This window comes from Amia ocellicauda (assembly GCF_036373705.1).
Source record: "Amia ocellicauda isolate fAmiCal2 chromosome 11 unlocalized genomic scaffold, fAmiCal2.hap1 SUPER_11_unloc_3, whole genome shotgun sequence".
In the NCBI taxonomy this organism is placed as follows: Eukaryota; Metazoa; Chordata; class Actinopteri; order Amiiformes; family Amiidae; genus Amia; species Amia ocellicauda.
In genome coordinates this window covers 331,476-403,564 of record NW_027102661.1, presented here as the reverse complement: position 1 = coordinate 403,564, position 72,089 = coordinate 331,476, and the positions used below count along the sequence as shown (strand labels likewise).

The 72,089-nt window shown below is 43.4% G+C and overlaps 5 non-coding genes across 5 annotated transcripts; all 5 read left to right on the top strand.

Annotated features, from left to right (window-relative positions):
• The first annotated feature begins 11,804 nt into the window (after positions 1–11,804).
• trnav-cac (transfer RNA valine (anticodon CAC)) lies at positions 11,805–11,877 on the top strand. Its single transcript has one exon. It is a non-coding gene; the product is annotated as a tRNA-Val (tRNA).
• A 15,753-nt stretch (positions 11,878–27,630) lies between these two features.
• trnav-aac (transfer RNA valine (anticodon AAC)) lies at positions 27,631–27,703 on the top strand. Its single transcript has one exon. It is a non-coding gene; the product is annotated as a tRNA-Val (tRNA).
• Positions 27,704–29,864: 2,161 nt separating this feature from the next.
• On the top strand, positions 29,865–29,937 carry trnav-cac (transfer RNA valine (anticodon CAC)). Its single transcript has one exon. It is a non-coding gene; the product is annotated as a tRNA-Val (tRNA).
• A 16,600-nt stretch (positions 29,938–46,537) lies between these two features.
• On the top strand, positions 46,538–46,610 carry trnav-cac (transfer RNA valine (anticodon CAC)). Its single transcript has one exon. It is a non-coding gene; the product is annotated as a tRNA-Val (tRNA).
• A 541-nt stretch (positions 46,611–47,151) lies between these two features.
• trnav-aac (transfer RNA valine (anticodon AAC)) lies at positions 47,152–47,225 on the top strand. Its single transcript has one exon. It is a non-coding gene; the product is annotated as a tRNA-Val (tRNA).
• Positions 47,226–72,089: the final 24,864 nt, after the last annotated feature.

Below are 72,089 nucleotides of genomic sequence, written 5' to 3'. Positions count from 1 at the left end.
ACACAGAAACTATCGAAAGGCCTGTGATTAATGTCTCCGAGGATCGACCAAGAGAAGTGGTTGTCCCTAGACAGGCTGTCTGCCGACCGGGTAAGAACTAAACCCCTGTTTGTTTGTATAACGTTTCTGTAAGATGTTTGAGTCCAGTTTTGTTAATTTTAAAAAATTATCCTGTCTAACAGTATTAAGAAACGTGGTTCGAGACAACGAAAGGCCTTCCACATCGAGGGCTTGTTTCGTTTTACCTTCGAGAACCGTAACCTTTCAAGAATCTGAAAGGCCGTCAGCCCCGGTATCTGATAGCTGTGAGTATATATCTGCAGCCTGTAAGAGGTTAAAGCTTTTTATAAAGCGGTGTGGTTAAAGGTTAAACATGTCTCTTACCTTCACAGCGGTGCAAAAAGCTAAACCAGCCGAAAAACATAAGAAACGATTATCCTGTGGAGGTAAGTAAGATCTTTCAAACTTTAATGTTTTTAAAAGGGCTTTGTTTGCCCATTGAGGGCTAATATTTAAGCGATGGGTGACCGTTTCCTGTAGGGCGGGGGGTTCTGGGAAAGATCTTTAGAAGTCCGGACAGGTCTATGCTTGTTTCTGGGGAACGTGTTTAGAAATGACCGATTGCCGTACCGTCTGGTTAGGAAGTAAAGCCGTCCGAAAGGGTTTAGTAAGTTGTTTGGCTTATCTCCCGCTATTATACTTCTGTTTTAAAGTGGTTGTAGGAAAAGGCTTGAAGGTGTGCATTGTATTTAATATTTAAACAGATCGTGAAAACGTTTGTGAAACAGGAAGTCCCGGGATCAGGAAGCGTTTACACTTGGAAGGTTCGTTTAAAAATGAAATGTTGTTGTGTGTGTGTGTGTTTTATTAACAATATTACAGTTTTTAAAGAAACATTTAAGAAACAGTTTATTTACAGCGGCTTCTCTGTTTTAAATTTATTATCAAGTCCTAATAAATATATTGTCTGTAAATAATAAGGCGTTGTAGTGAATGTCTAAGGCTATTATCAAAGGTCTAAAAAAGCTAAAGCCCCCGGAGCTACTTCCTGAAGGTCGGCATGAGTTGCTACATACTTTGTTACAAAATCAAAGACTTGTGTTAGTGGGGCAAAACCTGGTGATAGAGAGCCAAAACACCCTTATTAATACCCTTACTAACGAATTGTACCGTATTTAATGTTTTAATAGACACAAAACGCCTTACTCTTGTGGGTTGTTGGAAAAATAAAAAATAAATTAAAAAATGTCCTGACTTGGTAAAAGAACTCACAAACTAAAGGATTATGAACAAGCTAGGGCCCCAAAAAGACCTTCCCGAGAGAACATCCCCGGCCCTGTTGTGAACTCCTCTGATGTCCCAATGAACCTGGAACTATTACAAATGATAAATGATTTAAATAACCCCCAATTACCACCGATAGAATGTGAATTAACAGACTTACCGGTGAACCCCGACCTGTTACAGATGGTCAATGATCTAAATAACCACCTCCCATCGGTAGCGCTTATAGAGGTTCACCCCCTAGTTCACCCCGATTTGTTTGAAATGGTGGAGTCTTTGGAGGAGCTACCCCGACCAAATTCTGCCCCTATTATAAATGATTTGAAACAATTAGAACACAGGATGGCGGCAGAAGCAGCCATCACTATAGAGGAGGGTCTTGACATTAACCGGTTGGATATCTTTGAAGGACTTTTACAGGCTTTCAATGAGCCTCCTCAAAAAGGGGGTTTTGTAGATGTCAGCAGTGGGGGTGTTCGGAATGTGGAGGGTTCTGAGACTGATAAGGCTGTGGAGGACATGCTCTGTGAGAATGTAGGGGGTGAAGGCTTTGTTCAAAATGATGATGTGTCCAAGAGTACCAGTGATCCCGTGATTATAGATAGACCGGCCTATAACAATTTTGAAATGATTCAGCGTTTTAATTTTGCAGAACTTTTAAATTGTGACAATTATGCAGAAATATTTGTCAACATACACGAGGCCTTGCAGAAAATGCTTGAACAGGTTGCTGAAAGGGTCAGACCTCGAGATGTTGTACAGTTAGAACTCAGAGGGGATGATTTGTTTAGCAACCTATCTGTAATGCTGAGTGGAGATAATTTAGATGTCTGGCTAAAATCGAAGCGTTATTGCAAAGAAACGCAGCCATCTTAGCTGATGAAAGTCTGTCTCTGGTAATGAATGTGGTTCGTAACCCTGAGGGTGGGGCGCTTAGAAGACTGTCGAAATGCTTGAAGAACGACATAATTAGGACCAAGCTCAGGCAATTAGTGGTGAGTTCCAGTGGGGACAATAAGCTCTGTTTTGCTTACAGTTTAATAAAACTACTCACCCCCGACATGCCTGAACCCCAAGCTCTGCAAGAGGCTTTAATGCTTCATCAGAGGGCCGGCTTAAACTCTCAACAGATGGTTGCCTTTTCAGACATCACCAAGTTGCAGGAACATAACTGTAAACCCCGCCAAGAGACAAATGTCCAAACTGATTTTAAACAGTCTGTGGGGTAAGTTTGGGGAAAGAAATTACCGTCTAAACACAACCTTGATTAAAACCCCTGAACAGTTTATAGAATTTATGTTTTCCAAACAACATGCAGTATCACACTTTCAATTCTTAAATGACCACGTGGCACAGGTCCAGTGGAGGGCCCCTAAAGATTTCCCCACCAAACAGGGGAACGTTAATGTTTTCATAGCGGTTTTTACCACGGCTTACGCCCGGCTTGAACTGTACAACTTAATGGATCAGTTGCAGGAACGCACGCTCTATCATGATACTGACTCTGTAATCTTTGTCACCAGGCCAGGGGATTGGGTCCCTCCCCTCGGGGACTACCTTGGGGAGTTAACGAGCGAACTAGATCCTCAGGACCACATAGTGGAGTTTGTTTCAGGGGGTCCTAAGACGCATACAGAACGGCTGCGGGTAAGACCTGTATGAAAGTTAAGGGTTTCACTCTGAACCATTGTAACAACAAGCTCATTAACATCAAGTCTCTGAAGACCCTGGTAGAAAGTTTTGTAACCGAGAAAGACGCGCCTCCTCGTGAGATTATTACAGCCGGAAATCAGATCTATCGCAATAAAAAGGGGTACACGTTGGAAAATAGATCACTAAACAAACGGTTCAGGGTGGTGTACAATAAAAGAGTGTTGAAGACTGATTATACCACTCTGCCTTATGGATATTAGCGGTGGTTTTGATAACAGACTTCAACACCCTTTCTCCTGTATTATAGCTGGTCCCTCCAATTCGGGGAAGAGCTATCTTATAAAGAACATCATAGAAGATGTGGACGCAACCAAGTCCCAAGCTCTTGACAACATAGTGTGGTGTTACTCTTGCTGGCAACCTCTCTACGATGATTTGGCTTCGAAAAAAAATAATCTGAAATTTGTGCAAGGTCTCCCCGCCTCGTTGTGTGACGATGACTTGTTCCCGCCCGGTCAAACTAATCTAGTGATCCTTGATGACCTGATGGAGCAGGCCGGTGACAACAGTGAAGTGGAAAAAGCTTTCACAAAGTACACTCATCATAGGAATTTAAGTATTCTTTATTTAGTTCAAAATCTATTTTTTCAAGGTAAAAAAAGCCGCACTATTAATTTAAATGCCAATTATATAATTCTTTTTAAAAACCCCAGAGATAAACTACAAGTCACCGTCTTGGCTCGTCAAATGTACCCTAACCAGACCAAGTTCTTTTTGGAGGCATTTGAGGATGCCACCAAAAAACCCTACGGGTACTTGATTGCAGACTTAAAAGCACAAACCCCAGAAGACTTTCGCCTCAGAACAGGTTTGTGCCCGCCCGATTGGCCGGCAGTGTATGTGCTAAAGAAAAGGAAATAAATAAGAATGTCTGTTCGGATTAAAAGAAATCTGCCACTTTTGCAAATGTTATTTGATGGGAGCCCGCGCCATAGGAAAGCTGTGCTGGCAGGGGCCCCCTCGGATTTGATCGAGACCCTGTTTGAAATAGCTTTTAACATCTTACGCGGTAATATACCCCTAACCCCTTCTCAACATTCTAAACTCAAAAAACAAAAAGCGGTTATCAAGATCATCGCTAATAAGAAGTATTCTATTAAAAGAAAAAGAAAGAAGATTAATCAAACCGGGGGTTTTATAGGACCGCTGTTGAGCATAGCCGTGCCTTTCCTAACCAGTCTTCTAGCTTCCAGAGTGGGTTAATAATGGAATATGCTCAGAAAATGTTTTTGATCCCTCAGGAGCAGCTTGAGAAACTGAGAAAAAATGTTGTCGGGCCAGAGCCCATTAGACAAACGGCCGAAAACAACCTGGACTCTGAAATGAATGCTATACAGGCCAGGGCCGATTTAAATCAGTATTCCAAAGCCCAGTTGTATACCAACACGTTACAGCGCTACCTCCGTCTGGTTAGACAGGGTGAAAAAGATCAAAACATTTTAACTTTAACCATGGCCTCTCAAGAAAATGGTTCTGGGGCTGATGCGGGGGGTACGGTTGATAAAGATGTTGCGGTGACCGAACCTGTTGAGAGTTCAGAGGGAGATGTTGTAACGGATGTTTTGAGAAACATGCCGGCCAGAAGCAAAAGACATGCACAATATATCCTGCACAAAATGGTTCAGAAACCGCGGGTAACGGCTTGGAATGAACAGGGTGAATTTGTTTTTAAAGGACAACTGATCAAAGGTTCACACGTTTGATTTGTTGAAGAGTGTCACTAGCACTAATAAGGTACCCGATAGTCGCCGACCTGTAGGCTGGAATGCTTTCCTACAGGCGATGGCCTGTCTGAACATGCCCCAATCCACAGTTCCTAACCAGGAAACGCGACAAAAAATCCATCTGTGTAAAGAGGTGGAGCCTGATCTGACTCCGATATCTCATTACTCTGACCGTGCTGAGCGACGATCCTCAGGATCTATCCATCGTTGGGAAGCTTATTAATCTCATGTTTTTATTTGTCTCCCCTGTAAATAATGACCCGACAAAGAATTTTTTATTTTATTTTTTTTATTTTCAAATGTTGTACATTTATTTATAACATAACCCCTGCTTTGTATTAGAATTGTTTTGAATAAAAACAAAACTAATGATTCAAAGGCTGTTTTCATTATTTTTTCACCTTAACACGCATGACATCTTTTAAAATCCTCACAAGAACACCCCATCTGTATACCTGGCTGGCTAGGGTCGTAAGTCATTGTGTTATAAGGGGGGGTCCACAGTGTACTGACAAACTCTGCCACTTTTTTATCATTTTGGCCTAAATCCTCACTGTACAAGGCCATAATATCGGGGTATGACCTTCCTTTAGATCTATGATATAAGAAAAACACACAGTGTTGACCACAAGTGAAGGTCTGAAGACTTTGTACTTGACGACCGCTGTAAATGGTTTCTTGACAGTTGTTGAGCAGAAAGTTATTGATCTTCCGAGGGAAAGGTCTGAAATCCGGGGGGTTTGCATAGGAATCAAAAAATTCACCACGGTGGTCCTCCCTTAGATAAATAGCCAGCCAATGTTCTCCGGGCATGTTTTTAGGGTGTGTGTTGATTATGTACATTGCAGGTAAATTCTTGATCTTAAATTTAGGCAGCTGATCGCAGGCGTTGACTCCTTGAAACAGTTTCCGTGAGCCGGCCAGGGCATTCATGATGTGGTTGAGCTCTCTGGTGTTCATTTTAATAATAATCATACAGAACGTTTCTCCTCTGATTCACCTCAATAATGTTGTCAAACACAGCATACACGACCATATTTACAGTGCGTGGTAGAGGCTGCTTGAAACGCATCTCCAAACGCATATTGCCCGTCTTCATCAGTGAAAAATGTTGTCCACACTCTTCATCAGGGGTCAGGTTGAAACCGTACAGGGTGTAACCGCTGCAGTATTCCCGGCGATCGATCAGCAGAGTTTGATCCTTGAGATGGCGACCCGTAGCCAGTACTAGACTGTAATATTCACGAACCGCATTGCCGTTTTCAAAGTCAGGTTGAAAAGGTCTGGATGGAACCTGCACACCATCGACGTACAACGCTATAAATTCCGCGTTATAATGTTTAAAGTTAAAGGGGTTCTTGTTGTAAACCCCGGTAAATGCATCATTATCCACGAGACCTATAATAACCTGTTTTGGGAGCTGTCCTAGAAACAGATTTTCCTGGTTCATCACCCGTGTCCCTGCAGTCATATAGACTCTTTCGATCGGGTACTTAACGCCTGCGCGTGTCCTAGTTTAACCGCCGGGGAGACGGACACTTTTTTCACAAACAGCGAGGCCGATAATATGGTCAGTTTATATTTTTCAGTATCAGGGGTCATCAGATAAAAAGCACTTTTACTACGGATCATTTTAATTTTAATGTCTACCCCGTTGAGCATGAGTTTTTCTTGGAAAAATATGTCTGCATTGATATGCCCCATTAGCTCAAAGGTCCTCCCTTCTGTTGAAGAGGCCGTTCTTTTTTGCAAACCCTTATTGAGTCCCTCTGGATCCTTGTCGTCCATAGCTTCCGGGTTGTCTTTGAAGAAAAGGCCGGGGCTGAACTGTTTGCTTAGGGTCTCCTCACTATAATTAAGTTTACACTCCATCATGGCTCTATAGGGGTAAGTATTGCTGCTTTGACTAATGAGCCGATCTCCCAGGGTCACATCCACCTGTGAAAACATGGTGGCCACCGGGTAATTGATGACCCCAGCGTTGGCCGTCTTCTCGATTGCATCGCCATCCTCATTAGTCACTTTACAGTTCATTAAAATAAATGTGTTATTCAAATCATTATAATCCTCGCCATTGCCAGCTATAAAAAACTCCAGAGGGGCCATGTCTGAAATTGCAGAAAGAGGGGGAATCTCTACATATATGCTCTTATCTATACTCGTTTGAGTGTATGGAACTGTAAACAGATCCAGTTCTGATTTGACGCATTCTTCCAATAGACTGTGGACAAAAGACATGTTTAAAAGATATATCCTGAGGCTCTATTTTTCTTTCTTTGAGACTTTCTTTTTGCAGGTTTTTTCTTGTGCTGCTTCCTTCTCCGAGTGTTTCCACGATATGTTGGAGAATGAGAGATTCTTCGTTTTTTGTTAGCCACGGATCTTCGTCGCCCTGGTGGACACATGCTGTTTCTTCTTTTACCCCCCCTCCTCGCCATTACCATGAGACCCGAACCCTCCTGATGCTCATGGCTAGCTGCCCGGTTCATAACATTGGTGAACACGTCACTAACAATATTTTTAGCCGCTGATTTCAAGTGGGGTCTGGCTATAGCAAAGCCTCTCTTAAGCAGGGGTACGGCCATTCTAAAGAGACCACGAAAGAGTCCTCCTAGACCGGCGCCATACATTGTGGGGGCTCCTACAAAACCGGGCAAGCCGTTCCATCTTGCATCTTGTAATAATCCACATTGGCGCTAGGATCTACATAACCCCTCGAGGTAGCCATTTTAATAATGTACACACTGTTTCAGGGGTCGAAAATGTAGTTTGACAACTTAACTTTACCGAAGCGGAAGGGTACGTTGATATTCTGATCCGATTTGACTTCGATCGTGATGTTGTCAAAGTGGGTCTTTGAGACTGGTACGTAGTGTGGCTTGTCATAAGTAATTGTGACCATGTCATTGCTTTTACCTTTAATAAGTACATTTCTCAAAAGGGGGACATAACTATCCCCGACCCTCTGGTGGGTTATGATATCCGTATACACATAAAGAGTGTAAAAGCCGCCCCACCACTTCTGAGAACCTGCTCTCTGTGTCAGAATAGAACCCTAATATACGCCCCAGTTGGCCGCTGGTTTGAATGCTAATACCTGGTTTTGACACCTTGTACACTCTGTTTTTAATAGGGTTGTAATATAGCTTGATGTTGGGGGTGCCTTCTGAGAACTGTTTATGCATCTCATCTAATATTTTATCTACATTGTCATAATAACCTCCTTGTATTGTGAATGTCCATTGACTCTTTTTAACATCATCAAAAATGGCGAAGGTGGCATCCTTATCTTGTAAAACAGCCCAAGTGTAAGGATACTGTATTTCCGCCAACCCCACTTCCCACGACCCTCTTAGATCTATAGATTTTCCAAATTGTACCGTGTAACTGGATATTTCATTTTTAGGGTATATATCGAGAGAGGCGTTACTGGGTAGAGTCACATAGAAGCCTCCTGATTCCATCTTGAGTATCGAGAGTAATGCCCCCAACACACCCGCGGGCATGTTGTTATAAGGATTGAATATCGCAAACATGTTGTTCCGGGACCCAACTATTGAACTTTTCAGGCCATCCAAGCCATTTCACCAACACATATTTTTTCCGGTTCTGGGTTTTTTCAGCTAATATCTTTTCAACTCTGTATACACTGTCTTTACCCACAATAATTTTTTGTAACTCGGCTTCGTAAAACGTTCCTTCTATATCCTCCCCGTCATAGTCTTTTAACCGGTACACGGGGGGGCTCTAGCCAACTGTTCGGTAACTGTAAAATATTCGTCAGAAAATGTTTGTTCATAACCTTTGGCAAAAGTACTCCTTAGCTTTGAAACGCGAACCACATCACCGATGTTGAACTTATAAGTAGTTTTTCCCTTCTTAATAAATGGTCCGTATAATTTTGTATAGACCTGAAAAGAATTACTTTGATCAACATCTATAGACTTCATTTTAATACTGGTGTGATACCCTTGGTTGTAAGCATCAATAAAATCCTGAACTTTATCAAAATACTTGAACGTGTTGACCGCTGTAAAATATCTCCACATTTTGGTCTTTATGGTGCGGTTAAACCTCTCCACTACCGATGCTTTAAGCTCATTTCCGGTGGTGAAATTATGTACTTTGTGTCTCTTCAGTAGATTCTGAAATTCTCTGTTGAGAAACTCTTTTCCTTAATCAGTCTGCAGTTTTTTAGGACATCGACCCTGGGACAATATATCCTCAAAGACCCTCGTCACCGCTCAACCTGTTTTATTATGTAGAATTCGAGCCCAGGCATATTTTGATTAAACATCGATACACATCAACATCAATTTGTGACCATTGTTATGTTTTGATAAATTTGACATATCGACTAGATCCATTTGCCATTGTGAGTCTATGTCAGTTGCATATACGCGGTTTCTTTTAAAGTTAATCCTGAGAGGTTTATGTAAGGTATAGGCGTCTTGTTCCCGTAACCATTCTGAAACAACCACATCATTAACCTTCACTCCGGCCTCAGCGAGTCCTCTTTGAAAACCCTTCTTACCCGCCAAACCCCCAATCTTGGCTGGGTTGTAGTATAGTTCCTGCATTTGGGGAGCTTGCCGAGTCATTCTGTCAAATAACCACACAGACCCAAACTATGCGCAAAGTTTTTATACAAGGTTTTTTATTCAACTTCAGGAGAGCAGATACCCCTTTTTAGACATTTGAGAAAAGTATAACATACACAACAATTTTTTCTACGGTCCAGACAAAAAGAAATCAGATGATTGGTTACTTGATCTATATCAACAAATATACCTGTTTCTTTATCTTGTAGGCACACACCTCAGTTACATATGTAAATAAAACAACAATATGACCTATTTTAAAATTAAACAGAGGTGTATTAAACATGCTCAGTAAAAGGTCATACAGATGTTGATGAAATGGCCTAATATCATTCTTGGCCCCCTTGAGCGCTTCATCCCAGTGTTCGTACCCCCCGATCTTTGTTACAGCAGCCATTAACTTTTCCAGGTTTGAAAGTTGATCCTCATCGATGGTTAAATCTGTAGAGAAAAGGCTCGCGTTGGCTACTTTTCTGTCAAGCACATGGTGTAATAGCGCTCTCAGGTTAGCTGCAGAGTGTTGATGACAGAACCAGTTGCAGAAGCAGTCCAGAACATTCCCCATGTTCAAAGTCCCTTAGTTCAGGTCAGAGTCTGAATCAGTGGGGTAGATGTCGAATTCTTCGTCGCTGTCCCCAGCTTTAACTTCTTTACGGAAGAAATAAGCTTTTAGCTTGCCAGCGGTTTTTCTACTCGGCTCATCCAGGTCATTGAGCAGCTGCCCAAGTTTCTCTATTATAAACGGCTCCTTTTTCAGCTCCAGCAAAATCTCATCTATGATTTTCTGGACTTGTCCCGCAGTGACATGTATGTGGGAGTAAGAGAGCGCCTTGATTAGTGCCGGTTTCAGCCACGGTTTGTTCAGTCTTCTGTAAAACACGTTGAAATAGAACAGGAAATAGTAACGGTCTGGTTCAAACAAACAACTGTGTCTCAACTGACTGGGGTGATTCACTTCACACCCCCGACAGACTTCTTTCAGAGCTCGGTCGATGAGAGCACTCAGAATATACACCAGGGTGCTTTTAACCACTCTGCTTACTTGGTCACATACCCCGGGCATAAATCCTTCGTCTTCATCACGCCCCCGGGACTGTCCGATGCTCATTGGTTCGCCTGGTGGTTTGTGGGGTGTTTCTACATCCATTGGACTGACCCCCTCCTGAGACGCACAGACGGTAGACAGTTCGGCAAAATCGAGGCCCTCCATGAGCTCCAGAGGCTGGGGATCCCCGAGACTCATTTGGACATCCATCGCACCGCATGTTGTTTCGTCCTGAGGGACCGGGGTCTGAGGTCTTGGAGAGTAACCGCAGTCAAAGGGTTCCAGAGTGTATACAAAATCTGGGGAATAGAACCAGGGGTGATCCCGGGTTTGAAGAGGCCTGTAGATCCTGTCGACGTCCGCAGCTTTCGGGTAAGACATTCTCTTTAATTTTAAACCATGAATGAATTGTTGCGCCTTTTATCCTATCTCTTCACTACGTCATGACACACCGCCCTCTTAGAAGAGAGTAGCCCCTGAGCCGTCAGACCCCCCTCCAAAACCCCACACGTCGTCTGTTTTATCATCGTCGTCGTCATTCAAGGGGGATATATAATCCATAATCCAGCATATTCTCCTTCTAACCAAATCCAGTTGCGAACATTTGGTCAAGATGTCAAAACCATCATTTATACAGTTTATGACCTCTTTCAAGAACGGCCAGTCCACGGCGTCAAACATCATTTCAGTAACCTGTTTTTCTGGATCCTCTTGCCCTTGAGCAATGCAAAATAGGTCAGTGAAAATAGAAACCTTTATCTCACAGGCTGGCCCACGGGAAACGCCTGTGCGCGTTTTACCAGCCTGCTTCGATGGGAGCCATTCGAAACGCCAGGACAGGTCGGTTTCCGTAGTGTAGTGGCTATCACGTTCGCCTCACACGCGACAGGTCCCCGGTTCGAAACTGGGTGGAAACAACCCGCGGTGCACGTATGCCAGTGCCGTGTTACCCGTCCTCATCTCTCTGCCCCAAGGCCGGCCGTCGTTTTCTCTTCCTCGGAGTGGCAAGAAATCCTGACCTTGAGAACTAATGATCGAAGAAGGGTAGCTTTGCGAGGCGCTGGAACTGACACTTTTAAAATCGATACATGTTGTTGCTGTTACAATACGACCGTAGCAGGATCGGCGACATTGCTGTTACTCTTATGTAGTTGAAGGCGCAGTATAGCTCTGATAGTCTGGTGGTGAAGGAAGACCACCAGCCGTTTGAACAAGCCATTCAGCATCACCTTGTTGGGCTAAGTGCAGGCACTGTCAGAGCGCAGGGCGTCCTGCCTTTGAAAGAGTTTCCAAAGTGTCCTGATGTGCCCTTGAGCATTGCAAAATAGGTCAGTGAAATTAGAAACCTTTATCTCACAGGCTGGCCCAAGGGAAACGCCTGTGCGCGTTTTACCAGCCTGCTTCGATGGGAGCCATTCGAAACACCAGGACAGGTTGGTTTCCGTAGTGTAGTGGCTATCACGTTCGCCTCACACGCGAAAGGTCCCTGGTTCGAAACCGGGCGGAAACAACCCGCGGTGCACGTGTGCTAGTGCTGTGTTACCTGTCCCTGTAACGCGGCCGGCCATCGTTTTCTCTTCCTCGGAGTGTCAAGAAAGCCTGACCTAGAGAACAAACGATCACAGAAGGGTAGCTTTGCGAGGCGCTGGAACTGACACTTTTAAAATCGATACATGTTGTTGCTGTTACAATACGACCGTAGCAGGATCGGCGACATTGCTGTTACTCTTATGAGTAGATAGTTGGGTTTTTTGGGCGCGGCCTATTTTGTTATGACGTATGCCCTAAGCTTATTAATATTCCTACGTCATAATTGGGGGGCGTGATTTTAGGTAGAGTTATTTCCTTAATTATTCCTACGTCATATCCGTCAGAAAGTGTACACCCATAAAACCCTGAACAACAAGGCCGCCCATAACCTGTTGTTCTTGTTGTTCTTGTTGGTCAACTGTAGAGTGTGAATGGGTCGGCTCTTCCTGTAGTGGTTGGGGGTCTTTTTTAAATATACATGTAATGGTTTAGTAAATCTAAACCGTTATAAGATCAACAAGTTCTGTTGTCTGTAATGGTCCCAGGTCTTAACAATGCCAATTTTGAATTGTGCGTTTATCATATTCACACTGTCTCTGTCTGTCTTTCTCTCTCTCTCGCCCAATCATTTTATAAAATTCAACAAGTTCTGTTGTCTGTAATGATCCCAGGTCCTAACAATGCCTGTTTTGCATAGGGTACTTATGTTATCCACACTGTATCTGGCTCTGTCTCTCTCCTCAAATTTAATTAAAAATTAAATTAAAAAAGAGGGTGTGTGTGTGGGTGTTTGTGTGTATAGGTTAATTGTTTTTGTAAAAAAAAAAAAAAAAAAGCTGTGGTTATATTTTATCTCTCACATAATGTGTTCAGTCGTTTTACTTAAATACATTCTAGGGTCTTAAAGCTCATAAGAGTTAGACTTAAGATAAGGATATGCTTTTAAGGTATTTTAGCAGTCTCAATCCCTGATGATAAGGAATCCTTTAAAAAATGAAAACAACTGATCACTCAATGCTAAATAGATCACAACACTCAAGGCTAAATCACTCACACCATGGGGGGCGGGGGTGTGCTCAGACAACAATAGGTATGGCGTGTGGTATCAAAACATTCAGAATACTTTTAACCTATATAATTTATAAGCTTTGTAAAATAAACCCAAATATCTCTTTTGCGGGGATAAACGCTGTTCTGAGTAGTTTGTGACTTGTTTAATACCAAACAAAGCATCGCTATAAAAAAAAAAAAAAAATCACTGTAAAAGCGCTAGTTATTTTTGATCTTTATAGTTATTTTCTAGGCTCAGTTTGTTTTTTAGCGCTTATAAAGGCCTGAAATATTCTTAGTGGTTGTTGACTATAGGTCTTGATGCTTAAAAATGTTTTTTTGAGAGACCAAAAGGTTCTAATAAAAGTTTAGAGTAGAGAGGAGAGAGATCGTCTCCATCTTGGTTTCTATTTGAAATTTGATGCAGTGTCATTTTATTGGTTGGTTTTGATATGTTAATTGGTAACAGGGTGGCACAAAGGCCAGACCAGAACAATGCCTTACAAGCAGATCCGGCATGTGGCCATCATTATAAGTATGAAGGTCTGGTCTTCAGCTCGACAGACTCATACTGACCTTTCGATTTAAGACTAAAGATCAACAATGTCTGGAAACAACATCAGCGATTCGATTTAAACGAGTTTTTAGGCAAGTCTTCAGATTATTTTCATTGACTCAGAGCGTGTTGTGTGCATGTATTGTAAATAAGGCTATAACATCTGTTTTAAGTTCTGTAAAATTATTTTTCAGCCAGTCAACAGGAGTTCATTCCCAACGCTGAGGAGATCATCTGGAACAACGACGGTAAGATTTTTGTGTTTGCGCTCATGGGTTCTTATGCATGGGTGTGTGTGGTTTTGAAGCGGCTCATTAGAGTTATGAAAACGTTTTAATATATATTAATGCCGGTCTCTTTAATTACACAGAAACTATCGAAAGGCCTGTGATTAATGTCTCCGAGGATCGACCAAGAGAAGTGGTTGTCCCTAGACAGGCTGTCTGCCGACCGGGTAAGAACTAAACCCCTGTTTGTTTGTATAACGTTTCTGTAAGATGTTTGAGTCCAGTTTTGTTAATTTTAAAAAATTATCCTGTCTAACAGTATTAAGAAACGTGGTTCGAGACAACGAAAGGCCTTCCTTATCTCCCGCTATTATACTTCTGTTTTAAAGTGGTTGTAGGAAAAGGCTTGAAGGTGTTCATTGTATTTAATATTTAAACAGATCGTGAAAACGTTTGTGAAACAGGAAGTCCCGGGATCAGGAAGCGTTTACACTTGGAAGGTTCGTTTAAAAATGAAATGTTGTTGTGTGTGTGTGTGTTTTATTAACAATATTACAGTTTTTAAAGAAACATTTAAGAAACAGTTTATTTACAGCGGCTTCTCTGTTTTACATTTATTATCAAGTCCTAATAAATATATTGTCTGTAAATAATAAGGCGTTGTAGTGAATGTCTAAGGCTATTTTCAAAGGTCTAAAAAAGCTAAAGGTTTTGAATGTCCTGGACATGTTGTTTTAAGTTTGATTTCTGTCGCCGTTTAAAGATGTAAATGTAATGTATATTTTTATTCTTCCCAAGACTCTTGGGATAGTCATTCTGTGGATGAGCTATTGAGGACAATTACCCCGTCTAAGTGGGATCAAACATCTTTCCCGGTGAGATCACCGAGAGGATCCCCCACGGTGGTCTTGGAGACCCCCCAACATCTACTCAGGCCACAGCCTTCTGGGGGTAATTCAACACCCCAGATTCAGCCCGCCGCATTGTCGGGCGGAACAAATACAGGCATCCAACAACCTCAGGGGTCGCCGTCAGTCAGGGCTGACACACCACCCAACGACGGCCTGGTTTCAACATCGTCCCCCCAGACCCGTTTCTTGGCTACAGAAACGCGGAACAGTACCCCGCGCTTGGCCAGGGTGTCACCGCAAAGGCCTTCTTGGTCTCCGTCCATGAGTATACACTCGCTCCTTGCCTCCTTCGACCGAGATTTACCGGAGCGACCATCCTTTGAAGCTGAGCCAGGCCACCAGCCCCCGGAGCTTCTTCCTGAAGGTCGGTATGAGTTGCTACATACTTTGTTACAAAATCAAAGACTTGTGTTAGTGGGGCAAAACCTGCTGATAGAGAGCCAAAACACCCTTATTAATACCCTTACTAACGAATTGTACCGTATTTAATGTTTTAATAGACACAAAACGCCTTACTATTGTGGGTTGTTGGAAAAATAAAAAATAAATTAAAAAATGTCCTGACTTGGTAAAAGAACTCACAAACTAAAGGATTATGAACAAGCTAGGGCCCCAAAAAGACCTTCCCGAGAGAACATCCCCGGCCCTGTTGTGAACTCCTCTGATGTCCCAATGAACCTGGAACTATTACAAATGATAAATGATTTAAATAACCCCCAATTACCACCGATAGAATGTGAATTAACAGACTTACCGGTGAACCCCGACCTGTTACAGATGGTCAATGATCTAAATAACCACCTCCCACCGGTAGCGCTTATAGAGGTTCACCCCCTAGTTCACCCCGATTTGTTTGAAATGGTGGAGGCTTTGGAGGAGCTACCCCGACCAAATTCTGCCCCTATTATAAATGATTTGAGACAATTAGAACACAGGATGGCGGCAGAAGCAGCCATCACTATAGAGGAGGGTCTTGACATTAACCGGTTGGATATCTTTGAAGGACTTTTACAGGCTTTAAATGAGCCTCCTCAAAAATGGGGTTTTGTAGATGTCAGCAGTGGGGGTGTTCGGAATTTGGAGGGTTCTGGGACTGATAAGGCTGTGGAGGACATGCTCTGTGAGAATGTAGGGGGTGAAGGCTTTGTTCAAAATGATGATGTGTCCAAGAGTACCAGTGATCCCGTGATTATAGATAGACCGGCCTATAACAATTTTGAAATGATTCAGCGTTTTAATTTTGCAGAACTTTTAAATTGTGACAATTATGCAGAAATATTTGTCAACATATACGAGGCCTTGCAGAAAATGCTTGAACAGGTTGCTGAAAGGGTCAGACCTCGAGATGTTGTACAGTTAGAACTCAGAGGGGATGATTTGTTTAGCAACCTATCTGTAATGCTGAGTGGAGATAATTTAGACGTCTGGCTAAAATCGAAGCATTATTGCAAAGTAACGCAGCCATCATAGCTGATGAAAGTCTGTCTCTGGTAATGAATGTGGTTCGTAACCCTGAGGGTGGGGTGCTTAGAAGTCTGTCGAAATGCTTGAAGAACGACATAATTAGGACCAAGCTCAGGCAATTAGTGGTGAGTTCCAGTGGGGACAATAAGCTCTGTTTTGCTTACAGTTTAATAAAATTACACACCCCCGACATGCCTGAACCCCAAGCTCTGCAAGAGGCTTTAATGCTTCATCAGAGGGCCGGCTTAAACTCTCAACAGATGGTTGCCTTTTCAGACATCACCAAGTTTGAGGAGTTGTTGTCTTTAAAAATTGTTGTGTGGTACCATTGTGAGGTAAAGGAAGTATTTGTGAAATTTCAGACACATCCTGAAACCCATACACAGACACTGTTTCTCTTCCTAAGTGATAGTCATTACTTTGGAATAAAGAGTTTGACGGCTTTTTTGGGTTGTTCGTATGTTTGTCATTGTTGTTATAAGGCCTTCAATGATAAGCTTAAGCACCGCTGTGACGGTTACTGTAACGTCTGATTCAATCCCCAATGTTGTAAGGGTTTGGCCCCTACCATCCGATGAAAAGATTGCTTAAGGATTTGTCTCTCTGCGTTCTGTTTTTCCGAGCATAAGGTACAGAGGGCCGCTGCTGAGGGGGTTAAAAAACTGAGTTATTGTGATCAAACTAAATATTGCCCGCAGTGTTGCCTCCAGTACCGTTTTCATGAGGTTAAACCACACAAATGTCTGGAGCCGAGATGCAGGATCTGTAATGCTGATTTAACCCCGGGGTCCGAACACCAGTGCTTTATTCAGCCGGTTAAAAAGGAGCCGCCGCACAACCGGTATGTCTTTTTTGCTTTTGAATGCCGGCAAGAAAACGGGGTCCACGTTGCTAATTATATACACTGTATTGACATGTTGGATCGTGAGTGGTCAGCTAGCGGTGAGAGTTGTGTCAGGGAAATCATTACGCGGTATCGTGGTCCAAAATACCTCAATTACACATTTATTGCCCACAATGCTAAGGGTTATGATTCTTACATTTTGATGAAGTATCTGGTGGAAAATGGGGTGACCCCAAAAATAATAGCTCAGGGTAGCAAGATCATGTGTTTCACCGACGAAGCTTTCAACTAACGTTACATAGACTCGTTAAATTTCCTCCCCATGAAATTGAGCGCTTTGCCTAAGGCTCTGGGTTTTGAGGCTCAGAAGAAAGGTTGGTTCTGCCATTTTTTTAATACTAAGGACACTCAAAATTATCGAGGGTCCTACCCGCCCGCCTCTTATTATGGGGTTGATACTATGATGTCTCATGAGAGGGACGAATTCTTTAAATGGTACAATACGGTTAAGGGAGGTGTTTTTGATTTCCGAGAAGAGATGGCCGCTTATTGTAAAAATGATGTGGTGATCCTTAAAGAAGCCTGTGTGCGTTTCTGCGCCGAGGTTATCAACACATCGGGTCTCGACCCTTTGCAAAGTGTGACCATAGCGTCTCTCTGCATGAAAATGTATCGGTCCAATTTCTTGCAGAAAAACACTATAGCGGTCACCACTTCTGACAACTATCGTGCAAGACAAAAGAACTTTTCGACTGTCTCCATACAGTGGCTGGAATACCTGAGTGCCCGGGATAACATCTTCATCAGACATGCTTTAAATCAAGGGGAAGTCAAAATGGGGCCTTACTACTTAGACGGTTTTAGCAACGTGTCCGGGCGGCGTACCGCTTATGAGTTTGCTGGTTGTATTTACCATGGCTGTCCTCAGTGCTTCGACCCAAACACCTTTAACCCCGTAACACAAAAACTCTGCGGTGATATGTACTATGATTTCCAGGAACGAATTGAAACTTTAAAAAACACCTATGGTTTGAACGTGCTGGTGATTTGGGAACACGAGTGGACGACCCTGAAGCAACAGGATGCGGGGGTACAACGGTTTATGGAAACCTTGGACTTTCCTGAACGTCTAGAGCCCCGGGATGCGTTATTTGGGGGTCGTATCAACGCCCTCTGTTTACATTATGAGGTAAAGGAGGGTGAGAGAGTAGATTACTATGATTTCACCAGTCTGTACCCTTATGTCAACAAGACCAAAATGTACCCGGTGGGGCGTCCAACCATTGTTTATCGTGACTTTCTCGAAATCGGACATTACTTTGGTTTGATCAAAGTCACCATGTACCCTCCTCGCGAGCTGTTCTTACCCGTGTTGCCTTACAGGTGTTCGGGAAAATTGATGTTCCCTCTGTGTAGAACGTGTGTGGAAACTGAAAATCAAACTACCTCTTGTCTGCACAGTGATGAAGAGAGAGCGCTGACGGGTGTCTGGTGTAGCATTGAGCTTGACAAGGCGGTGGAGAAAGGTTACAGAGTCGGTAAGGTGTATGAGGTTTGGCATTTTTCTGAAAAACCTGATACTCTTTTTGCTGATTACATTATGACCCATCTGAAAGGGAAACAGGAGGCATCGGGCTATCCCTCATGGTGTGTTGACTCCGCGGCCAAAGAGCGATACGTTCAGCAATATTTTGAAAAGGAAGGGATCCGTCTAGAGCCGGGGAACATAACTGTAAACCCCGCCAAGAGACAAATGTCCAAACTGATTTTAAACAGTCTGTGGGGTAAGTTTGGGGAAAGAAATTACCGTCTAAACACAACCTTGATTAAAACCCCTGAACAGTTTATAGAATTTATGTTTTCCAAACAACATGCAGTATCACACTTTCAATTCGTAAATGACCACGTGGCACAGGTCCAGTGGAGGGCCCCTAAAGATTTCCCCACCAAACAGGGGAACGTTAATGTTTTCATAGCGGTTTTTACCACGGCTTACGCCCGGCTTGAACTGTACAACTTAATGGATCAGTTGCAGGAACGCACGCTCTATCATGATACTGACTCTGTAATCTTTGTCACCAGGCCAGGGGATTGGGTCCCTCCCCTCGGGGACTACCTTGGGGAGTTAACGAGCGAACTAGATCCTCAGGACCACATAGTGGAGTTTGTTTCAGGGGGTCCTAAGACTTACGCATACAGAACGGCTGCGGGTAAGACCTGTATGAAAGTTAAGGGTTTCACTCTGAAACATTGTAACAACAAGCTCATTAACATCAAGTCTCTGACGACCCTGGTAGAAAGTTTTGTAACCGAGAAAGACGCGCCTCCTCGTGAGATTATTACAGCCGGAAATCAGATCTATCGCAATAAAAAGGGGTACACGTTGGAAAATAGATCACTAAACAAACGGTTCAGGGTGGTGTACAATAAAAGAGTCATGAAGACTGATTATACCACTCTGCCTTATGGATATTAGCGGTGGTTTTGTTAACAGACTTCAACACCCTTTCTCCTGTATTATAGCCGGTCCCTCCAATTCGGGGAAGAGCTATCTTATAAAGAACATCATAGAAGATGTGGACGCAACCGTGTCCCAAGCTCTTGACAACATAGTGTGGTGTTACTCTTGCTGGCAACCTCTCTACGATGATTTGGCTTCGAAAAAAAATAATCTGAAATTTGTGCAAGGTCTCCCCGCCTCGTTGTGTGACGATGACTTGTTCCCGCCCGGTCAAACTAATCTAGTGATCCTTGATGACCTGATGGAGCAGGCCGGTGACAACAGTGAAGTGGAAAAAGCTTTCACAAAGTACACTCATCATAGGAATTTAAGTATTATTTATTTAGTTCAAAATCTATTTTTTCAAGGTAAAAAAAGCCGCACTATTAATTTAAATGCCAATTATATAATTCTTTTTAAATACCCCAGAGATAAACTACAGGTCACCGTCTTGGCTCGTCAAATGTACCCTAACTAGACCAAGTTCTTTTTGGAGGCATTTGAGGATGCCACCAAAAAACCCTACGGGTACTTGATTGCGGACTTAAAAGCACAAACCCCAGAAGACTTTCGCCTCAGAACAGGTTTGTGCCCGCCCGATTGGCCGGCAGTGTATGTGCTAAAGAAAAGGAAATAAATAAGAATGTCTGTTCGGATTAAAAGAAATCTGCCGCTTTTGCAAATGTTATTTGAGGGGAGCCCGCGCCATAGGAAAGCTGTGCTGGCAGGGGCCCCCTCGGATTTGATCGAGACCCTGTGTGAAATAGCTTTTAACATCTTACGCGGTAATATACCCCTAACCCCTTCTCAACATTCTAAACTCAAAAAACAAAAAGCGGTTATCAAGATCATCGCTAATAAGAAGTATTCTATTAAAAGAAAAAGAAAGAAGATTAATCAAACCGGGGGTTTTATAGGACCGCTGTTGAGCATAGCCGTGCCTTTCCTAACCAGTCTTCTAGCTTCCAGAGTGGGTTAATAATGGAATATGCTCAGAAAATTTTTTTGATCCCTCAGGAGCAGCTTGAGAAACTGAGAAAAAATGTTGTCGGGCCAGAGCCCATTAGACAAACGGCCGAAAACAACCTGGACTCTGAAATGAAAGCTATACAGGCCAGGGCCGATTTAAATCAGTATTCCAAAGCCCAGTTGTATACCAACACGTTACAGCGCTACCTCCGTCTGGTTAGACAGGGTGAAAAAGATCAAAACATTTTAACTTTAACCATGGCCTCTCAAGAAAATGGTTCTGGGGCTGATGCGGGGGGTACGGTTGATAAAGATGTTGCGGTGACCGAACCTGTTGAGAGTTCAGAGGGAGATGTTGTAACGGATGTTTTGAGAAACATGCCGGCCAGAAGCAAAAGACATGCAGAATATATCCTGCACAAAATGGTTCAGAAACCGCGGGTAACGGCTTGGAATGAACAGGGTGAATTTGTTTTTAAAGGACAACTGATCAAAGGTTCACACATGTTTGATTTGTTGAAGAGTGTCACTAGCACTAATAAGGTACCCGATAGTCGCCGACCTGTAGGCTGGAATGCTTTCCTACAGGCGATGGCCTGTCTGAACATGCCCCAATCCACAGTTCCTAACCAGGAAACGCGACAAAAAATCCGTCTGTGTAAAGAGGTGGAGCCTGATCTGACTCCGATATCTCATTACTCTGACCGTGCTGAGCGACCATCCTCAGGATCTATCCATCGTTGGGAAGCTTATTAATCTCATGTTTTTATTTGTCTCCCCTGTAAATAATGACCCGACAAACAATTTTTTATTTTATTTTTTTTATTTTCAAATGTTGTACATTTATTTATAACATAACCCCTGCTTTGTATAAGAATTGTGTTGAATAAAAACAAAACTAATGATTAAAAGGCTGTTTTCATTATTTTTTCACCTTAACACGCATGACATCTATTAAAATCCTCACAAGAACACCCCATCTGTATACATGTCTGGCTAGGGTCGTAAGTCATTGTGTTATAAGGGGGGGTCCACAGTGTCCTGACAAACTCTGCCACTTTTTTATCATTTTGGCCTAAATCCTCACTGTACACGGCCATAATATCGGGGTATGACCTTCCTTTAGATCTATTATATAAGAAAAACACACAGTGTTGACCACAAGTGAAGGTCTGAAGACTTTGTACTTGACGACAGCTGTAAATGGTTTCTTGACAGTTGTTGAGCAGAAAGTTATTGATCTTCCGAGGGAAAGGTCTGAAATCTGGGGGGTTTCCATAGGAATCAAAAAATTCACCACGTTGGTCCTCCCTTAGATAAATAACCAGCCAATGTTCTCCGGGCATATTTTTAGGGTGTGTGTTGATTATGTACATTGCAGGTAAATTCTTGATCTTAAATTTAGGCAGCTGATCGCAGGCGTAGACTCCTTGAAACAGTTTCCGTGAGCCGGCCAGGGCATTCATGATGTGGTTGAGCTCTCTGGTGTTCATTTTTATAATAATCATACAGAACGTTTCTCCTCTGATTCACCTCAATAATGTTGTCAAACACAGCATACACGACCATATTTACAGTGCGTGGTAGAGGCTGCTTGAAACGCATCTCCAAACGCATATTGCCCGTCTTCATCAGTGATAAATGTTGTCCACACTCTTCGTCAGGGGCCAGGTTGAAACCGTACAGGGTGTAACCGCTGCAGTATTCCCGGCGATCGATCAGCAGAGTTTGATCCTTGAGATGGCGACCCTTAGCCAGTACTAGACTGTAATATTCACGAACCGCATTGCCGTTTTCAAAGTCAGGTTGAAAAGGTCTGGATGGAACCTGCACACCATCGACGTACAATACTATAAATTCCACGTTATAATGTTTAAAGTTAAAGGGGTTCTTGTTGTAAACCCCGGTAAATGCATCATTATCCACAAGACCTATAATAACCTGTTTTGGGAGCTGTCCTAGAAACAGATTTTCCTGGTTCATCACCCGTGTCCCTGCGGGGATACTGTGGACTTTCATATAGACTCTTTCGATCGGGTACTCGGCGTTTGCCGTCATTAACGCCTGCGCGTGTCCTAGTTTAACCGCCGGGGAGACGGACACTTTTTTCACAAACAGCGAGGCCGATAATATGGTCAGTTTATATTTTTCCGTATCAGGGGTCATCAGACAAAAAGCACTTTTACTACGGATCATTTTAATTTTTATGTCTACCCCGTTGAGCATGAGTTTTTCTTGGAAAAATATGTCTGCATGGATATGCCCCATTAGCTCAAAGGTCCTCCCTTCTGTTGAAGAGGCCGTTCTTTTTTGCAAACCCTTATTGAGTCCCTCTGGATCCTTGTCGTCCATAGCTTCCGAGATGTCTTTGAAGAAAAGGCCGGGGCTGAACTGTTTGCTTAGGGTCTCCTCACTATAATTAAGTTTACACTCCATCATGGCTCTATAGGGGTAAGTATTGCTGCTTTGACTAATGAGCCGATCTCTTAGGGTCACATCCACCTGTGAAAACATGGTGGCCACCGGGTAATTGATGACCCCAGCGATGGCCGTCTTCTCGATTGCATCGCCATCCTAATCAGTCACTTTACAGTTCATTAAAATAAATGTGTTATTCAAATCAATATAATCCTCGCCATTGCCAGCTATAAAAAACTCCAGAGGGGCCGTGTTTGAAATTGCAGATAGAGGGGGAATCTCTACATATATGATCTTATCTATACTCGTTTGAGTGTATGGAACTGTAAACAGATCCAGTTCTGATTTGACGCATACTTCCGATAGACTGTGGAAAAAAGACATGTTTAAAAGATGTATCCTGAGGCTCTATTTTTCTTTCTTTGAGACTTTCTTTTTGCAGGTTTTTTCTTGTGCTGCTTCCTTCTCCGAGTGTTTCCACGATATGTTGGAGAATGAGAGATTCTTCGTTTTTTGTTAGCCACGGATCTTCGTCGCCCTGGTGGACACATGCTGTTTCTTCTTTTACCCCCCCTCCTCGCCATTACCATGAGACCCGAACCCTCCTGATGCTCATGGCTAGCTGCCCGGTTCATAACATTGGTGAACACGTCACTAACAATATTTTTAGCCGCTGATTTCAAGTGGGGTCTGGCTATAGCAAAGCCTCTCTTAAGCAGGGGTACGGCCATTCTAAAGAGACCACGAAAGAGTCCTCCTAGACCGGCGCCATACATTGTGGGGGCTCCTACAAAACCGGGCAAGCCGTTCCATCTTGCATCTTGTAATAATCCACATAGGCGCTAGGATCTACATAACCCCTCGAGGTAGCCATTTTAATAATGTACACACTGTTTCAGGGGTCGAAAATGTAGTTTGACATTAACTTTACCGAAGCGGAAGGGTACGTTGATATTCTGATCCGATTTTACTTCGATCGTGATGTTGTCAAAGTGGGTCATTGAGACTGGTACGTAGTGTGGTTTGTCATAAGTAATTGTGACCATGTCATTGCTTTTACCTTTAATAAGTACATTTCTCAAAAGGGGGACATAACTATCCCAGACCCTCTGGTGGGTTATGATATCCGTATACACATAAAGAGTGTAAAAGCAGCCCCACCACTTCTGAGAACTTGCTCTCTGTGTCAGAATAGAACCCTAATATACGCCCCAGTTGGCCGCTGGTTTGAATGCTAATACCTGGTTTTGACACCTTGTACACTCTGTTTTTAATAGGGTTGTAATATAGCTTGATGTTGGGGGTGCCTTCTGAGAACTGTTTATGCATCTCATCTAATATTTTATCCACATTGTCATAATTACCTCCTTGTATCGTGAATGTCCATTGACTCTTTTTAACATCATCAAAAATGGCGAAAGTGGCATCCTTATCTTGTAAAACAGCCCAAGTGTAAGGATACTGTATTTCCGCCAACCCCACTTCCCACGACCCCCTTAGATCTATAGATTTTCCAAATTCCAAATATTTCATTTTTAGGGTATATATCGAGAGAGGCGTTACTGGGTAGAGTCACGTAGAAGCCTCCTGATTCGATCTTGAGTATCGAAAGTAATGCCCCCAACACACCCCGGGCATGTTGTTATAAGGATTGAATATCGCAAACCTGTTGTTCCGGGACCCAACTATTGAACTTTTCAGGCCATCCAAGCCATTTCATCAACACATATTTTTTCCGGTTCTGGGTTTTTTCAGCTAATATCTTTTCAACTCTGTATACACTGTCTTTACCCACAATAATTTTTTGTAACTCGGCTTCGTAAAACGTTCCTTCTATATTCTCCCCGTCATAGTCTTTTAACCGGTACACGGGGGGGTCTCTAGCCAACTGTTTGGTAACTGTAAAAGTACTCCTTAGCTTTGAAACGCGAACCACATCACAGATGTTGAACTTATAAGTAGTTTTTCCCTTCTTAATAAATGGTCCGTATAATTTTTTATAGACCTTAAAAGAATTACTTTGATCCACATCTATAGGCTTCATTTTAATACTGGTGTGATACCCTTGGTTGCAAGTATCGATAAAATCCTGAACTTTATCAAAATACTTGAACGTGTTGACCGCTGTAAAATATCTCCACATTTTGGTCTTTATGGTGCGGTTAAACCTCTCCACTACCGATGCCTTAAGCTCATTACCGGTGGTGAAATGATGTATTTTGTGTCTCTTCAGTAGATTCTGAAATTCTCTGTTGAGAAACTCTTTTCCTTTATCAGTCTGCAGTTTTTTAGGACATCGACCCTGGGACAATATATCCTCAAAGGCCCTTGTCACCGCCCGACCTGTTTTATTATGTAGAATGCGAGCCCAGGCATATTTTGATAACACATCGATACACATCAACATAAATTTGTGACCATTGTTATGTTTTGATAAATTTGACATATCGACTAGATCCATTTGCCATTGTGAGTCTATGTCAGTTGCATATACGCGGTTTCTTTTAAAGTTAATCCTGAGAGGTTTATGTAAGGTATAGGCGTCTTGTTCCCGTAACCATTCTGAAACAACCACATCATTAACCTTCACTCCGGCCTCAGCGAGTCCTCTTTGAAAACCCTTCTTACCCGCCAAACCCCCAATCTTGGCTGGGTTGTAGTATAGTTCCTGCATTTGGGGAGCTTGCCGAGTCATTCTGTCAAATAACCACACAGACCCACACTATGCGCAAAGTTTTTATACAAGGTTTTTTATTCAACTTCAGGAGAGCAGATACCCCTTTTTAGACATTTGAGAAAAGTATAACATACACAACAATTTTTTCTACGGTACAGATAAAAAGAAATCAGATGATTGGTTACTTGATCTATATCAACAAATATACCTGTTTCTTTATCTTGTAGGCACACACCTCAGTTACATATGTAAATAAAACAACAATATGACCTATTTTAAAAGTAAACAGAGGTGTATTAAACATGCTCAGTAAAAGGTCATACAGATGTTGATGAAATGGCCTAATATCATTCTTGGCCCCCTTGAGCGCTTCATCCCAGTGTTCGTACCCCCCGGTCTTTGTTACAGCAGCCATTAACTTTTCCAGGTTTGAAAGTTGATCCTCATCGATGGTTAAATCTGTAGAGAAAAGGCTCGCGTTGGCTACTTTTCTGTCAAGCACATGGTGTAATAGCGCTCTCAGGTTAGCTGCAGAGTGTTGATGACAGAACCAGTTGCAGAAGCAGTCCAGGGTCTGAGGTCTTGGAGAGTAACCGCAGTCAAAGGGTTCCAGAGTGTATACAAAATCTGGGGAATAGAACCAGGGGTGATCCCGGGTTTGAAGAGGCCTGTAGAGCCTGTCGACGTCCGCAGCTTTCAGGTAAGACATTCTCTTTAATTTTAAACCATGATTGAATTGTTGCGCCTTTTATCCTATCTCTTCACTACGTCACGACACACCGCCCTCTTAGAAGAGAGTAGCCCCTGAGCCGTCAGACCCCCCTCCAAAACCCCACACGTCGTCTGTTTTATCATCGTCGTCGTCATTCAAGGGGGATATATAATCCATAATCCAGCATATTCTCCTTCTAACCAAATCCAGTTGCGAACATTTGGTCAAGATGTCAAAACCATCATTTATACAGTTTATGACCTCTTTCAAGAACGGCCAGTCCACGGCGTCAAACATAATTTCAGTAACCTGTTTTTCTGGATCCTCCACACCCCCTTCAATAGGGTTTGTAATCAGGGTACTGCTAAACAAAACCTTACGATCTGTAGTTAGAGATAGACTCTTCACCACTCTACCGTAGTTCTGCAAGCTTTCCCATTCACACCTTTCAAAACCCTGAGTCGGAGACTCCATTTCGCATTCTCTTGGACCCTCTTGCAAGCCTTCTAGAGTCTTATCCACAAGCCCCAGATCTCTCCAGGCCATCACCTTCAACCAGTCCTCATAAGAGTATTCAATTACCGTCTCAAAAGGTTCCAACGTACCCTCCTTCTCTCCCAAAGCAAAAAGCTCCACTCCAACATAGCTGGGATCCCTTTTAAAGTGGTAACCCCGTCGAGCCCCCCAGAACAACACCCAGGAGCATTCAATCTTCAAATTGGTGAGTACAGGAACCCTTGCCCGGGATTGTTTCTTGCGGGGTTTCATGTTGATGTCGCTGGACATGTTGAAGAAGCGGGATGTTTCTGATGCTGAGAATTAAAGAGGTATTGCCTAAAAGCAGCGCGGGTTCTTAAATAGAGAGGAGAGTTTCGGGGCGTTGCCTTCAGAGGGGTGGGGGTATTTATGGGTGGCCTTGATGTTCAGGGTTTTATGGGTGTACACTTTCTGACGGATATGACGTAGGAATAATTAAGGAAATAACTCTACCTAAAATCACGCCCCCCAATTATGACGTAGGAATATTAATAAGCTTAGGGCATACGTCATAACAAAATAGGCCGCGCCCAAAAAACCCTACTATCTACTCTTATGTAGTTGAAGGCGCAGTATAGCTCTGATAGTCTGGTGGTGACGGAAGACCACCAGCCGTTTGAACAAGCCATTCAGCATCACCTTGTTGGGCTAAGTGCAGGCACTGTCAGAGCGCAGGGCGTCCTGCCTTTGAAAGAGTTTCCGAAGTGTCCTGATGTGCCCTTTAGCAATGCCAAACAGGTCTGTGAAAATGGCATCCTTTCGCGGCACTTCAGACGCCATCTCACAGTCTAGCCGACCTGAAATGCCTGAGCCCGTTTTACCAGCAGGCTTCAACGGTAACCGTTTGAAGCAAGACGTGGCGGTGTCAGTTTCCGTAGTGTAGCGGTTATCACGTTCGCCTAACACGCGAAAGGTCCCCGGTTCAAAACCGGGCGGAAACAGCCTGCTGTGGGCCGGCCCTTTTCGTCCTGTTTGCCCTCGTGGTTCCCCGGAGGCGGTGGGTAGCTTTTCTTCATTGGAGTGCCCGAAATCGGTGCTCTCAGAGCGTCCGTCCGTCGACAGGTTGAAATTGTAAACGCTGGTGTAGCCACTTTTAATTAAAATCTGATGATGATGATGATGATGATGTTGTTGTTGTTGTTCTTGTTGTCATCGTGATCGCCGTCATTATTATTGTTAAAGTAAAGCTGTAGTTAGATTTGTTGCTACCGTAAGGTGTAGAAGGCACAATAGCTCTGTGATTGTCTGATGGTGGCACAAGACGAGCAGCAGCTGTTTGAACAAGCCATTGAGCATCACCTTGTTGGGGTAAGTGTAAGTCTTGTCATAGCTCAGGGCATTCTTCCTTTAAAAGAGTTTCCAAAGTGTCCTGATGTGCCCTTGAGCAATGCAATATAGGTCAGTGAAAATAGAAACCTTTATCTCACAGGCAGGCCCACGGGAAACGCCTGTGTGCGTTTTACCAGCCTGCTTCGATGGGAGCCAATCGAAACCCCAGGACAGGTTGGTTTCTGTAGTGTAGTGGCTATCATGTTCGCCTCACACGCGAAAAGTCCCTGGTTCGAAACTGGGCGGAAACAACCCGCGGTGCACGCGTGCCAGTGCCGTGTTACCCGTCCTCATCTCTCTGCCCCATGGCCGGCCGTCGTTTTCTCTTCCTCGGAGTGGCAAGAAATCCTGACCTTGAGAACAAATGATCGCAGAAGGGTAGCTTTGCGAGGCGCTGGAACTGACACTTTTAAAATCGATACATGTCGTTGCTGTTGCAATACGACCGTAGCAGGATCGGTGACATTGCTGTTACTCTTATGTAGTTGAAGGCACAAAATAGCTCTGATAGTCTGGTGGTGACGGAAGACCACCAGCCGTTTGAACAAGCCATTCAGCATCACCTTGTTGGGCTAAGTGCAGGCACTGTCTGATCGCAGGGCGTCCTGCCTTTGAAAGAGTTTCCGAAGTATCCCGAAATCGGTGCACTCAGAGCGTCCGTCCGTCGACAGGTTGAAATTGTAAACGCTGGTGTAGCCACTTTTAATTAAAATCTGATGATGATGATGATGATGTTGTTGTTGTTCTTGTTGATGTTGTTGTTGTTGTTGTTGTTCTTGTTGTCGTCGTAGTCGCCGTCATTATTAATGTTAAAGTAAAGCAGTAGTTAGATTTGTTGCTACCGTAAGGTGCAGAAGGCACAATAGCTCTGTGATTGTCTGATGGTGGCACAAGACGAGCAGCAGCTGTTTGAACAAGCCATTGAGCATCACCTTGTTGGGGTAAGTGTAAGTCTTGTCATTGCTCAGGGCGTTCTTCCTTTGAAAGAGTTTCCAAAGTGTCCTGATGTGCCCTTGAGCAATGCAAAATAGGTCAGTGAAAATAGAAACCTTTATCTCACAGGCTGGCCCACGGGGAACGCCTGTGTGCGTTTTACCAGCCGGCTTCGATAGGAGTTATTCGAAACACCAGGACGGGTTGGTTTCCGTAGTGTAGTGGCTATCACGTTCGCCTAACGCACGAAAGGTCCCCGGTTTGAAACCGGGCGGAAAGAGCCTGCTGTGGGCAAGCCCTTTTCGTCCTGCTTGCCCTCGTGGTTCCCCGGAGGCGGTAGGTGGCTTTTCTTCATTGGAGTTCCTGAAATTGTTGGACTCAGAGCGTCCGTCCGTCGACAGGTTGAAATTGTAAACGCTGGTGTAGCCACTTTTAATTAAAATCTGATGATGATGTTATTGTTCTTGTTGTTGTTGTTGTTGTTCTTGTTTTTCTTTTTGTCGTCGTGGTCGCCGTCATTATTATTGTTAAAGTAAAGCTACCGTAAGGTGTAGAAGGCACAATAGCTCTGTGATTGTCTGATGGTGGCACAAGACGAGCAGCAGCTGTTTGAACAAGCCATTGAGCATCACCTTGTTGGGGTAAGTGTAAGTCTTGTCATAGCTCAGGGCGTTCTTCCTTTGAAAGAGTTTCCAAAGTGTCCTGATGTGTCCTTGAGCAATGCAAAATAGGTCAGTGAAAATAGAAACCTTTATCTCACAGGCTGGCCCACGGGAAACGCCTGTGCGCGTTTTACCAGCCGGCTTCGATGGGAGCCATTCGAAACACCAGGACAGGTCGGTTTCCGTAGTGTAGTGGCTATCACGTTCGCCTCACACGCGAAAGGTCCCTGGTTCGAAACCGGGCGGAAACAACCCGTGGTGCACGCGTGCTAGTGCCGTGTTATCTGTCCCTGTAACGCGGCCGGCCATCCCTCGGAGTGTCAAGAAATCCTGACCCTTGAGAACAAACGATCACAGAAGGGTAGCTTTGCGAGGCGCTGGAACTGACAGTTTTAAAATCGATACATGTTGTTGCTGTTACAATACGACCGTAGCAGGATCGGCGACATTGCTGTTACTCTTATGAGTAGATAGTAGGGTTTTATGGGCGCGGCCTATTTTGTTATGACGTATGCCCTAAGCTTATTAATATTCCTACGTCATAATTGGGAGGCGTGATTTTAGGTAGAGTTATTTCCTTAATTATTCCTACGTCATATCCGTCAGAAAGTGTACACCCATAAAACCCTGAACAACAAGGCCGCCCATAACCTGTTTTTCTTGTTTTTCTTGTTGGTCAACTGTAGAGTGTGAATGGGTCGGCTCTTCCTGTAGTGTTTGGGGGTCTTTTTTAAATATACATGTAATGGTTTAGTAAATCTAAACCGTTATAAGATCAACAAGTTCTGTTGTCTGTAATGGTCCCAGGTCTTAACAATGCCAGTTTTGAATAGTGCGTTTATCATATTCACACTGTCTCTGTCTGTCTCTCTCTCTCTCTCGCCCAATCATTTTATAAGATCAACAAGTTCTGTTGTCTGTTATGATCCCAGGTCCTAACAATGCCTGTTTTGCATAGGGTACTTATGTTATCCACACTGTATCTGGCTCTGTCTCTCCCCTCAAATTTAATTAAAAATAAAATTAAAAAAGAGGGTGTGTGTGTGGGTGTTTGTGTGTATAGGTTAATTGTTTTTGTAAAAAAAAAAAAAAAAAAGCTGTGGTTATATTTTATCTCTCACATAATGTGTTCAGTCGTTTTACTTAAATACATTCTAGGGTCTTAAAGCTCATAAGAGTTAGACTTAAGATAAGGATATGCTTTTAAGGTATTTTAGCAGTCTCAATCCCTGATGATAAGGAATCGTTTAAAAAATAAAAACAACTGATCACTCAATGCTAAATAGATCACAACACTCAAGGCTAAATCACTCACACCATGGGTGGCGGGGGTGGGCTCAGACAACAGTACGTATGGCATGTGGTATCAAAACATTCAGAATACTTTTAACCTATATAATTTATAAGCTTTGTAAAATAAACCCAAATATCTCTTTTGCGGGGATAAACGCTGTTCTGAGTAGTTTGTGACTTGTTTAATACCAAACAAAGCATCGCTATTAAAAAAAAAAAAAAAATCACTGTAAAAGCGCTAGTTATTTTAGATCTTTATAGTTAGTTTCTTGGCTCAGGTTGTTTTTTAGCGCTTATAAAGGCCTGCAATATTCTTAGTGGTTTGTTGACTATAGGTCTTGATGCACAAAGGCCAGACCAGAACAATGCCTTACAAGCAGATCCGGCATGTGGCCATCAGTATAAGTATGAAGGTCTGGTCTTCAGCTCGACAGACTCATACTGACCTTTCGATTTAAGACTAAAGATCAACAATGTCCGGAAACAACATCAGCGACGTCGATTTAAACGAGTTTTTAGGCAAGTCTTCAGATTATTTTCATTGACTCAGAGCATGTTGTGTGCATGTATTGTAAATAAGGCTATAACATCTGTTTTAAGTTCTGTGAAATTATTTTTCAGCCAGTCAACAGGAGTTAATTCCCAACGCTGAGGAGATCATCTGGAACAACGACGGTAAGATTTTTGTGTTTGCGCTCATGGGTTCTTATGTATGGGTGTGTGTGGTTTTGAAGCGGCTCATTAGAGTTATGAAAACGTTTTAATATATATTAATGCCGGTCTCTTTAATTACACAGAAACTATCGAAAGGCCTATGATTAATGTCTCGACCAAGAGAAGTGGTTGTCCCTAGACAGGCTGTCTGCCGACCGGGTAAGAACTAAACCCCTGTTTGTTTGTATAACGATTCTGTAAGATGTTTGAGTCCAGTTTTGTTAATTTAAAAAAATTATCCTGTCTAACAGTATTAAGAAATGTGGTTCGAGACAACGAAAGGCCTTCCACATCGAGGGCTTGTTTCGTTTTACCTTCGAGAACCGTAACCTTTCAAGAATCTGAAAGGCCGTCAGCCCCGGTATCTGATAGCTGTGAGTATATATCTGCAGCCTGTAAGAGGTTAAAGCTTTTTATAAAGCGGTGTGGTTAAAGGTTAAACATGTCTCTTACCTTCACAGCGGTGCAAAAAGCTAAACCAGCCGAAAAACATAAGAAACGATTATTCTGTGGAGGTAAGTAAGATCATTCAAACTTTAATGTTTTTAAAAGGGCTTTGTTTGCCCGTTGAGGGCTAATATTTAAGCGATGGGTGACCGTTTCCTGTAGGGCGGGGGGTTCTGGGAAAGATCTTTAGAAGTCCGGACAGGTCTAGGCTTGTTTCTGGGGAACGTGTTTAGAAATGACCGATTGCCGTACCGTCTGGTTAGGAAGTAAAGCCGTCCGAAAGGGTTTAGTAAGTTGTTTGGCTTATCTCCCGCTATTATACTTCTGTTTTAAAGTGGTTGTAGGAAAAGGCTTGAAGGTGTTCATTGTATTTAATATTTAAACAGATCGTGAAAACGTTTGTGAAACAGGAAGTCCCGGGATCAGGAAGCGTTTACACTTGGAAGGTTCGTTTAAAAATGAAATGTTGTTGTGTGTGTGTGTGTTTTATTAACAATATTACAGTTTTTAAAGAAACATTTAAGAAACAGTTTATTTACAGCGGCTTCTCTGTTTTACATTTATTATCAAGTCCTAATAAATATATTGTCTGTAAATAATATTGCGTTGTAGTGAATGTCTAAGGCTATTTTCAAAGGTCTAAAAAAGCTAAAGGTTTTGAATGTCCTGGACATGTTGTTTTAAGTTTGATTTTTGTCGCCGTTTAAAGATGTAAATGTAATGTATATTTTTATTCTTCCCAAGACTCTTGGGATAGTCATTCTGTGGATGAGCTATTGAGAACAATTACCCCGTCTAAGTGGGATCAAACATCTTCCCCGGTGAGATCACCGAGTGGATCCCCCACGGTGGTCTTGGAGACCCCCCAACATCTACTCAGGCCACAGCCTTCTGGGGGTAATTCAACACCCCAGATTCAGCCCGCCGCATTGTCGGGCGGAACAAATAGAGGCATCCAACAACCTCATGGGTCGCCGTCAGTCAGGGCTGACACACCACCCAACGACGGCCTGGTTTCAACATCGTCCCCCCAGACCCATTTCTTGGCTACAGAAACGCGGAACAGTTCCCCGCGCTTGGCCAGGGTGTCACCGCAAAGGCCTTCTTGGTCTCCGTCCATGAGTATACGCTCGCTCCCTGCCTCCTTCGACCGAGATTTACCGGAGCGACCATCCTTTGAAGCTGAGCCAGGCCACCAGCCCCCGGAGCTACTTCCTGAAGGTCGGCATGAGTTGCTACATACTTTGTTACAAAATCAAAGACTTGTGTTAGTGGGGCAAAACCTGGTGATAGAGAGCCAAAACACCCTTATTAATACCCTTACTAACGAATTGTACAGTATTTAATGTTTTAATAGACACAAAACGCCTTACTATTGTGGGTTGTTGGAAAAATAAAAAATAAATTAAAAAATGTCCTGACTTGGTAAAAGAACTCACAAACTAAAGGATTATGAACAAGCTAGGGCCCCAAAAAGACCTTCCCGAGAGAACATCCCCGGCCCTGTTGTGAACTCCTCTGATGTCCCAATGAACCTGGAACTATTACAAATGATAAATGATTTAAATAACCCCCAATTACCACCGATAGAATGTGAATTAACAGACTTACCGGTGAACCCCGACCTGTTACAGATGGTCAATGATCTAAATAACCACCTCCCACCGGTAGCGCTTATAGAGGCTCACCCCCTAGTTCACCCCGATTTGTTTGAAATGGTGGAGGCTTTGGAGGAGCTACCCCGACCAAATTCTGCCCCTATTATAAATGATTTGAGACAATTAGAACACAGGATGGCGGCAGAAGCAGCCATCACTATAGAGGAGGGTCTTGACATTAACCGGTTGGATATCTTTGAAGGACTTTTACAGGCTTTAAATGAGCCTCCTCAAAAAGGGGGTTTTGTAGATGTCAGCAGTGGGGGTGTTCGGAATGTGGAGGGTTCTGAGACTGATAAGGCTGTGGAGGACATGCTCTGTGAGAATGTAGGGGGTGAAGGCTTTGTTCAAAATGATGATGTGTCCAAGAGTACCAGTGATCCCGTGATTATAGATAGACCGGCCTATAACAATTTTGAAATGATTCAGCGTTTTAATTTTGCAGAACTTTTAAATTGTGACAATTATGCAGAAATATTTGTCAACATACACGAGGCCTTGCAGAAAATGCTTGAACAGGTTGCTGAAAGGGTCAGACCTCGAGATGTTGTACAGTTAGAACTCAGAGGGGATGATTTGTTTAGCAACCTATCTGTAATGCTGAGTGGAGATAATTTAGATGTCTGGCTAAAATCGAAGCGTTATTGCAAAGTAACGCAGCCATCTTAGCTGATGAAAGTCTGTCTCTGGTAATGAATGTGGTTCGTAACCCTGAGGGTGGGGCGCTTAGAAGACTGTCGAAATGCTTGAAGAACGACATAATTAGGACCAAGCTCAGGCAATTAGTGGTGAGTTCCAGTGGGGACAATAAGCTCTGTTTTGCTTACAGTTTAATAAAACTACTCACCCCCGACATGCCTGAACCCCAAGCTCTGCAAGAGGCTTTAATGCTTCATCAGAGGGCCGGCTTAAACTCTCAACAGATGGTTACCTTTTCAGACATCACCAAGTTTGAGGAGTTGTTGTCTTTAAAAATTGTTGTGTGGTACCGTTGTGAGGTAAAGGAAGTATTTGTGAAATTTCAGATACATCCTGAAACCCATACACAGACACTGTTTCTCTTCCTAAGTGATAGTCATTACTTTGGAATAAAGAGTTTGACGGCTTTTTTGGGTTGTTCGTATGTTTGTCATTGGTGTTATAAGGCCTTCAATGATAAGCTTAAGCACCGCTGTGACGGTTACTGTAACGTCTGTTTCAATCCGCAATGTCGTAAGGGTTTGGCCCCTACCATCCGATGTAAAGATTGCTTAAGGATTTGTCTCTCAGCGTTCTGTTTTTCCGAGCATAAGGTACAGAGGGCCGCTGCTGAGGGGGTTAAAAAACGGAGTTATTGTGATCAAACTAAATATTGCCCGCAGTGTTGCCTCCAGTACCGTTTTCATGAGGTTAAACCACACAAATGTCTGGAGCCGAGATGCAGGATCTGTAATGCTGATTTAACCCCGGGGTCCGAACACCAGTGCTTTATTCAGCCGGTTAAAAAGGAGCCGCCGCACAACCGGTATGTCTTTTTTGCTTTTGAATGCCGGCAAGAAAACGGGGTCCACGTTGCTAATTATATACACTGTATTGACATGTTGGATCGTGAGTGGTCAGCTAGCGGTGAGAGTTGTGTCAGGGATTTCTTTACGCGGTATCGCGGTCCAAAATACCTCAATTACACATTTATTGCCCACAATGCTAAGGGTTATGATTCTTACATTTTGATGAAGTATCTGGTGGAAAATGGGGTGACCCCAAAAATAATAGCTCAGGGTAGCAAGATCATGTGTTTCACCGACGAAGCTTTCAACTAACGTTACATAGACTCGTTAAATTTCCTCCCCATGAAATTGAGCGCTTTGCCTAAGGCTCTGGGTTTTGAGGCTCAGAAGAAAGGTTGGTTCTGCCATTTTTTTAATACTAAGGACACTCAAAATTATCGAGGGTCCTACCCGCCCGCCTCTTATTATGGGGTTGATACTATGATGTCTCATGAGAGGGAGGAATTCTTTAAATGGTACAATACGGTTAAGGGAGGTGTTTTTGATTTCCGAGAAGAGATGGCCGCTTATTGTAAAAATGATGTGGTGATCCTTAAAGAAGCCTGTGTGCGTTTCTGCGCCGAGGTTATCAACACATCGGGTCTCGACCCTTTGCAAAGTGTGACCATAGCGTCTCTCTGCATGAAAATGTATCGGTCCAATTTCTTGCAGAAAAACACTATAGCGGTCACCACTTCTGACAACTATCGTGCTAGACAAAAGAACTTTTCGACTGTCTCCATACAGTGGCTGGAATACCTGAGTGCCCGGGATAACATCTTCATCAGACATGCTTTAAATCAAGGGGAAGTCAAAATGGGGCCTTACTACTTAGACGGTTTTAGCGACGTGTCCGGGCGGCGTACCGCTTATGAGTTTGCAGGTTGTATTTACCATGGCTGTCCTCAGTGCTTCGACCCAAACACCTTTAACCCCGTAACACAAAAACTCTGCGGTGATATGTACTATGATTTCCAGGAACGAATTGAAACTTTAAAAAACACCTATGGTTTGAACGTGCTGGTGATTTGGAAACACGAGTGGACGACCCTGAAGCAACAGGAAGCGGGGGTACAACGGTTTATGGAAACCTTGGACTTTCCTGAACGTCTAGAGCCCCGGGATGCGTTATTTGGGGGTCGTACCAACGCCCTCTGTTTACATTATGAGGTAAAGGAGGGTGAGAGAGTAGATTACTATGATTTCACCAGTCTGTACCCTTATGTCAACAAGACCAAAATGTACCCGGTGGGGCGTCCAACCATTGTTTATCGTGACTTTCTCGAAATCGGACATTACTTTGGTTTGATCAAAGTCACCATGTACCCTCCTCGCGAGCTGTTCTTACCCATGTTGCCTTACAGGTGTTCGGGAAAATTGATGTTCCCTCTGTGTAGAACGTGTGTGGAAACTGAAAATCAAACTACCTCTTGTCTGCACAGTGATGAAGAGAGAGCGCTGACGGGTGTCTGGTGTAGCATTGAGCTTGACAAGGCGGTGGAGAAAGGTTACAGAGTCGGTAAGGTGAATGAGGTTTGGCATTTTTCTGAAAAATCTGATACTCTTTTTGCTGATTACATTATGACCCATCTGAAAGGGAAACAGGAGGCATCGGGCTATCCCTCATGGTGTGTTGACTCCGCGGCCAAAGAGCGATACGTTCAGCAATATTTTGAAAAGGAAGGGATCCGTCTAGAGCCGGGGAACATAACTGTAAACCCCGCCAAGAGACAAATGTCCAAACAGATTTTAAACAGTCTGTGGGGTAAGTTTGGGGAAAGAAATTACCGTCTAAACACAACCTTGATTAAAACCCCTGAACAGTTTATAGAATTTATGTTTTCCAAACAACATGCAGTATCACACTTTCAATTCTTAAATGACCACGTGGCACAGGTCCAGTGGAGGGCCCCTAAAGATTACTATGATTTCACCAGTCTGTACCCTTATGTCAACAAGACCAAAATGTACCCGGTGGGGCGTCCAACCATTGTTTATCGTGACTTTCTCGAAATCGGACATTACTTTTGTTTGATCAAAGTCACCATGTACCCTCCTCGCGAGCTGTTCTTACCCGTGTTGCCTTACTGGTGTTCGGGAAAATTGATGTTCCCTCTGTGTAGAACGTGTGTGGAAACTGAAAATCAAACTACCTCTTGTCTGCACAGTGATGAAGAGAGAGCGCTGACGGGTGTTACCACGGCTTACGCCCGGCTTGAACTGTACAACTTAATGGATCAGTTGCAGGAACGCACGCTCTATCATGATACTGACTCTGTAATCTTTGTCACCAGGCCAGGGGATTGGGTCCCTCCCCTCGGGGACTACCTTGGGGAGTTAACGAGCGAACTAGATCCTCAGGACCACATAGTGGAGTTTGTTTCAGGGGGTCCTAAGACTTACGCATACAGAACGGCTGCGGGTAAGACCTGTATGAAAGTTAAGGGTTTCACTCTGAACCATTGTAACAACAAGCTCATTAACATCAAGTCTCTGACGACCCTGGTAGAAAGTTTTGTAACCGAGAAAGACGCGCCTCCTCGTGAGATTATTACAGCCGGAAATCAGATCTATCGCAATAAAAAGGGGTAAATGTTGGAAAATAGATCACTAAACAAACGATTCAGGGTGGTGTACAATAAAAGAGTGTTGAAGACTGATTATACCACTCTGCCTTATGGATATTAGCGGTGGTTTTGATAACAGACTTCAACACCCTTTCTCCTGTATTATAGCTGGTCCCTCCAATTCGGGGAAGAGCTATCTTATAAAGAACATCATAGAAGATGTGGACGCAACCAAGTCCCAAGCTCTTGACAACATAGTGTGGTGTTACTCTTGCTGGCAACCTCTCTACGATGATTTGGCTTCGAAAAAAAATAATCTGAAATTTGTGCAAGGTCTCCCCGCCTTGTTGTGTGACGATGACTTGTTCCCGCCCGGTCAAACTAATCTAGTGATCCTTGATGACCTGATGGAGCAGGCCGGTGACAACAGTGAAGTGGAAAAAGCTTTCACAAAGTACACTCATCATAGGAATTTAAGTATTATTTATTTAGTTCAAAATCTATTTTTTCAAGGTAAAAAAAGCCGCACTATTAATTTAAAGCCAATTATATAATTCTTTTTAAAAACCCCAGAGATAAACTACAGGTCACCGTCTTGGCTCGTCAAATGTACCCTAACCAGACCAAGTTCTTTTTGGAGGCATTTGAGGATGCCACCAAAAAACCCTACGGGTACTTGATTGCAGACTTAAAAGCACAAACCCCAGAAGACTTTCGCCTCAGAACAGGTTTGTGCCCGCCCGATTGGCCGGCAGTGTATGTGCTAAAGAAAAGGAAATAAATAAGAATGTCTGTTCGGATTAAAAGAAATCTGCCACTTTTGCAAATGTTATTTGAGGGGAGCCCGCGCCATAGGAAAGCTGTGCTGGCAGGGGCCCCCTCGGATTTGATCGAGACCCTGTGTGAAATAGCTTTTAACATCTTACGTGGTAATATACCCCTAACCCCTTCTCAACATTCTAAACTCAAAAAACAAAAAGCGGTTATCAAGATCATCGCTAATAAGAAGTATTCTATTAAAAGAAAAAGAAAGAAGATTAATCAAACCGGGGGTTTTATAGGACCGCTGTTGAGCATAGCCGTGCCTTTCCTAACCAGTCTTCTAGCTTCCAGAGTGGGTTAATAATGGAATATGCTCAGAAAATGTTTTTGATCCCTCAGGAGCAGCTTGAGAAACTGAGAAAAAATGTTGTCGGGCCAGAGCCCATTAGACAAACGGCCGAAAACAACCTGGACTCTGAAATGAAAGCTATACAGGCCAGGGCCGATTTAAATCAGTATTCCAAAGCCCAGTTGTATACCAACACGTTACAGCGCTACCTCCATTTGGTTAGACAGGGTGAAAAAGATCAAAACATTTTAACTTTAACCATGGCCTCTCAAGAAAATGGTTCTGGGGCTGATGCGGGGGGTACGGTTGATAAAGATGTTGCGGTGACCGAACCTGTTGAGAGTTCAGAGGGAGATGTTGTAACGGATGTTTTGAGAAACATGCCGGCCAGAAGCAAAAGACATGCAGAATATATCCTGCACAAAATGGTTCAGAAACCGCGGGTAACGGCTTGGAATGAACAGGGTGAATTTGTTTTTAAAGGACAACTGATCAAAGGTTCACACATGTTTGATTTGTTGAAGAGTGTCACTAGCACTAATAAGGTACCCGATAGTCGCCGACCTGTAGGCTGGAATGCTTTCCTACAGGCGATGGCCTGTCTGAACATGCCCCAATCCACAGTTCCTAACCAGGAAACGCGACAAAAATTCCATCTGTGTAAAGAGGTGGAGCCTGATCTGACTCCGATATCTCATTACTCTGACCGTGCTGAGCGACCATCCTCAGGATCAATCCATCGTTGGGAAGCTTATTAATCTCATGTTTTTATTTGTCTCCCCTGTAAATAATGACCCGACAAACAATTTTTTATTTAATTTGTTTTATTTTCAAATGTTGTACATTTATTTATAACATAACTCCTGCTTTGTATTAGAATTGTTTTGAATAAAAACAAAACTAATGATTCAAAGGCTGTTTTCATTATTTTTTCATCATCTTTTAAAATCCTCACAAGAACACCCCATCTGTATACATGGCTGGCTAGGGTCGTAAGTCATTGTGTTATAAGGGGGGGTCCACAGTGTACTGACAAACTCTGCCACTTTTTTATCATTTTGGCCTAAATCCTCACTGTACAAGGCCATAATATCGGGGTATGACCTTCCTTTAGATCTATGATATAAGAAAAACACACAGTGTTGACCACAAGTGAAGGTCTGAAGACTTTGTACTTGACGACCGCTGTAAATGGTTTCTTGACAGTTGTTGAGCAGAAAGTTATTGATCTTCCGAGGGAAAGGTCTGAAATCCGGGGGGTTTCCATAGGAATCAAAAAATTCACCACGGTGGTCCTCCCTTAGATAAATAGCCAGCCAATGTTCTCCGGGCATATTTTTAGGGTGTGTGTTGATTATGTACATTGCAGGTAAATTCTTGATCTTAAATTTAGGCAGCTGATCGCAGGCGTAGACTCCTTGAAACAGTTTCCGTGAGCCGGCCAGGGCATTCATGATGTGGTTGAGCTCTCTGGTGTTCATTTTAATAATAATCATACAGAACGTTTCTCCTCTGATTCACCTCAATAATGTTGTCAAACACAGCATACACGACCATATTTACAGTGCGTGGTAGAGGCTGCTTGAAACGCATCTCCAAACGCATATTGCCCGTCTTCATCAGTGAAAAATGTTGTCCACACTCTTCATCAGGGGTCAGGTTGAAACCGTTCAGGGTGTAACCGCTGCAGTATTCCCGGCGATCGATCAGCAGAGTTTGATCCTTGAGATGACGACCCGTAGCCAGTACTAGACTGTAATATTCACGAACCGCATTGCCGTTTTCAAAGTCAGGTTGAAAAGGTCTGGATGGAACCTGCACACCATCGACGTACAACGCTATAAATTCCGCGTTAAAATGTTTAAAGTTAAAGGGGTTCTTGTTGTAAACCCCGGTAAATGCATCATTATCCACGAGACCTATAATAACCTGTTTTGGGAGCTGTCCTAGAAACAGATTTTCCTGGTTCATCACCCGTGTCCCTGCGGGGATACTGTGGACTTTCATATAGACTCTTTCGATCGGGTACTTGGCGTTTGCCGTCATTAACGCCTGCGTGTGTCCTAGTTTAACCGCCGGGGAGACGGACACTTTCTTCACAAACAGCGAGGCCAATAATATGGTCAGTTTATATTTTTCAGTATCAGGGGTCATCAGACAAAAAGCACTTTTACTACGGATCATTTTAATTTTAATGTCTACCCCGTTGAGCATGAGTTTTTCTTGGAAAAATATGTCTGCATGGATATGCCCCATTAGCTCAAAGGTCCTCCCTTCTGTTGAAGAGGCCGTTCTTTTTTGAAAACCCTTATTGAGTCCCTCTGGATCCTTGTCGTCCATAGCTTCCGGGATGTCTTTGAAGAAAAGGCCGGGGCTGAACTGTTTGCTCAGGGTCTCCTCACTATAATTAAGGATACACTCCATCATGGCTCTATAGGGGTAAGTATTGCTGCTTTGACTAATGAGCCGATCTCCCAGGGTCACATCCACCTGTGAAAACATGGTGGCCACCGGGTAATTGATGACCCCAGCGTTGGCCGTCTTCTCGATTGCATCGCCATCCTCATCAGTCACTTTACAGTTCATTAAAATAAATGTGTTATTCAAATCAATATAATCCTCGCCATTGCCAGCTATAAAAAACTCCAGAGGGGCCGTGTCTGAAATTTCCACGATATGTTGGAGAATGAGAGATTCTTCGTTTTTTGTTAGCCACGGATCTTCGTCGCCCTGGTGGACACATGCTGTTTCTTCTTTTACCCCCCCTCCTCGCCATTACCATGAGACCCGAACCCTCCTGATGCTCATGGCTAGCTGCCCGGTTCATAACATTGGTGAACACGTCACTAACAATATTTTTAGCCGCTGATTTCAAGTGGGGTCTGGCTATAGCAAAGCCTCTCTTAAGCAGGGGTACGGCCATTCTAAAGAGACCACGAAAGAGTCCTCCTAGACCGGCGCCATACATTGTGGGGGCTCCTACAATACCGGGCAAGCCGTTCCCGGCTTGCATCTTGTAATAATCCACATAGGCGCTAGGATCTACATAACCCCTCGAGGTAGCCATTTTAATAATGTACACACTGTTTCAGGGGTCGAAAATGTAGTTTGACAATAACTTTACCGAAGCGGAAGGGTACGTTGATATTCTGATCCGATTTGACTTCGATCGTGATGTTGTCAAAGTGGGTCTTTGAGACTGGTACGTAGTGTGGCTTGTCATAAGTAATTGTGACCATGTCATTGCTTTTACCTTTAATAAGTACATTTCTCAAAAGGGGGACATAACTATCCCCGACCCTCTGGTGGGTTATGATATCCGTATACACATAAAGAGTGTAAAAGCCGCCCCACCACTTCTGAGAACCTGCTCTCTGTGTCAGAATAGAACCCTAATATACGCCCCAGTTGGCCGCTGGTTTGAATGCTAATACCTGGTTTTGACACCTTGTACACTCTGTTTTTAATAGGGTTGTAATATAGCTTGATGTTGGGGGTGCCTTCTGAGAACTGTTTATGAATCTCATCTAATATTTTATCCACATTGTCATAATAACCTCCTTGTATCGTGAATATCCATTGATTTTAACATCATCAAAAATGGCGAAGGTGGCATCCTTATCTTGTAAAACAGCCCAAGTGTAAGGATACTGTATTTCCGCCAACCCCACTTCCCACGACCCCCTTAGATCTATAGATTTTCCAAATTGTACCGTGTAACTGGATATTTCATTTTTAGGGTATATATCGAGAGAGGCGTTACTGGGTAGAGTCACGTAGAAGCCTCCTGATTCCATCTTGAGTACCGAAAGTAATGCCCCCAACACACCCACGGGCATGTTGTTATAAGGATTGAATATCGCAAACCTGTTGTTCCGGGACCCAACTATTGAACTTTTCAGGCCATCCAAGCCATTTCACCAACACGTATTTTTTCCGGTTCTGGGTTTTTTCAGCTAATATCTTTTCAACTCTGTATACACTGTATTTACCCACAATCATTTTTTGTAACTCGGCTTCGTAAAACGTTCCTTCTATATCCTCCCCGTCATAGTCTTTTAACCGGTACACGGGGGGGTCTCAAGCCAACTGTTCGGTAACTGTAAAATATTCGTCAGAAAATGTTTGTTCATAACCTTTGGCAAAAGTACTCCTTAGCTTTGAAACGCGAACCACATCACCGATGTTGAACTTATAAGTAGTTTTTCCCTTCTTAATAAATGGTCCGTATAATTCTTTATAGACCTTAAAAGAATTACTTTGATCAACATCTATAGGCTTCATTTTAATACTGGTGTGATACCCTTGGTTGTAAGCATCGATAAAATCCTGAACTTTATCAAAATACTTGAACGTGTTGACCGCTGTAAAATATCTCCAGATTTTGGTCTTCATGGTGCGGTTAAACCTCTCCACTACCAATGCCTTAAGCTCATTACCGGTGGTGAAATGATGTATTTTGTGTCTCTTCAGTAGATTCTGAAATTCTCTGTTGAGAAACTCTTTTCCTTTATCAGTCTGCAGTTTTTTAGGACATCGACCCTGGGACAATATATCCTCAAAGGCCCTTGTCACCGCCCGACCTGTTTTTTTATGTAGAATGCGAGCCCAGGCATATTTTGATAACACATCGATACACATCAACATCAATTTGTGACCATTGTTATGTTTTGATAAATTTGACATATCGACTAGATCCATTTGCCATTGTGAGTCTATGTCAGTTGCATATACGCGGTTTCTTTTAAAGTTAATCCCGTAACCATTCTGAAACAACCACATCATTAACCTTCACTCCGGCCTCAGCGAGTCCTCTTTGAAAACCCTTCTTACCCGCCAAACCCCCAATCTTGGCTGGGTTGTAGTATAGTTCCTGCATTTGGGGAGCTTGCCGAGTCATTCTGTCAAATAACCAAACAGACCCACACTATGCGCAAAGTTTTTATACAAGGTTTTTTATTCAACTTCAGGAGAGCAGATACCCCTTTTTAGACATTTGAGAAAAGTATAACATACACAACAATTTTTTCTACGGTCCAGACAAAAAGAAATCAGATAATTGGTTACTTGATCTATATCAACAAATATACCTGTTTCTTTATCTTGTAGGCACACACCTCAGTTACATATGTAAATAAAACAACAATATGACCTATTTTAAAAGTAAACAGAGGTGTATTAAACATGCTCAGCAAAAGGTCATACAGATGTTGATGATATGGCCTAATATCATTCTTGGCCCCCTTGAGCGCTTCATCCCAGTGTTCGTACCCCCCGGTCTTTGTTACAGCAGCCATTCACTTTTCCAGGTTTGAAAGTTGATCCTCATCGATGGTTAAATCTGTAGAGAAAAGGCTCGCGTTGGCTACTTTTCTGTCAAGCACATGGTGTAATAGCGCTCTCAGGTTAGCTACAGAGTGTTGATGACAGAACCAGTTGCAGAAGCAGTCCAGAACATTCCCCATGTTCAAAGTCCCTTAGTTCAGGTCAGAGTCTGAATCAGTGGCGTAGATGTCGAATTCTTCGTCGCTGCCCCCAGCTTTAACTTCTTTACGGAAGAAATAAGCTTTTAGCTTGCCAGCGGTTTTTCTACTCGGCTCATCCAGGTCATTGAGCAGCTGCCCAAGTTTCTCTATTATAAACGGCTCCTTTTTCAGCTCCAGCAAAATCTCATCTATGATTTTCTGGACTTGTCCCGCAGTGACATGTATGTGGGAGTAAGACAGCGCCTTGATTAGTGCCGGTTTCAGCCACGGTTTGTTCAGTCTTCTGTAAAACACGTTGAAATAGAACAGGAAATAGTAACGGTCTGGTTCAAACAAACAACTGTGTCTCAACTGACTGGGGTGATTCACTTCACACCCCCGACAGACTTCTTTCAGAGCTCGGTCGATGAGAGCACTCAGAATATACACCAGGGTGCTTTTAACTACTCTGCTTACTTGGTCACATACCCCGGGCATAAATCCTGCGTCTTCATCACGCCCCCGGGACAGTCCGATGCTCATTGGGTCGCCTGGTGGTTTGTGGGGTGTTTCTACATCCATTGGACTGACCCCCTCCTGAGACGCACAGAAGGTAGACAGTTCGGCAAAATCGAGGCCCTCCATGAGCTCCAGAGGCTGGGGATCCCCGAGACTCATTTGGTCATCCATCGCACCTCATGTTGTTTCGTCCTGAGGGACCGGGGTCTGAGGTCTTGGAGGGTAACCGCAGTCAGAGGGTTCCGGAGTGTATACAAAATCTGGGGAATAGAACCAGGGGTGATCCCGGGTTTGAAGAGGCCTGTAGAGCCTGTCGACGTCCGCAGCTTTCGGGTAAGACATTCTCTTTAATTTTAAACCATGAATGAATTGTTGCGCCTTTTATCCTATCTCTTCACTACGTCACGACACACCGCCCTCTTAGAAGAGAGTAGCCCCTGAGCCGTCAGACGGCGTCAAACATAATTTCAGTAACCTGTTTTTCTGGATCCTCCACACCCCCTTCAATAGGGTTTGTAATCAGGGTACTGCTAAGCAAAACCTTACGATCTGTAGTTAGAGATAGACTCTTCACCACTCTACCGTAGTTCTGCAAGCTTTCCCATTCACCACCTTTCAAAACCCTGAGTCGGAGACTCCATTTCGCATTCTCTTGGACCCTCTTGCAAGCCTTCTAGAGTCTTATCCCCAAGCCCCAGATCTCTCCAGGCCATCACCTTCAACCAGTCCTCATAAGAGTATTCAATTACCGTCTCAAAAGGTTCCAACGTACCCTCCTTCTCTCCCAAAGCAAAAAGCTCCACTCCAACATAGCTGGGATCCCTTTTAAAGCGGTAACCCCGTCGAGCCCCCCAGAACAACACCCAGGAGCGTTCAATCTTCAAATTGGTGAGTACAGGAACCCTTGCCCGGGATTGTTTCTTGCGGGGTTTCATGTTGATGTCGCTGGACATGTTGAAGAAGCGGGATGTTTCAGAAGCTGAGAATTAAAGAGGTATTGCCTAAAAGCAGCGCGGGTTCTTAAATAGAGAGGAGAGTTTCGGGGCGTTGCCTTCAGAGGGGTGGGGGTATTTATGGGTGGCCTTGTTGTTCAGGGTTTTATGGGTGTACACTTTCTGACGGATATGACGTAGGAATAATTAAGGAAATAACTCTACCTAAAATCACGCCCCCCAATTATGACGTAGGAATATTAATAAGCTTAGGGCATACGTCATAACAAAATAGGCCGCGCCCAAAAAACCCTACTATCTACTCTTATGTAGTTGAAGGCGCAGTATAGCTCTGATAGTCTGGTGGTGACGGAAGACCACCAGCCGTTTGAACAAGCCATTCAGCATCACCTTGTTGGGCTAAGTGCAGGCACTGTCAGAGCGCAGGGCGTCCTGCCTTTGAAAGAGTTTCCAAAGTGTCCTGATGTGCCCTTGAGCAATGCAAAATAGGTCAGTGAAAATAGAAACCTTTATCTCACAGGGTGGCCCACGGGAAATGCCTGTGCGCGTTTTACCAGCCTGCTTCGATGGGAGCCATTTGAAACGGCAGGACGCGTTGGTTTCCGTAGTGTAGTGGCTATCACGTTCGCCTCACACGCGAAAGGTCCCCGGTTCGAAACCAGGCGGAAACAACCCGCGGTGCACGCTTGCCAGTGCTTTGTTACCCGTCCTCATCTCTCCGTCCCATGGCCGGCCTAAGTTTTCTCTTCCTCGGAGTGGCAAGAAATCATAACCTTGAGAACAAACGATCGCAGAAGGGTAGCTTTGCGAGGCGCTGGAACCGACACTTTTAAAATCGATACATGTTGTTGCTGTTACAATATGACCGTAGCAGGATCGGCGACATTGCTGTTACTATTATGTAGTTGAAGGCGCAGTATAGCTCTGATAGTCTGGTGGTGACGGAAGACCACCAGCCGTTTGAACAAGCCATTCAGCATCACCTTGTTGGGCTAAGTGCAGGCACTGTCAGAGCGCAGGGCGTCCTGCCTTTGAAAGAGTTTCCGTAGTGTCCTGATGTGCCCTTTAGCAATGCCAAACAGGTCTGTGAAAATGGCATCCTTTCGCGGCACTTCAGACGCCATCTTACAGCCTAGCCGACCTGAAACGCCTGAGCCCGTTTTACCAGCAGGCTTCAACGGTAACCGTTTGAAGCAAGAGGCGGCGGTGTCAGTTTCCGTAGTGTAGCGGTTATCACGTTCGCCTAACGCGCGAAAGGTCCCCGGGTTCGAAACCGGGCGGAAACAGCCTGCTGTGGGCTGGCCCTTTTCGTCCTGCTTGCCCTCGTGGTTCCCCGGAGGCGGTGGGTGGCTTTTCTTCATTGGAGTGCCCGAAATCGGTGCTTTCAGAGCGTCCGTCCGTCGACAGGTTGAAATTGTAAACGCTGGTGTAGCCACTTTTAATTAAAATCTGATGATGTTGATGTTGTTGTTCTTGTTGTTGTTCTTGTTGTCATCGTGGTCGCCGTCATTATTATTGTTAAAGTAAAGCAGTAGTTAGATTTGTTGCTACCGTAAGGTGTAGAAGACAACAGTAGGTATGGCGTGTGATATCAAAACATTCAGAATTCTTTTAACCTATAAAAAATATAAGCATTGTAAAATAAACCCAAATATCTCTTTTGCGGGGATAAACGCTGTTCTGAGTAGTTTGTAACTTGTTTAATACCAAACAAAGCATCGCTATAAAAAAAAAAAATAGAATCACTGTATAAGCGCTTGTTATTTTAGATCTTTATAGTTATTTTCTTGGCTCAGGTTGTTTTTTAGCGCTTATAAAGGCCTGAAATATTCTTAGTGGATGTTGACTATAGGTCTTGATGCTTAAAAATGTTTTTTTGAGAGACCAAAAGGTTCTAATAAAAGTTTAGAGTAGAGAGGAGAGAGATCGTCTCCATCTTGGTTTCTATTTGAAATTTGATGCAGTGTCATTTTATTGGTTGGTTTTGATATGTTAATTGGTAACAGGGCGGCACAAAGGCCAGACCAGAACAATGCCTTACAAGCAGATCCGGCATGTGGCCATCAGTATAAGTATGAAGGTCTGGTCTTCAGCTCGACAGACTCATACTGACCTTTCGATTTAAGACTAAAGATCAACAATGTCCGGAAACAACATCAGCGACTTCGATTTAAACGAGTTTTTAGGCAAGTCTTCAGATTATTTTCATTGACTCAGAGCGTGTTGTGTGCATGTATTGTAAATAAGGCTATAACATCTGTTTTAAGTTCTGTAAAATTATTTTTCAGCCAGTCAACAGGAGTTAATTCCCAACGCTGAGGAGATCATCTGGAACAACGACGGTAAGATTTTTGTGTTTGCGCTCATGGGTTCTTATGTATGGGTGTGTGTGGTTTTGAAGCGGCTCATTAGAGTTATGAAAACGTTTTAATATATATTAATGCCGGTCTCTTTAATTACACAGAAACTATCGAAAGGCCTGTGATTAATGTCTCCGAGGATCGACCAAGAGAAGTGGTTGTCCCTAGACAGGCTGTCTGCCGACCGGGTAAGAACTAAACCCCTGTTTGTTTGTATAACGTTTCTGTAAGATGTTTGAGTCCAGTTTTGTTAATTTAAAAAAATTATCCTGTCTAACAGTATTAAGAAACGTGGTTCGAGACAACGAAAGGCCTTCCACATCGAGGGCTTGTTTCGTTTTACCTTCGAGAACCGTAACCTTTCAAGAATCTGAAAGGCCGTCAGCCCCGGTATCTGATAGCTGTGAGTATATGTCTGCAGCCTGTAAGAGGTTAAAGCTTTTTATAAAGCGGTGTGGTTAAAGGTTAAACATGTCTCTTACCTTCACAGCGGTGCAAAAAGCTAAACCAGCCGAAAAACATAAGAAACGATTATTCTGTGGAGGTAAGTAAGATCTTTCAAACTTTAATGTTTTTAAAAGGGCTTTGTTTGCCCGTTGAGGGCTAATATTTAAGCGATGGGTGACCGTTTCCTGTAGGGCGGGGGGTTCTGGGAAAGATCTTTAGAAGTCCGGACAGGTCTAGGCTTGTTTCTGGGGAACGTGTTTAGAAATGACCGATTGCCGTACCGTCTGGTTAGGAAGTAAAGCCGTCTGAAAGGGTTTAGTAAGTTGTTTGGCTTATCTCCCGCTATTATACTTCTGTTTTAAAGTGGTTGTAGGAAAAGGCTTGAAGGTGTTCATTGTATTTAATATTTAAACAGATCGTGAAAACGTTTGTGAAACAGGAAGTCCCGGGATCAGGAAGCGTTTACACTTGGAAGGTTCGTTTAAAAATGAAATGTTGTTGTGTGTGTGTGTGTTTTATTAACAATATTACAGTTTTTAAAGAAACATTTAAGAAACAGTTTATTTACAGCTGCTTCTCTGTTTTACATTTATTATCAAGTCCTAATAAATATATTGTCTGTAAATAATAAGGCGTTGTAGTGAATGTCTAAGGCTATTTTCAAAGGTCTAAAAAAGCTAAAGGTTTTGAATGTCCTGGACATGTTGTTTTAAGTGTGATTTCTGTCGCCGTTTAAAGATGTAAATGTAATGTATATTTTTATTCTTCCCAAGACTCTTGGGATAGTCATTCTGTGGATGAGCTATTGAGGACAATTACCCCGTCTAAGTGGGATCAAACATCTTCCCCGGTGAGATCACCGAGAGGATCCCCCACGGTGGTCTTGGAGACCCCCCAACATCTACTCAGGCCACAGCCTTCTGGGGGTAATTCAACACCCCAGATTCAGCCCGCCGCATTGTCGGGCGGAACAAATACAGGCATCCAACAACCTCAGGGGTCGCCGTCAGTCAGGGCTGACACACCACCCAACGACGGCCTGGTTTCAACATCGTCCCCCCAGACCCGTTTCTTGGCTACAGAAACGCGGAACAGTACCCCGCGCTTGGCCAGGGTGTCACCGCAAAGGCCTTCTTGGTCTCCGTCCATGAGTATACGCTCGCTCCCTGCCTCCTTCGACCGAGATTTACCGGAGCGACCATCCTTTGAAGCTGAGCCAGGCCACCAGCCCCCGGAGCTACTTCCTGAAGGTCGGCATGAGTTGCTACATACTTTGTTACAAAATCAAAGACTTATGTTAGTGGGGCAAAACCTGGTGATAGAGAGCCAAAACACCCTTATTAATACCCTTACTAACGAATTGTACCGTATTTAATGTTTTAATAGACACAAAACGCCTTACTATTGTGGGTTGTTGGAAAAATAAAAAATAAATTAAAAAATGTCCTGACTTGGTAAAAGAACTCACAAACTAAAGGATTATGAACAAGCTAGGGCCCCAAAAAGACCTTCCCGAGAGAACATCCCCGGCCCTGTTGTGAACTCCTCTGATGTCCCAATGAACCTGGAACTATTACAAATGATAAATGATTTAAATAACCCCCAATTACCACCGATAGAATGTGAATTAACAGACTTACCGGTGAACCCCGACCTGTTACAGATGGTCAATGATCTAAATAACCACCTCCCACCGGTAGCGCTTATAGAGGTTCACCCCCTAGTTCACCCCGATTTGTTTGAAATGGTGGAGGCTTTGGAGGAGCTACCCCGACCAAATTCTGCCCCTATTATAAATGATTTGAGACAATTAGAACACAGGATGGCGGCAGAAGCAGCCATCACTATAGAGGAGGGTCTTGACATTAACCGGTTGGATATCTTTGAAGGACTTTTACAGGCTTTAAATGAGCTTCCTCAAAAAGGGGGTTTTGTAGATGTCAGCAGTGGGGGTGTTCGGAATGTGGAGGGTTCTGAGACTGATAAGGCTGTGGAGGACATGCTCTGTGAGAATGTAGGGGGTGAAGGCTTTGTTCAAAATGATGATGTGTCCAAGAGTACCAGTGATCCCGTGATTATAGATAGACCGGCCTATAACAATTTTGAAATGATTCAACGTTTTAATTTTGCAGAACTTTTAAATTGTGACAATTATGCAGAAATATTTGTCAACATACACGAGGCCTTGCAGAAAATGCTTGAACAGGTTGCTGAAAGGGTCAGACCTCGAGATGTTGTACAGTTAGAACTCAGAGGGGATGATTTGTTTAGCAACCTATCTGTAATGCTGAGTGGAGATAATTTAGACGTCTGCCAAAAATCGAAGCGTTATTGCAAAGTAACGCAGCCATCTTAGCTGATGAAAGTCTGTCTCTGGTTATGAATGTGGTTCGTAACCCTGAGGGTGGGGCGCTTAGAAGACTGTCGAAATGCTTGAAGAACGACATAATTAGGACCAAGCTCAGGCAATTAGTGGTGAGTTCCAGTGGGGACAATAAGCTCTGTTTTGCTTGCAGTTTAATAAAACTACTCACCCCCGACATGCCTGAACCCCAAGCTCTGCAAGAGGCTTTAATGCTTCATCAGAGGGCCGGCTTAAACTCTCAACAGATGGTTGCCTTTTCAGACATCACCAAGTTTGAGGAGTTGTTGTCTTTAAAAATTGTTGTGTGGTACCGTTGTGAGGTAAAGGAAGTATTTGTGAAATTTCAGACACATCCTGAAACCCATACACAGACACTGTTTCTCTTCCTAAGTGATAGTCATTACTTTGGAATAAAGAGTTTGACGGCTTTTTTGGGTTGTTCGTATGTTTGTCATTGGTGCTAAAAGGCCTTCAATGATAAGCTTAAGCACCTCTGTGACGGTTACTGTAACGTCTGTTTCAATCCGCAATGTCGTAAGGGTTTGGCCCCTACCATCCGATGTAAAGATTGCTTAAGGATTTGTCTCTCAGCGTTCTGTTTTTCCGAGCATAAGGTACAGAGGGCCGCTGCTGAGAGGGGTTAAAAAATGGAGTTATTGTGATCAAACTAAATGTTGCCCGCAGTGTTGCCTCCAGTACCGTTTTCATGAGGTTAAACCACACAAATGTCTGGAGCCGAGATGCAGGATCTGTAATGCTGATTTAACCCCGGGGTCCGAACACCAGTGCTTTATTCAGCCGGTTAAAAAGGAGCCGCCGCACAACTGGTATGTCTTTTTTGCTTTTGAATGCCGGCAAGAAAACGGGGTCCACGTTGCTAATTATATACACTGTATTGACATGTTGGATCGTGAGTGGTCAGCTAGCGGTGAGAGTTGTGTCAGGGATTTCTTTACGTGGTATCGAGGTCCAAAATACCTCAATTACACATTTATTGCCCACAATGCTAAGGGTTATGATTCTTACATTTTGATGAAGTATCTGGTGGAAAATGGGGTGACCCCAAAAATAATAGCTCAGGGTAGCAAGATCATGTGTTTCACCGACGAAGCTTTCAACTAACGTTACATAGACTTGTTAAATTTCCTCCCCATGAAATTGAGCGCTTTGCCTAAGGCTCTGGGTTTTGAGGCTCAGAAGAAAGGTTGGTTCTGCCATTTTTTTAATACTAAGGACACTCAAAATTATCAAGGGTCCTACCCGCCCGCCTCTTATTATGGGGTTGATACTATGATGTCTCATGAGAGGGAGGAATTCTTTAAATGGTACAATACGGTTAAGGGAGGTGTTTTTGATTTCCGAGAAGAGATGGCCGCTTATTGTAAAAATGATGTGGTGATCCTTAAAGAAGCCTGTGTGCGTTTCTGCGCCGAGGTTATCAACACATCGGGTCTCAACCCTTTGCAAAGTGTGACCATAGCGTCTCTCTGCATGAAAATGTATCGGTCCAATTTCTTGCAGAAAAACACTATAGCGGTCACCACTTCTGACAACTATCGTGCGAGACAATATAACTTTTCGACTGTCTCCATACAGTGGGTGGAATACCTGAGTGCCCGGGATAACATCTTCATCAGACATGCTTTAAATCAAGGGGAAGTCAAAATGGGGCCTTACTACTTAGACGGTTTTAGCGACGTGTCCGGGCGGCGTACCGCTTATGAGTTTGCCGGTTGTATTTACCATGGCTGTCCTCAGTGCTTCGACCCAAACACCTTTAACCCCGTAACACTAAAACTCTGCGGTGATATGTACTATGATTTCCAGGAACGAATTGAAACTTTAAAAAACACCTATGGTTTGAACGTGCTGGTGATTTGGGAACACGAGTGGACGACCCTGAAGCAACAGGATGCGGGGGTACAACGGTTTATGGAAACCTTGGACTTTCCTGAATGTCTAGAGCCCCGGGATGCGTTATTTGGGGGTTGTACCAATGCCCTCTGTTTACATTATGAGGTAAAGGAGGGTGAGAGAGTAGATTACTATGATTTCACCAGTCTGTACCCTTATGTCAACAAGACCAAAATGTACCCGGTGGGGCGTCCAACCATTGTTTATCGTGACTTTCTCGAAATCGGACATTACTTTAGTTTGATCAAAGTCACCATGTACCCTCCTCGCGAGCTGTTCTTACCCGTGTTGCCTTACAGGTGTTCGGGAAAATTGATGTTCCCTCTGTGTAGAACGTGTGTGGAAACTGAAAATCAAACTACCTCTTGTCTGCACAGTGATGAAGAGAGAGCGCTGACGGGTGTCTGGTGTAGCATTGAGCTTGACAAGGCGGTGGAGAAAGGTTACAGAGTCGGTAAGGTGTATGAGGTTTGGCATTTTACTGAAAAAACTGATACTCTTTTTGCTGATTACATTATGACCCATCTGAAAGGGAAACAGGAGGCATCGGGCTTTCCCTCATGGTGTGTTGACTCCGCGGCCAAAGAGCGATACGTTCAGCAATATTTTGAAAAGGAAGGGATCCGTCTAGAGCCGGGGAACATAACTGTAAACCCCGCCAAGAGACAAATGTCCAAACTGATTTTAAACAGTCTGTGGGGTAAGTTTGGGGAAAGAAATTACCGTCTAAACACAACCTTGATTAAAACCCCTGAACTGTTCATAGAATTTATGTTTTCCAAACAACATGCAGTATCACACTTTCAATTCTTAAATGACCATGTGGCACAGGTCCAGTGGAGGGCCCCTAAAGATTTCCCCACCAAACAGGGGAACGTTAATGTTTTCATAGCGGTTTTTACCACGGCTTACGCCCGGCTTGAACTGTACAACTTAATGGATCAGTTGCAGGAACGCACGCTCTATCATGATACTGACTCTGTAATCTTTGTCACCAGGCCAGGGGATTGGGTCCCTCCCCTCGGGGACTACCTTGGGGAGTTAACGAGCGAACTAGATCCTCAGGACCACATAGTGGAGTTTGTTTCAGGGGGTCCTAAGACTTATGCATACAGAACGGCTGCGGGTAAGACCTGTATGAAAGTTAAGGGTTTCACTCTGAACCATTGTAACAACAAGCTCATTAACATCAAGTCTCTGACGACCCTGGTAGAAAGTTTTGTAACGAGAAAGACGCGCCTCCTCGTGAGATTATTACAGCCGGAAATCAGATCTATCGAAATAAAAAGGGGTACACGTTGGAAAATAGATCACTAAACAAACGATTCAGGGTGGTGTACAATAAAAGAGTGTTGAAGACTGATTATACCACTCTGCCTTATGGATATTAGCGGTGGTTTTGATAACAGACTTCAACACCCTTTCTCCTGTATTATAGCCGGTCCCTCCAATTCGGGGAAGAGCTATCTTATAAAGAACATCATAGAAGATGTGGACGCAACCGTGTCCCAAGCTCTTGACAACATAGTGTGGTGTTACTCTTGCTGGCAACCTCTCTACGATGATTTGGCTTCGAAAAAAAATAATCTGAAATTTGTGCAAGGTCTCCCCGCCTCGTTGTGTGGCGATGACTTGTTCCCGCCCGGTCAAACTAACCTAGTGATCCTTGATGACCTGATGGAGCAGGCCGGTGACAACAGTGAAGTGGAAAAAGCTTTCACAAAGTACACTCATCATAGGAATTTAAGTATTATTTATTTAGTTCAAAATCTATTTTTTCAAGGTAAAAAAAGCCGCACTATTAATTTATATGCCAATTATATAATTCTTTTTAAAAACCCCAGAGATAAACTACAGGTCACCGTCTTGGCTCGTCAAATGTACCCTAACCAGACCAAGTTCTTTTTGGAGGCATTTGAGGATGCCACCAAAAAACCCTACGGGTACTTGATTGCGGACTTAAAAGCACAAACCCCAGAAGACTTTCGCCTCAGAACAGGTTTGTGCCCGCCCGATTGGCCGGCAATCTATGTGCTAAAGAAAAGGAAATAAATAAGAATGTCTGTTCGGATTAAAAGAAATCTGCCGCTTTTGCAAATGTTATTTGAGAGGAGCCCGCGCCATAGGAAAGCTGTGCTGGCAAGGGGCCCCCTCGGATTTGATCGAGACCCTGTGTGAAATAGCTTTTAACATCTTATGCGGTAATATACCCCTAACCCCTTCTCAACATTCTAAACTCAAAAAACAAAAAGCGGTTATCAAGATCATCGCTAATAAGAAGTATTCTATTAAAAGAAAAAGAAAGAAGATTAATCAAACCGGGGGTTTTATAGGACCGCTGTTGAGCATAGCCGTGCCTTTCCTAACCAGTCTTCTAGCTTCCAGAGTGGGTTAATAATGGAATATGCTCAGAAAATGTTTTTGATCCCTCAGGAGCAGCTTGAGAAACTGAGAAAAAATGTTGTCGGGCCAGAGCCCATTAGACAAACGGCCGAAAACAACCTGGACTCTGAAATGAAAGCTATACAGGCCAGGGCCGATTTAAATCAGTATTCCAAAGCCCAGTTGTATACTAACACGTTACAGCGCTACCTCCGTCTGGTTAGACAGGGTGAAAAAGATCAAAACATTTTAACTTTAACCATGGCCTCTCAAGAAAATGGTTCTGGGGCTGATGCAGGGGGTACGGTTGATAAAGAAGTTGCTGTGACCGAACCTGTTGAGAGATCAGAGGGAGATGTTGTAACGGATGTTTTGAGAAACATGCCGGCCAGAAGGAAAAGACATGCAGAATATATCCTGCACAAAATGGTTCAGAAACCGCGGGTAACGGCTTGGAATGAACAGGGTGAATTTGTTTTTAAAGGACAACTGATCAAAGGTTCACACATGTTTGATTTGTTGAAGAGTGTCACTAGCACTAATAAGGTACCCGATAGTCGCCGACCTGTAGGCTGGAATGCTTTCCTACAGGCGATGGCCTGTCTGAACATGCCCCAATCAACAGTTCCTAACCAGGAAACGCGACAAAAAATCCGTCTGTGTAAAGAGGTGGAGCCTGATCTGACTCCGATATCTCATTACTCTGACCGTGCTGAGCGACCATCCTCAGGATCTATCCATCGTTGGGAAGCTTATTAATCACATGTTTTTATTTGTCTCCCCTGTAAATAATGACCCGACAAACAATTTTTTATTTTTATTTTTTATTTTTCAAACGTTGTACATTTATTTATACCATAACCCCTGCTTTGTATAAGAATTGTGTTGAATAAAAACAAAACTAATGATTCAAAGGCTGTTTTCATTATTTTTTCACCTTAACACGCATGACATCTTTTAAAATCCTCACAAGAACACCCCATCTGTATACACGGCTGGCTAGGGTCGTAAGTCATTGTGTTATAAGGGGGGGTCCACAGTGTCCTGACAAACTCTGCCACTTTTTTATCATTTTGGCCTAAATCCTCACTGTACAAGGCCATAATATCGGGGTATGACCTTCCTTTAGATCTATGATATAAGAAAAACACACAGTGTTGACCACAAGTGAAGGTCTGAAGACTTTGTACTTGACGACCGCTGTAAATGGTTTCTTGACAGTTGTTGAGCAGAAAGTTATTGATCTTCCGAGGGAAAGGTCTGAAATCCGGGGGGTTTGCATAGGAATCAAAAAATTCACCACGGTGGTCCTCCCTTAGATAAATAGCCAGCCAATGTTCTCCGGGCATATTTTTAGGGTGTGTGTTGATTATGTACATTGCAGGTAAATTCTTGATCTTAAATTTAGGCAGCTGATCGCAGGTGTAGACTCCTTGAAACAGTTTCCGTGAGCTGGCCAGGGCATTCATGATGTGGTTGAGCTCTCTGGTGTTCATTTTAATAATAATCATACATAACGTTTCTCCTCTGATTCACCTCAATAATGTTGTCAAACACTGCATACACGACCATATTTACAGTGCGTGGTAGAGGCTGCTTGAAACGCATCTCCAAACGCATATTGCCCGTCTTCATCAGTGAAAAATGTTGTCCACACTCTTCGTCAGGGGTCAGGTTGAAACCGTACAGGGTGTAACCGCTGCAGTATTCCCGGCGATCGATCAGCAGAGTTTGATCCTTGAGATGGCGACCCGTAGCCAGTACTAGACTGTCATATTCACGAACCGCATTGCCGTTTTCAAAGTCAGGTTGAAAAGGTCTGGATGGAACCTGCACACCATCGACGTACAACGCTATAAATTCCGCGTTATAATGTTTAAAGTTAAAGGGGTTCTTGTTGTAAACCCCGGTAAATGCATCATTATCTTCGAGACCTATAATAACCTGTTTTGGGAGCTGTCCTAGAAACAGATTTTCCTGGTTCATCACCCGTGTCCCTGCGGGGATACTGTGGACTTTCATATAGACTCTTTCGATCGGGTACTTGGCGTTTGCCGTCATTAACGCCTGCGCGTGTCCTAGTTTAACCGCCGGGGAGACGGACACTTTTTTCACAAACAGCGAGGCCGATAATATGGTCAGTTTATATTTTTCAGTATCAGGGGTCATCAGACAAAAAGCACTTTTACTACGGATCATTTTAATTTTAATGTCTACCCCGTTGAGCATGAGTTTTTCTTGGAAAAATATGTCTGCATGGATATGCCCCATTAGCTCAAAGGTCCTCCCTTCTGTTGAAGAGGCCGTTCTTTTTTGCAAACCCTTATTGAGTCCCTCTGGATCCTTGTCGTCCATAGCTTCCGGGATGTCTTTGAAGAAAAGGCCGGGGCTGAACTGTTTGCTTAGGGTCTCCTCACTATAATTAAGTATACACTCCATCATGGCTCTATAGGGGTAAGTATTGCTGCTTTGACTAATGAGCCGATCTCCCAGGGTCACATTCACCTGTGTAAACATGGTGGCCACCGGGTCATTGATGACCCCAGCGTTGGTCGTCTTCTCGATTGCATCGCCATCCTCATCAGTCACTTTACAGTTCATTAAAATAAATGTGTTATTCAAATCAATATAATCCTCGCCATTGCCAGCTATAAAAAACTCCAGAGGGGTCGTGTCTGAAATTGCAGAAAGAGGGGGAATCTCTACATATATGCTCTTATCTATACTCGTTTGAGTGTATGGAACTGTAAACAGATCCAATTCTGATTTGACGCATTCTTCCGATAGACTGTGGACAAAAGACATGTTTAAAAGATGTATCCTGAGGCTCTATTTTTCTTTCTTTGAGACTTTCTTTTTGCAGGTTTTTTCTTGTGCTGCTTCCTTCTCCGAGTGTTTCCACGATATGTTGGAGAATGAGAGATTCTTCGTTTTTTGTTAGCCACGGATCTTTGTCGCCCCCTGGTGGACACATGCTGTTTCTTCTTTTACCCCCCCTCCTCGCCATTACCATGAGACCCGAACCCTCCTTATGCTCATGGCTAGCTGCCCGGTTCATAACATTGGTGAACACGTCACTAACAATATTTTTAGCCGCTGATTTCAAGTGGGGTCTGGCTATAGCAAAGCCTCTCTTAAGCAGGGGTACGGCCATTCTAAAGAGACCACGAAAGAGTCCTCCTAGACTGGCGCCATACATTGTGGGGGCTCCTACAATACCGGGCAAGCCGTTCCATCTTGCATCTTGTAATAATCCACATAGGCGCTAGGATCTACATAACCCCTCGAGGTAGCCATTTTAATAATGTACACACTGTTTCAGGGGTCGAAAATGTAGTTTGACATTAACTTTACCGAAGCGGAAGGGTACGTTGATATTCTGATCCGATTTTACTTCGATCGTGATGTTGTCAAAGTGGGTCTTTGAGACTGGTACGTAGTGTGGTTTGTCATAAGTAATTGTGACCATGTCATTGCTTTTACCTTTAATAAGTACATTTCTCAAAAGGGGGACATAACTATCCCCGACCCTCTGGTGGGTTATGATATCCGTATACACATAAAGAGTGTAAAAGCCGCCCCACCACTTCTGAGAACCTGCTCTCTGTGTCAGAATAGAACCCAAATATACGCCCCAGTTGGCCGCTGGTTTGAATGCTAATACCTGGTTTTGACACCTTGTACACTCTGTTTTTAATAGGGTTGTAATATAGCTTGATGTTGGGGGTGCCTTCTGAGAACTGTTTATGCATCTCATCTAATATTTTATCCACATTGTCATAATAACCTCCTTGTATCGTGAATGTCCATTGACTCTTTTTAACATCATCAAAAATGGCGAAGGTGGCATCCTTATCTTGTAAAACAGCCCAAGTGTAAGGATACTGTATTTCCGCCAACCCCACTTCCCACGACCCCCTTAGATCTATAGATTTTCCAAATTGTACCGTGTAACTGGATATTTCATTTTTAGGATATATATCGAGAGAGGCATTACTGGGTAGAGTCACGTAGAAGCCTCCTGATTCCATCTTGAGAATCGAAAGTAATGCCCCCAACACACCCGCGGGCATGTTGTTATAAGGATTGAATATCGCAAACCTGTTGTTCCGGGACCCAACTATTGAACTTTTCAGGCCATCCAAGCCATTTCATCAACACATATTTTTTCCGGTTCTGGGTTTTTTCAGCTAATATCTTTTCAACTCTGTATACACTGTCTTTACCCACAATAATTTTTTGTAACTCGGCTTCGTAAAACGTTCCTTCTATATCCTCCCTGTCATAGTCTTTTAACCGGTACACGGGGGGGTCTCTAGCCAACTGTTCGGTAACTGTAAAATATTCGTCAGAAAATGTTTGTTCATAACCTTTGGCAAAAGTACTCCTTAGCTTTGAAACGCGAACTAATAAGTAGTTTTTCCCTTCTTAATAAATGGTCCGTATAATTTTTTATAGACCTTAAAAGAATTACTTTGATCAATATCTAAAGGCTTCATTTTAATACTGGTGTGATACCCTTGGTTGTAAGCATCGATAAAATCCTGAACTTTATCAAAATACTTGAACGTGTTGACCGCTGTAAAATATCTCCACATTTTGGTCTTTATGGTGCGGTTAAACCTCTCCACTACCGATGCCCTAAGGTCATTACCGGTGGTGAAATGATGTATTTTGTGTCTCTTCAGTAGATTCTGAAATTCTCTGTTGAGAAACTCTTTTCCTTTATCAGTCTGCAGTTTTTTAGGACATCGACCCTGGGACAATATATCCTCAAAGGCCCTTGTCACCGCCCGACCTGTTTTATTATGTAGAATGCGAGCCCAGGCATATTTTGATAACACATCGATACACATCAACATCAATTTGTGACCATTGTTATGTTTTGATAAATTTGACATATCGACTAGATCCATTTGCCATTGTGAATCTATGTCAGTTGCATATACGCGGTTTCTTTTAAAGTTAATCCTGAGAGGTTTATGTAAGGTATAGGCGTCTTGTTCCCGTAACCATTCTGAAACAACCACATCATTAACCTTCACTCCGGCCTCAGCGAGTCCTCTTTGAAAACCCTTCTTACCCGCCAAACCCCCAATTTTGGCTGGGTTGTAGTATAGTTCCTGCATTTGGGGAGCTTGCCGAGTCATTCTGTCAAATAACCACACAGACCCACACTATGCGCAAAGTTTTTATACAAGGTTTTTTATTCAACTTCAGGAGAGCAGATACCCCTTTTTAGACATTTGAGAAAAGTATAACATACACAACAATTTTTTCTACGGTCCAGACAAAAAGAAATCAGATGATTGGTTACTTGATCTATATCAACAAATATACCTGTTTCTTTATCTTGTAGGCACACACCTCAGTTACATATGTAAATAAAACAACAATATGACCTATTTTAAAAGTAAACAGAGGTGTATTAAACATGCTCAGTAAAAGGTCATACAGATGTTGATGAAATGGCCTAATATCATTCTTGGCCCCCTTGAGCCCTTCATCCCAGTGTTCGTACCCCCCGGTCTTTGTTACAGCAGCCATTCACTTTTCCAGGTTTGAAAGTTGATCCTCATCGATGGTTAAATCTGTAGAGAAAAGGCTCGCGTTGGCTACTTTTCTGTCAAGCACATGGTGTAATAGCGCTCTCAGGTTAGCTGCAGAGTGTTGATGACAGAACCAGTTGCAGAAGCAGTCCAGAACATTCCCCATGTTCAAAGTCCCTTAGTTCAGGTCAGAGTCTGAATCAGTGGCGTAGATGTCGAATTCTTCGTCGCTGCCCCCAGCTTTAACTTCTTTACGGAAGAAATAAGCTTTTAGCTTGCCAGCGGTTTTTCTACTCGGCTCATCCAGGTCATTGAGCAGCTGCCCAAGTTTCTCTATTATAAACGGCTCCTTTTTCAGCTCCAGCAAAATCTCATCTATGATTTTCTGGACTTGTCCCACAGTGACATGTATGTGGGAGTAAGAGAGCGCCTTGATTAGTGCCGGTTTCAGCCACGGTTTGTTCAGTCTTCTGTAAAACACGTTGAAATAGAACAGGAAATAGTAACGGTCTGGTTCAAACAAACAACTGTGTCTCAACTGACTGGGGTGATTCACTTCACACCCCCGACAGACTTCTTTCAGAGCTCGGTCGATGAGAGCACTCAGAATATACACCAGGGTGCTTTTAACCACTCTGCTTACTTGGTCACATACCCCGGGCAAAAATCCTGCGTCTTCATCACGCCCCCGGGACAGTCCGATGCTCATTGGGTCGCCTGGTGGTTTGTGGGGTGTTTCTCCATCCATTGGACTGACCCCCTCCTGAGACGCACAGACGGTAGACAGTTCGGCAAAATCGAGGCCCTCCATGAGCTCCAGAGGCTGGGGATCCCCGAGACTCATTTGGACATCCATCGCACCGCATGTTGTTTCGTCCTGAGGGACCGGGGTCTGAGGTCTTGGAGAGTAACCACAGTCAAAGGGTTCCAGAGTGTATACAAAATCTGGGGAATAGAACCAGGGGTGATCCCGGGTTTGAAGAGGCCTGTAGAGCCTGTCGACATCCGCAGCTTTCGGGTAAGACATTCTCTTTAATTTTAAACCATGAATGAATTGTTGCACCTTTTATCCTATCTCTTCACTACGTCACGACACACCGCCCTCTTAGAAGAGAGTAGCCCCTGAGCCGTCAGACCCCCCTCCAAAACCCCACACGTCGTCTGTCGTAGTTCTGCAAGCTTTCCCATTCACACCTTTCAAAACCCTGAGTCGGAGACTCCATTTCGCATTCTCTTGGACCCTCTTGCAAGCCTTCTAGAGTCTTATCCACAAGCCCCAGATCTCTCCAGGCCATCACCTTCAACCAGTCCTCATAAGAGTATTCAATTACCGTCTCAAAAGGTTCCAACGTACCCTCCTTCTCTCCCAAAGCAAGAAGCTCCACTCCAACATAGCTGGGATCCCTTTTAAAGCGGTAACCCCGTCGAGCCCCCCAGAACAACACCCAGGAGCGTTCAATCTTCAAATTGGTGAGTACAGGAACCCTTGCCCGGGATTGTTTCTTGCGGGGTTTCATGTTGATGTCGCTGGACATGTTGAAGAAGCGGGATGTTTCAGAAGCTGAGAATTAAAGAGGTATTGCCTAAAAGAAGCGCGGGTTCTTAAATAGAGAGGAGAGTTTCGGGGCATTGCCTTCAGAGGGGTGGGGGTATTTATGGGTGGCCTTGTTGTTCAGGGTTTTATGGGTGTACACTTTCTGACGGATATGACGTAGGAATAATTAAGGAAATAACTCTACCTAAAATCACGCCCCCCAATTATGACGTAGGAATATTAATAAGCTTAGGGCATACGTCATAACAAAATAGGCCGCGCCCAAAAAACCCTACTATCTACTCTTATGTAGTTGAAGGCGCAGTATAGCTCTCATAGTCTGGTGGTGACGGAAGACCACCAGCCGTTTGAACAAGCCATTCAGCATCACCTTGTTGGGTTAAGTGCAGGCACTGTCAGAGCGCAGGGCGTCCTGCCTTTGAAAGAGTTTCCGAAGCGCGAAAGGTCCCCGGTTCGAAACCGGGCGGAAACAGCCTACTGTGGGCTGGCCCTTTTCGTCATGCTTGCCCTCGTGGTTCCCCGGAGGCGGTGGGTGTCTTTTCTTCATTGGAGTGCCCGCAATCGATGCACTCAGAGCGTCCGTCCGTCGACAGGTTGAAATTGTAAACGCTGGTGTAGCCACTTTTAATTAAAATCTGATGATGATGATGATGATGATGTTGTTGTTGTTGTTCTTGTTGTCATCGTGGTCGCCGTCATTATTATTGTTAAAGTAAAGCAGTAGTTAGATTTGTTGCTACCGTAAGGTGTAGAAGACAACAGTAGGTATGGCGTGTGATATCAAAACATTCAGAATACTTTTAACCTATATAATTTATAAGCTTTGTAAAATAAACCCAAATATCTCTTTTGCGGGGATAAACGCTGTTCTGAGTAGTTTGTGACTTGTTTAATACCAAACAAAGCATCGCTATAAAAAATAAATAAAAAAATCACTGTAAAAGCGCTAGTTATTTTTGATCTTTATAGTTATTTTCTAGGCTCAGGTTGTTTTTTAGCGCTTATAAAGGCCTGAAATATTCTTAGTGGTTGTTGACTATAGGTCTTGATGCTTAAAAATGTTTTTTTGAGAGACCAAAAGGTTCTAATAAAAGTTTAGAGTAGAGAGGAGAGAGATCGTCTCCATCTTGGTTTCTATTTGAAATTTGATGCAGTGTCATTTTATTGGTTGGTTTTGATATGTTAATTGGTAACAGGGTGGCACAAAGGCCAGACCAGAACAATGCCTTACAAGCAGATCCGGCATGTGGCCATCAGTATAAGTATGAAGGTCTGGTCTTCAGCTCGACAGACTCACACTGACCTTTCGATTTAAGACTAAAGATCAACAATGTCCGGAAACAACATCAGCGATTCGATTTAAACGAGTTTTTAGGCAAGTCTTCAGATTATTTTCATTGACTCAGAGCGTGTTGTGTGCATGTATTGTAAATAAGGCTATAACATCTGTTTTAAGTTCTGTAAAATTATTTTTCAGCCAGTCAACAGGAGTTAATTCCCAACGCTGAGGAGATCATCTGGAACAACGACGGTAAGATTTTTGTGTTTGCGCTCATGGGTTCTTATGTATGGGTGTGTGTGGTTTTGAAGCGGCTCATTAGAGTTATGAAAACGTTTTAATATATAATAATGCCGGTCTCTTTAATTACACAGAAACTATCGAAAGGCCTGTGATTAATGTCTCCGAGGATCGACCAAGAGAAGTGGTTGTCCCTAGACAGGCTGTCTGCCGACCGGGTAAGAACTAAACCCCTGTTTGTTTGTATAACGTTTCTGTAAGATGTTTGAGTCCAGTTTTGTTAATTTAAAAAAATTATCCTGTCTAACAGTATTAAGAAACGTGGTTCGAGACAACGAAAGGCCTTCCACATCGAGGGCTTGTTTCGTTTTACCTTCGAGAACCGTAACCTTTCAAGAATCTGAAAGGCCGTCAGCCCCGGTATCTGATAGCTGTGAGTATATATCTGCAGCCTGTAAGAGGTTAAAGCTTTTTATAAAGCGGTGTGGTTAAAGGTTAAACATGTCTCTTACCTTCACAGCGGTGCAAAAAGCTAAACCAGCCGAAAAACATAAGAAACGATTATTCTGTGGAGGTAAGTAAGATCTTTCAAACTTTAATGTTTTTAAAAGAGCTTTGTTTGCCCGTTGAGGGCTAATATTTAAGCGATGGGTGACCGTTTCCTGTAGGGCGGGGGGTTCTGGGAAAGATCTTTAGAAGTCCGGACAGGTCTAGGCTTGTTTCTGGGGAACGTGTTTAGAAATGACCGATTGCTGTACCGTCTGGTTAGGAAGTAAAGCCGTCCGAAAGGGTTTAGTAAGTTGTTTGGCTTATATCCCGCTATTATACTTCTGTTTTAAAGTGGTTGTAGGAAAAGTCTTGAAGGTGTTCATTGTATTTAATATTTAAACAGATCGTGAAAACGTTTGTGAAACAGGAAGTCCCGGGATCAGGAAGCGTTTACACTTGGAAGGTTCGTTTAAAAATGAAATGTTGTTGTGTGTGTGTGTGTTTTATTAACAATATTACAGTTTTTAAAGAAACATTTAAGAAACAGTTTATTTACAGCGGCTTCTCTGTTTTACATTTATTATCAAGTCCTAATAAATATATTGTCTGTAAATAATAAGGCGTTGTAGTGAATGTCTAAGGCTATTTTCAAAGGTCTAAAAAAGCTAAAGGTTTTGAATGTCCTGGACATGTTGTTTTAAGTTTGATTCCTGTCGCCGTTTAAAGATGTAAATGTAATGTATATTTTTATTCTTCCCAAGACTCTTGGGATAGTCATTCTGTGAATGAGCTATTGAGGACAATTACCCCGTCTAAGTGGGATCAAACATCTTCCCCGGTGAGATCACCGAGAGGATCCCCCACGGTGGTCTTGGAGACCCCCCAACATCTACTCAGGCCACAGCCTTCTGGGAGTAATTCAACACCCCAGATTCAGCCTGCCGCATTGTCAGGCGGAACAAATACAGGCATCCAACAACCTCAGGGGTCGCCGTCAGTCAGGGCTGACACACCACCCAACGACGGCCTGGTTTCAACATCGTCCCCCCAGACCCGTTTCTTGGCTACAGAAACGCGGAACAGTACCCCGCGCTTGGCCAGGGTGTCACCGCAAAGGCCTTCTTGGTCTCCGTCCATGAGTATACGCTCGCTCCCTGCCTCCTTCGACCGAGATTTACCGGAGCGACCATCCTTTGAAGCTGAGCCAGGCCACCAGCCCCCGGAGCTACATCCTGAAGGTCGGCATGAGTTGCTACATACTTTGTTACAAAATCAAAGACTTGTGTTAGTGGGGCAAAACCTGGTGATAGAGAGCCAAAACACCCTTATTAATACCCTTACTAACGAATTGTACCGTATTTAATGTTTTAATAGACACAAAACGCCTTACTATTGTGGGTTGTTGGAAAAATAAAAAATAAATTAAAAAATGTCCTGACTTGGTAAAAGAACTCACAAACTAAAGGATTATGAACAAGCTAGGGCCCCAAAAAGACCTTCCCGAGAGAACATCCCCGGCCCTGTTGTGAACTCCTCTGATGTCCCAATGAACCTGGAACTATTACAAATGATAAATGATTTAAATAACCCCCAATTACCACCGATAGAATGTGAATTAACAGACTTACCGGTGAACCCCGACCTGTTACAGATGGTCAATGATCTAAATAACCACCTCCCACCGGTAGCGCTTATAGAGGTTCACCCCCTAGTTCACCCCGATTTGTTTGAAATGGTGGAGGCTTTGGAGGAGCTACCCCGACCAAATTCTGCCCCTATTATAAATGATTTGAGACAATTAGAACACAGGATGGCGGCAGAAGCAGCCATCACTATAGAGGAGGGTCTTGACATTAACCGGTTGGATATCTTTGAAGGACTTTTACAGGCTTTAAATGAGCCTCCTCAAAAAGGGGGTTTTGTAGATGTCAGCAGTGGGGGTGTTCGGAATGTGGAGGGTTCTGAGACTGATAAGGCTGTGGAGGTCATGCTCTGTGAGAATGTAGGGGGTGAAGGCTTTGTTCAAAATGATGATGTGTCCAAGAGTACCAGTGATCCCGTGATTATAGATAGACCGGCCTATAACAATTTTGAAATGATTCAGCGTTTTAATTTTGCAGAACTTTTAAATTGTGACAATTATGCAGAAATATTTGTCAACATACACGAGGCCTTGCAGAAAATGCTTGAACAGGTTGCTGAAAGGGTCAGACCTCGAGATGTTGTACAGTTAGAACTCAGAGGGGATGATTTGTTTAGCAACCTATCTGTAATGCTGAGTGGAGATAATTTAGACGTCTGGCTAAAATCGAAGCGTTATTGCAAAGTAACGCAGCCATCATAGCTGATGAAAGTCTGTCTCTGGTAATGAATGTGGTTCGTAACCCTGAGGGTGGGGCGCTTAGAAGACTGTCGAAATGCTTGAAGAACGACATAATTAGGACCAAGCTCAGGCAATTAGTGGTGAGTTCCAGTGGGGACAATAAGCTCTGTTTTGCTTACAGTTTAATAAAACTACTCACCCCCGACATGCCTGAACCCCAAGCTCTGCAAGAGGCTTTAATGCTTCATCAGAGGGCCGGCTTAAACTCTCAACAGATGGTTACCTTTTCAGACATCACCAAGTTTGAGGAGTTGTTGTCTTTAAAAATTGTTGTGTGGTACCGTTGTGAGGTAAAGGAAGTATTTGTGAAATTTCAGACACATCCTGAAACCCATACACAGACACTGTTTCTCTTCCTAAGTGATAGTCATTACTTTGGAATAAAGAGTTTGACGGCTTTTTTGGGTTGTTCGTATGTTTGTCATTGGTGTTATAAGGCCTTCAATGATAAGCTTAAGCACCGCTGTGACGGTTACTGTAACGTCTGTTTCAATCCGCAATGTCGTAAGGGTTTGGCCCCTACCATCCGATGTAAAGATTGCTTAAGGATTTGTCTCTCAGCGTTCTGTTTTTCCGAGCATAAGGTACAGAGGGCCGCTGCTGAGGGGGTTAAAAAACGGAGTTATTGTGATCAAACTAAATATTGCCCGCAGTGTTGCCTCCAGTACCGTTTTCATGAGGTTAAACCACACAAATGTCTGGAGCCGAGATGCAGGATCTGTAATGCTGATTTAACCCCGGGGTCCGAACACCAGTGCTTTATTCAGCCGGTTAAAAAGGAGCCGCCGCACAACCGGTATGTCTTTTTTGCTTTTGAATGCCGGCAAGAAAACGGGGTCCACGTTGCTAATTATATACACTGTATTGACATGTTGGATCGTGAGTGGTCAGCTAGCGGTGAGAGTTGTGTCAGGGATTTCTTTACGCGGTATCGCGGTCCAAAATACCTCAATTACACATTTATTGCCCACAATGCTAAGGGTTATGATTCTTACATTTTGATGAAGTATCTGGTGGAAAATGGGGTGACCCCAAAAATAATAGCTCAGGGTAGCAAGATCATGTGTTTCACCGACGAAGCTTTCAACTAACGTTACATAGACTCGTTAAATTTCCTCCCCATGAAATTGAGCGCTTTGCCTAAGGCTCTGGGTTTTGAGGCTCAGAAGAAAGGTTGGTTCTGCCATTTTTTTAATACTAAGGACACTCAAAATTATCGAGGGTCCTACCCGCCCGCCTCTTATTATGGGGTTGATACTATGATGTCTCATGAGAGGGAGGAATTCTTTAAATGGTACAATACGGTTAAGGGAGGTGTTTTTGATTTCCGAGAAGAGATGGCCGCTTATTGTAAAAATGATGTGGTGATCCTTAAAGAAGCCTGTGTGCGTTTCTGCGCCGAGGTTATCAACACATCGGGTCTCGACCCTTTGCAAAGTGTGACCATAACGTCTCTCTGCATGAAAATGTATCGGTCCAATTTCTTGCAGAAAAACACTATAGCGGTCACCACTTCTGACAACTATCGTGCTAGACAAAAGAACTTTTCGACTGTCTCCATACAGTGGCTGGAATACCTGAGTGCCCAGGATAACATCTTCATCAGACATGCTTTAAATCAAGGGGAAGTCAAAATGGGGCCTTACTACTTAGACGGTTTTAGCGACGTGTCCGGGCGGCGTACCGCTTATGAGTTTGCAGGTTGTATTTACCATGGCTGTCCTCAGTGCTTCGACCCAAACACCTTTAACCCCGTAACACAAAAACTCTGCGGTGATATGTACTATGATTTCCAGGAACGAATTGAAACTTTAAAAAACACCTATGGTTTGAACGTGCTGGTGATTTGGAAACACGAGTGGACGACCCTGAAGCAACAGGAAGCGGGGGTACAACGGTTTATGGAAACCTTGGACTTTCCTGAACGTCTAGAGCCCCGGGATGCGTTATTTGGGGGTCGTACCAACGCCCTCTGTTTACATTATGAGGTAAAGGAGGGTGAGAGAGTAGATTACTATGATTTCACCAGTCTGTACCCTTATGTCAACAAGACCAAAATGTACCCGGTGGGGCGTCCAACCATTGTTTATCGTGACTTTCTCGAAATCGGACATTACTTTGGTTTGATCAAAGTCACCATGTACCCTCCTCGCGAGCTGTTCTTACCCATGTTGCCTTACAGGTGTTCGGGAAAATTGATGTTCCCTCTGTGTAGAACGTGTGTGGAAACTGAAAATCAAACTACCTCTTGTCTGCACAGTGATGAAGAGAGAGCGCTGACGGGTGTCTGGTGTAGCATTGAGCTTGACAAGGCGGTGTAGAAAGGTTACAGAGTCGGTAAGGTGAATGAGGTTTGGCATTTTTCTGAAAAATCTGATACTCTTTTTGCTGATTACATTATGACCCATCTGAAAGGGAAACAGGAGGCATCGGGCTATCCCTCATGGTGTGTTGACTCCGCGGCCAAAGAGCGATACGTTCAGCAATATTTTGAAAAGGAAGGGATCCGTCTAGAGCCGGGGAACATAACTGTAAACCCCGCCAAGAGACAAATGTCCAAACAGATTTTAAACAGTCTGTGGGGTAAGTTTGGGGAAAGAAATTACCGTCTAAACACAACCTTGATTAAAACCCCTGAACAGTTTATAGAATTTATGTTTTCCAAACAACATGCAGTATCACACTTTCAATTCTTAAATGACCACGTGGCACAGGTCCAGTGGAGGGCCCCTAAAGATTTCCCCACCAAACAGGGGAACGTTAATGTTTTCATAGCGGTTTTTACCACGGCTTACGCCCGGCTTGAACTGTACAACTTAATGGATCAGTTGCAGGAACGCACGCTCTATCATGATACTGACTCTGTAATCTTTGTCACCAGGCCAGGGGATTGGGTCCCTCCCCTCGGGGACTACCTTGGGGAGTTAACGAGCGAACTAGATCCTCAGGACCACATAGTGGAGTTTGTTTCAGGGGGTCCTAAGACTTACGCATACAGAACGGCTGCGGGTAAGACCTGTATGAAAGTTAAGGGTTTCACTCTGAACCATTGTAACAACAAGCTCATTAACATCAAGTCTCTGACGACCCTGGTAGAAAGTTTTGTAACCGAGAAAGACGCGCCTCCTCGTGAGATTATTACAGCCGGAAATCAGATCTATCGCAATAAAAAGGGGTAAATGTTGGAAAATAGATCACTAAACAAACGATTCAGGGTGGTGTACAATAAAAGAGTGTTGAAGACTGATTATACCACTCTGCCTTATGGATATTAGCGGTGGTTTTGATAACAGACTTCAACACCCTTTCTCCTGTATTATAGCTGGTCCCTCCAATTCGGGGAAGAGCTATCTTATAAAGAACATCATAGAAGATGTGGACGCAACCAAGTCCCAAGCTCTTGACAACATAGTGTGGTGTTACTCTTGCTGGCAACCTCTCTACGATGATTTGGCTTCGAAAAAAAATAATCTGAAATTTGTGCAAGGTCTCCCCGCCTTGTTGTGTGACGATGACTTGTTCCCGCCCGGTCAAACTAATCTAGTGATCCTTGATGACCTGATGGAGCAGGCCGGTGACAACAGTGAAGTGGAAAAAGCTTTCACAAAGTACACTCATCATAGGAATTTAAGTATTATTTATTTAGTTCAAAATCTATTTTTTCAAGGTAAAAAAAGCCGCACTATTAATTTAAATGCCAATTATATAATTCTTTTTAAAAACCCCAGAGATAAACTACAGGTCACCGTCTTGGCTCGTCAAATGTACCCTAACCAGACCAAGTTCTTTTTGGAGGCATTTGAGGATGCCACCAAAAAACCCTACGGGTACTTGATTGCAGACTTAAAAGCACAAACCCCAGAAGACTTTCGCCTCAGAACAGGTTTGTGCCCGCCCGATTGGCCGGCAGTGTATGTGCTAAAGAAAAGGAAATAAATTAGAATGTCTGTTCGGATTAAAAGAAATCTGCCACTTTTGCAAATGTTATTTGAGGGGAGCCCGCGCCATAGGAAAGCTGTGCTGGCAGGGGCCCCCTCGGATTTGATCGAGACCCTGTGTGAAATAGCTTTTAACATCTTACGTGGTAATATACCCCTAACCCCTTCTCAACATTCTAAACTCAAAAAACAAAAAGCGGTTATCAAGATCATCGCTAATAAGAAGTATTCTATTAAAAGAAAAAGAAAGAAGATTAATCAAACCGGGGGTTTTATAGGACCGCTGTTGAGCATAGCCGTGCCTTTCCTAACCAATCTTCTAGCTTCCAGAGTGGGTTAATAATGGAATATGCTCAGAAAATGTTTTTGATCCCTCAGGAGCAGCTTGAGAAACTGAGAAAAAATGTTGTCGGGCCAGAGCCCATTAGACAAACGGCCGAAAACAACCTGGACTCTGAAATGAAAGCTATACAGGCCAGGGCCGATTTAAATCAGTATTCCAAAGCCCAGTTGTATACCAACACGTTACAGCGCTACCTCCATTTGGTTAGACAGGGTGAAAAAGATCAAAACATTTTAACTTTAACCATGGCCTCTCAAGAAAATGGTTCTGGGGCTGATGCGGGGGGTACGGTTGATAAAGATGTTGCGGTGACCGAACCTGTTGAGAGTTCAGAGGGAGATGTTGTAACGGATGTTTTGAGAAACATGCCGGCCAGAAGCAAAAGACATGCAGAATATATCCTGCACAAAATGGTTCAGAAACCGCGGGTAACGGCTTGGAATGAACAGGGTGAATTTGTTTTTAAAGGACAACTGATCAAAGGTTCACACATGTTTGATTTGTTGAAGAGTGTCACTAGCACTAATAAGGTACCCGATAGTCGCCGACCTGTAGGCTGGAATGCTTTCCTACAGGCGATGGCCTGTCTGAACATGCCCCAATCCACAGTTCCTAACCAGGAAACGCGACAAAAATTCCATCTGTGTAAAGAGGTGGAGCCTGATCTGACTCCGATATCTCATTACTCTGACCGTGCTGAGCGACCATCCTCAGGATCAATCCATCGTTGGGAAGCTTATTAATCTCATGTTTTTATTTGTCTCCCCTGTAAATAATGACCCGACAAACAATTTTTTATTTAATTTTTTTTATTTTCAAATGTTGTACATTTATTTATAACATAACCCCTGCTTTGTATTAGAATTGTTTTGAATAAAAACAAAACTAATGATTCAAAGGCTGTTT